Here is a 72,089-nt window from a genome sequence, read left to right as displayed (position 1 = left end):
TTACATAAATAAAAATCATCAATTCTTTACGTCCTAAAATCAACTAGAAATTCCTTCGTTGAAATCGCCTTCTGTAGCAGGTACTCCATAGAGAGCCTTTACAATTAATGATCCCAATTTCTTTATAAATGTCTTGTCTCAGACGCCATGGCTACTAGTGATTCCCCAAAGCAATAGGGGTGAACATAAAATAATTATCTTTTAAACAAATGTAATGATTTGTGCTTAAATCTTTCTGTGAAAAATTGTCAATCTGAAGGCTGACAAACAGCATCGAATGTGCAAAATTAGTTTAGGCGCACGTTAGGTAACAAGAATTTAATGTAGCAATAGTGGGATCCTCATTTTTACAAACGTCACTTTAAAGGCATCTGTATGGAAATAGTGAATCGGCATATTTGGCATGATTTTTCGTTGAGAATGTCAGAGGTTTTCCGAACTATGCGGTCACTTTTTCTTTTGGTACACAATTGTGTATGAATGCTGAAATACAAAACTAGGAGTTGCGATTCGCTTGAGTTTCTTCAAGCAAGCAGTCCATATCAAAGTATATATGCGACAGATTTCGCAAATGCACTTATTTCACTGGTGACCTTGCCGCAAAAATGTCGGCCAACTAACTGCATTCCAATACGAAAGTTGGCATCCTAAAACTTTGCAATGAAAATACAGCAGCAGCTCGTTTCACTACTATTATGTTAATTAGTTTGTCCTTAACTAAATACAAAATTAAATTTGCAAAAGTGAAACCGTCATAAACATCAGAATCAATGGTAGGAATCTATGAAGAGAGCAACTTAATTGTGAAAATTTATTGGGTGACACGGGAGAAAATTGAGCAGTTTTATTGAAAAGAGATGTTCTAAAGATTTTGTGTCATTTGTGTACGACCAGACGCACTGATAGAAGTGTCAAATTAATTGAAAAGACTAATTAAGAGAATACTGAGGCACAAAGGCGAGTCGTGTCGCTTTTAACATTAACTGTGACTTGTCTGATTGCGAGTTACTTTTGTGACTCACAATTTTGTATAGCAAAATTAAGTAGCGGTAACGTCTTTTTCACCAAGGGTTGAGGCTGTACAAACTATGCTTTTCAAAAAACAGGTTAGCGGAAACATGTTTTCAAAACACACGAGATCGTCTAGCATTACTGAGTTATGTACAGCATCCAATGTATTATGCCTACCACATGGGAAAGTTGAATTCCACCATAAAAATGTATGTAAAAAGCCGAAAAATGTTCCTTGTAATGGATCGGCAAAGTAAAAACTGCTGTTTACATGGTACTATCGTATGGGCGTAGGTGAATAAAATACATCTTTGATGATGTTTCGGACGCTAAATATATAATTTTGCGGTCAAGATTTTGAAGAAAGTCTCGCACATCTCTGATGTTTTTTTGACAAATGGTGAGGTCGCCGGTTAGAACCTTTGGAATAAATGTTTTACATTCTGGATTTGTATGATAAATGTAGATGTGGGTGGTATAGATCTAATGTAAATTCACATTTATTAGGAGCGTGTCGAATCATCATGTTAGAAGTCATCATATGTCAATCGTGTAAATCATATAACGTTTCAATTTTCATATTTTCGCAGGGCATTCATTCTTAAGATAATTGAGAAAACTTCATCCAGCTAATGAAATGGAAATTCAAGCCACATCCGATCCGAATGATCGATGGCTCTATAGAACGTTAGTCCTCCCCTGACAATTTTGTGAAGCAACTTTTTTCTTGTTGTCTTTTTATTTTTGGGCAGTTCTTTTCTACTTTTCTACTTCTTCTGATAATGAAGTTTTCTTGGGTTTTGATAGTGGAAAATTCTTTTTGTTTTTTTGTGTTTAAGCCACATTTACATACGATGGGATGGCCAGGAGCATGACCGGCACTGACAGCACCTGTATATATAATATATCAATATGGGCAAACTCGCCAAATATCTGCTTCTCAAAAAGGTCAGAAATCTAGCCAAAAAAAATTTTTTTTACTCCCTCTTTTAAGAAAAAATAAATCTTGTCCATACGCCTTGGTACAGCGACGGCCAACGGCGTCCGTTGTATCGTTGGACTCCTTAGTGGACTACTCTCTACTATCCATTGTCAAACTTTTTTGGACGCTGCTGTCGCAATAGATAACGACAACCGAAAACGCATATACTGTAATTTCGATGTCTAGGCGCTTCACACAAGGACTTTCGACGCCTTTTTGGGTATGTAATCGCAGCGTCTTTCTAAGCACTACAAACGATGCCACTTCCAACTGTTATATAATCGTTTGTTTTATTGCCAGAAAATAATTGTCAACTTTTTGTTCACAAATATTTTTTTTCAACATTTTTGTCAATAAAGAGCAACAAGAAAAATAGTTGTTCGACAATAATGTTGTCCAGGGAGACTAACGAATTCTATAGAGCCATCGATCTTCGTCGGATGTGGCTTGAATCTGAGTTGTTTCGATACCTTGCAAATTCCACTGCTTAAAATGACTAAAAAAAAATTTCCAGAATGTTTTTCAGCCTCTCTGAAAAGGAATATCGTTCGCGGACTCTGTCTCCATTTTTGCGAATATTTCTGTCAACTTTTAATTATAGACCAAAAGCCTTGGCGTAAGATAAATCAATATTTTGGTTGCATCCTTCACTATTCTTCAGAGGGATCTAGTGACCTCGTTTTTTTTTGTCGCGCAGAAAAAACACATGAACCAATATAAAATTGACTTCGGGGTCGAAATTTTCAGAAGGCGTGAAGCAAACTTAACTGCTCAGATGATAAAAAAATCCTGAAAAAAAAATGAAAATTTCATGTTAGTCGGGCGGTTAGAGGAATCGAGATTGAAAGGGCGTAGGGGGAACTTCAGCTAAGCATCTGTGCACTTTTTTCCACGGACGCCGCAACCTATTGTTATGTTACGTTAGCTCAGCTGTCTTGCAGCCAATGACCACAAGCTTTGTCTGCTACACAAAGAGATAAAGTTTAAATAACAAATCATCATCGCAACACAATCTACTCTGGCATCACAACATTTTAATTAAAAAATATATTCAATCTTTGATGTGCACACATTCAACGCAGCCAACACCGTGTTGTGAATTGAACTAAAAAAAACGAAAATTGAAAATTATACCGCCGTTTATCGTATAATGTATCTAAAGTATTCCTACTTACATTAGTTTTATAAATTTGTTCCGACCACTTTCGCCTTTACACTTCAAAGACATCATTACACCCTATATTCAAAAAGAAATCCTTTTATATCCTTTTGCGCAAACCACCATCTAGTCTATAATTTCGTATATGTATATAAAGTACTTATAATTCAACATATTAACATTAACCGTAAATTTTAGAGGAACTGTGAGCATCCATTACATATTATGCTGAATAGCGTCTTCCTGGAAGGCAATACAACCCATCTTTGCACACTCTCAAATACTAAAAGCGAGAGTATCATAATATTTTGTAAGAAAATTGAATAACACCAGAAATGAAAACTATAAAGTGGCCTACATTCGCTGCATCCAAGATAAAAAGCATACCATTTGATTAGTATTTATAATACTGTATGGAATTCACCGTTATAATTACGTTATTTTCATTTTTGCATCATACAAAATTTATTCATTTAAAATGAACAGTAAATAAAATAAAAAAAATTAATACATTAAAGAGACGTTGGACGTCGTAATATATTAAGCTGAATTTTTTATCACATGAATCGGAAGAGGTAATTTATTCTGATAGTTTGAATTTTACACTTTCCCTCATCTAAGTATAATTTTTATTACTGCTTGCTATGCACTTTCTTGGAAATGTTAGAACGAAGTGGAACAGAAAAAAGTTCCCAAAAAAAATAACAGTGAAAAGGACAATCTTCCGTACTGCAAATACGGTCTTTATGAAGTGAAGTTTTAGATTACTTCTTTTCATTTCTCACAGAGAATAATAAATTTTTTAATGGCGCTTCCTTCTTGTAATTAGTCGCGTATTCATAATTATAGTCAATATTTTGCTGTTTGTAAGAATCACAATTTAATGTAATAAATTTTTTTTCCGTCTTTTCACACCACAACAAATTATTAATTCAGCTGCATTCATAATGACTTTAAGAGTGTCATCGCATATAATTTCGTAGCTCGTTTGAAAGTTTTCATTCAAGCGACTGCAGGAAACGTTTAAAATTGAGATGTCCTTTCAAAAACTAATTTTTAGTTGTTTGCTCAGAGACGTTTATTGTTTAATATCTCAGCTGATGATGACCAAGTGTTCCATTTAAAAACTTCACCTTTAAAAAGTTTCCGCTTAAAAATCGGTTGACCAAGTGATATTCCGTGAAACTGATGTTACGGTTGGCACGGGTCCGAGCTGTACAAGTTTTTACGGTCGGTCTACACTAAAAATTTGATTTTTGTATCCTGCCACATGTCCGCGCAACTTGCGCGAGAAAGTCCGTGATTTGTGTTCATCAACAGTGTACAACCCAATGGAGAAGGGTCATTTGGCCAAATGAAGAAGGGCATTTTGTTTACATCATTTGCATAAACTCAGATTCTTTCACGATGTAAAATTTCGCAATTCGAGCTGAATATGCTAGAAGTAAATCAAGAGTCTCATTTTATTTAAGGTGGGTGGGTGGGGGGCGCAATCAAAAAATTAGATTAAAAAATTCTGCCCTTCGACGGCATAAAAGCGTAGTGCAAAGGAATGCAACGATTTTGTGAGAGATTTTCTTATGTTTCTCTCTCAAAATCTTGCATCTCTTTTGCACAAAGTTTTTTACATTGCATTCCAACTAAATAAAATGCAAATTTGCTAATTCGTCAATACTATGTAAGCTGACTATTGTTTTTTACCTAAGCATCTCGAGTGAATTTCAACCGACTTCTAAATTATTTGAATTGAAATTTAATGAAGACGCAAAGCTGCGCGTTGGTACTTTTTTTCAGTTTGCCAAACAAAATGGTCGACAGGTATGCACTACTGAATTTTTGTAACAATTAAATGATAAGCAAAATGATATTAACAGAGTTGGTGCCAACCATTTATTTAGTTTTAACTTCGTCCGGAGCTGTCAATATTGCTGTAAGAATTTTGATGCGAGGCATGGGTTTTTCCCTTCTTATGTTTTTAGCCATCAATGCCTCGCCATCATGAGCATTTTAAAGGTGTCCATGGTCCTTTTTGAAAACCACTTCATTTTCCTGAAGCTAATTTAAAGCAAAATGTCCCGCCTAACGTCCTCGATTCAATTAAGAAAGATCAGCGTTCTTGTTGTAATAGATTATAAAAAATGTGTCTTCGCAGGGGCCAGTTCACAGTTTTCGTAAAAAGGTTTTTTAATTTGGCAGCTTTTCCGAAAAAGGATTGTTCATTGGGGAGGGTCCTGACTGTGGCCAAATTAAAATATGTTTATTTTGAAGGCCAGGTCGAATGTGCCTTCGTACACAATGCAACATATACCTGGGCCTCAACAATACGGCGACTGGTGACTAATGATACGCTAATCGTATGCGTATATGCGTGCGGCCATCTAAAGACTTCGTATTTCGCTAATATGGCCTTTTCATAAGATTGTTAGCAAGTTTCATAAAATGTAAAGCAAACAAAAACAAGGACACTGCACACTGACACAACTTTTATTGTTAAAATCTGTTTGCTGTGATCTCATATAACAATTCGGAGATCTATAACACTGGTGTTTCTGTTGAATTCGTTTCGAACAGCATATTACGTAACAATGTACAATATGGCAGTCACAGTACATGCATACATTAAAATTTTAGGCACAATTTTTTTGGTATATAAGGATTTCTGGAATTCGCGTAAATTTTCCCAAGAATTATTTTAGCAACATCGATGTCATCCCTAAATGTGAGTCCGAGTAAATTTGCATTCATTGAGATGCTAGTAGTCAATTCATGTCACATATGCAGGCTGCTATAACAACAAGCTGAAAACAGCTGAAAAAAATTGGAGAAATAATTTGCTATATAAGTCTCGTCATATTTACGGACGATTGAAAAAGTTGTAATCATCTTGAAAAAATTGATTTACTTCCGTTGTTGTAGTTTGGATAGTCGACAATACGAAGCAGATAAAAAATATACAAAAAGATGGCAAATGGGGAAGGGGGAAAAATATCGGGAGGAAGGTGACTTTTCATATTTTTAATGCTAAAAGTCGAAAGAGTTTTTTTTCCACAACAAAATAGAATGCATACTTAATTTTCACCTCGGTAGCGAATAGATATTTAACAGAGTAGTGAGTGATGCATTTTACATATATTTACAGTAAAGTCTTCGGTTGGTTGCATTTAAAACGACCAACATGTTGCAAACAACACTCTGGCATTATCACAAATTATTCATGTTGCATATATAAATTGATTCACGCAGTGATAATATTATTGAATCATAAGTTCAAAATAAAAATTACAATTTTTACGATCGTGCAACGGTACTGAGCACTAAAAACCGAGCAAAAAAAAACATTGGAAAATGTATTTCGCTTCTTCTTAAATCGGATCGAATATAACAATGGAAAATCGAAAAGTTTTCAACTAAAGAAAAGCCAAGGATTTGAATGTCTTGTTGTATTCATCTCGGTCTTGTGTATATATATTATACCAACAGGATGAGGTGTAGGATTTTTTTATATTTACGAGAATTATGCTATAAAGGATGAGAGAATGAATCTATAAGTTTTCCATAAAGCAATGTATTATGTCGGATTTTTCTTGGAAAGGAATAGGAATGATGTGTAATTCGAAAGTTTTAAGTTTGGTATTGTTTGGTGTTCCCTCAAGGTATTAAATAAATTTATTTCCTTGACCATTTGTATGAATTGAAGCAGTGGTGCAATTCTTAGTATTTCAGTAAAAAAAACATTTGGATGAAACGGAAAAGTTCAGAAAAGCCGGTTACGAGTACAACAACTATAGGTTAACGCGCGAAAAGTGGTTATAGTTTTCGAAATTGAATGGATGCTTCAAGCAAGGCTTCAAGTAACATATAATACATTTGCTAATTAATTTTGATTCTAAAGTCTAGACAATCAAAAAATCATTTTGCATTTGCTTTTTAAATTGAAAAGAATTCATATCTACAGTCAAGATTTTTCGGTTAGGGATTATTTATAACAGCGACAATTTCAACCCAATTCTCTCTAAATAATTCAACATGCGTGAAAAACACATTAAGCTCTAGGTGGATTTTGCTCTCAATGACTAATTAAGATTAAAACGTTTATTATAGAATCGAGTTCAGCTAAATATGACTCTGTGTCTACATAATATATATAGTATGGATAAACAACATATCATTCCATATAAATATCCCGAAGTCTTCATTTTATTTCTCTATTACATTTTATAGTCTGCAAAAGTCAATAGGGAAGGAACTTATGAAATTTTTATCTTTGTCAGTTTATTTTCGAACAATTTTCATGTTTCAGCCATGCAATACATCATTTTATGTGTCTTCGCGCTATTATATAGTTGCGAAGCGATGCTGCAGCATTCTACTCTGTAGCAACAAAATTGTACTTTTATTGCTGCTAGAAACGACTCCTTACACAATTAAATTTAGTATAGGTACTGTTTTGCTAACAGTCGAATAGATTCGTTGTACTCTTAATATCGTTAAGTATCCATCTTCTGATTCAACAATATCACAAAAATGCATTGGAAGGCATCGTAATGTTATTCGATTTTACCGAGTCGGGAAGAAAATTTCTAACAAGAGCGATGTTTGCGGCCAGAGGCCAACTGGCTTGATAAATAACTATTTTTCAATTCAGTGGACGACAAGTGAACTTTCCATTTATATCTAATTGACGTTATCGGTCATCTTAGTTAATTAAGGATGGTTAGATTTTGTAGACAAAAATAAATCGGATAACCATTGTATGCTGAAGGAATGCGACTATTTGGGAGTTAGTACCAATGATGGTAAGAGGAAATGTAATTTACGCAATCGAGCGTTGCGAAGTTCATAATGAGGCTCTAGATGAATGGTAGATTCTGGCCCGAGGCTGCAAGTACTTTATTACTTTGCTCGACTTGCATCAAACGTTCTCTTATGCCACAGAGGATCTAAAGTTTTGCAGAGTTTGCATATTGAGATCCTGATGTGGCATAATAATAGTTATTTCGTGTAGCAAAAGTTGCTGGTAAATGATAACGATTTCACCCGCAAAACGGTAAAAGGCCTTTTAACGGCTTCTGATCGTAGATCCGATTTCACCTGGTAGCAATACGCTTAAACAAAAGGAAGTCATTTTTTTCTATGTGTGGAACATTCTGTTCATGGCAACATGGATGGAAAAGCGCTTGATAAGTGTATCTAAGGAATATATATTCCGACAACATGTTGTAATAGTAAATTGACTTCATTGAAACCGAAAAGAATCACGGAAATTGAGTAATTGCTGTTTCAATAAACGGGTGCGAATTAGCTAATTCTTCTTCACTATTTAACAAGTAGTCAATGAGCAGAACAATGCCTCTCTTAGCAAACAATAGGAAAATTTAGGCGTGACTAAAACTGAATATATTATTGTCATAAAAATGATAACATTTTCAAAATAATTAATGATAGATGAGCAGCGATGTCCTTTTTTGTTGTTCGAATTGCATAATTTGTGATGTGTGATGTCTTTTTTTGTGTCATTGTCGTTCATTTTGTTTGATGCAAAAATCAAGTCTTTTGCACTATAGGTGCTATTTTGACTGCGTTCAACAACGAAGTTTGGTTTGTAGAGAGGGTATTGGACAGAACTTTATTCTATGTTTCTTCTATGATTCATGTTTGCGGAAACGGAACTAAAAAATCGAATGAAATCTTTATTATCTCAGCAGTGAGAAAGAACACTGGGATAAGAAAACGCGTTGGATCGGGGTGTCGTAATAGTCATTTCAACGGAAATTATTAAGGCTCCCATTATGATAGTATTGTTTCGTATATTCAAGGAAAATCTGAAACATTAATACACTCAATTGTTTTGGTGTTTGAATGAGAGGCGAGTTCATTTGCCATATCTGCTGAGTTGATATTACGAAAATTTATTCCTCATGTCATTATTTTAAAATGCTCTATAAGAACAATTTAATAGAAGAAATTGTTTTTATTTAAGTTTTAATTAAAACTTTTTATCTCCTTTAGTGTTGTGTTCTCGCACGAAGATTCACTTTGTTACAGTGCCATAATGTGGTAAACCGTCATTCTCTTAGTTATCTGTGTGCCAAGATGGGAGTATGTGCCATTAGCTTCTCCTTTTGGTTTCCGTCTTTCTTTTATTTAATTGAAAAGATGATATGTTTTAATATCGAAATATTAGTGTTGTAATTTATTTTCATTTTCAATTAATCTTGCGCTAATGAAATTCACTAAGGTTAATGATTTTGAATGTTAAAAGTATATAATTGTGTAAGAGGTACTGGCGTGGCAATGTTTGAAATGGAGGCGATAAGTTAAAATTCATAAAATTGGGGAATTATGATAATTTTTGTGCATCGAAAATCTGTTCAGAAATTGCACCTAAATACAAGATTCGCGGCGAAACTTTGTTATGCAATGACAAACTAACACTTTGTTGTAGAATATCTGTTAGCCAATGCTTTTAAGAGAAGCAAGGTTTAAGGATGCGCTTGTTATCTCTGCGTTTTACTGGACCGTTAAACGCATCCTCGATCAATCTAGAGTTTGTCTGCAAAATTAAATGCAGGGATGCAAAAGTTGTAAAATAGTGAGTGAAAACTGAGCGTTTTAGTCGACACAGTCAACAAAATCTAGCAATCCATGTCCTGTCCCCTGACTAACGAAACTTTAAAAACAAATAAATCGAGATCCATTAGACTTTCCTCAGGACATCGTGGATTCCCTTGAATTCTGTCCACCAACAAGTAATGCTCCATAAAGAAGGCCTTTGATCGTTCAAGATCCCTAGACTTGGATTCAATTGTCAGCCCTAAACGAATGACATGATTTTTTTTCTTACACATTGAATAACTTTGGTCACTCTGGCTCCAAACTCGGGACCGGTTTCAATCATCAGCCCTAAATGAGTCCTAAACGATATACTATAATTTCAGTCAGAAGCTTTTTGAATATCGTTGAAACAGCTAATATGACATCTCTGGCGGGATAGCAGCCTTAAGCGCAGGATTGACGTCAATTGTCAGCCATAAACTAGCCCCAAACGTTAATATATACTTTCAACTATGAATAGCTCCAAAACTGCCAATATGACACATTTTTTTGAAAAAAAAAATTAAATAACTTTGGTATTTGAGCAGCCCTAAACTCGGGACCGCTTTCAATCGTCAGGCCTAAACTAGCCCCAAATCATAGATTAAGTGGAAAATCAAAAACCTGTTCAGTTTATGACAAAAACACTTAAGTGATATACTTGAAAACTTCAAACGGTATTATCACGTTAATCGACAGCCCTAAACTCGGGACCGCTTCCATTCGTCAGCCCTAAACGAGCCCTTTAATATGAGCCCTAACTCGACACAGCCCTAAATGGTGGGAAAGCCAGCAACATGTACCTAATAATTGCGATTATCTTTAAAAAATTTATGAAATATCAGTGGATTTCAAAAGATTTGTAACAAATTTAAATTAGCTTGAGAATCAATCAAAGACCATACATGACTAACAAAACTCTAAACCCAAATAAGTCAAGATAATTAGACTTTTTCAGTATAATCCTAGTTTCTGAAATTCGGTTCACTAGTTGATAAGATAATGCTATACTACATGAAAGTTCCTGTAAGGAAAGTCATGTAGTTTGCGTTCAATTCCGTAACGAAAAATGTCCGACACTGGACAAGGTCACGGAATTCGCATATGTGACTGACTATTCATGATCGAGGGGCGACGCTCTTCCATTTAATCCAAAAGTGCGTCACCCCTCGTTCATGATGTATATTCAAAACTTCCAAGCTTTGTACACAGGCAGTGGATTCCATTGAATGTATGAAAATGTGGAAAAGGTTCTGTTAGGAAAAACTAAATTTTGCCGTCTGTAACCAAGATTGCTATTGTCGATTAGAGGTCACGACATTGAAATATTTTAAAAGGCTAATTTAAAAGGAAATTACGATTGGAAAGACAAAAGTCAATCAGATTGAATCTAGAATCGAAAAAGGAAAATTCAGGGGCGGTTGTGGTCCCAGATGAATTTTCCTCATCAGAACAGTAGGTACTACTGAAAGTAGTAGAGTCGCAGGAAGATTTTTAATGTAGAAGTCAGACTTTCTATGTCGTTTGTATAGAAAAAGGCGAAAAAAGTGAGTAAAAAGTGAGAAAAGTTGAAAAATGGCTGAAAAAGTACCCAAATATCGTCGTCTTCAAAAATTAGTTGCTAAAAGTGACAATAGTGAGGCACATGCATCCCTGTAAATGGTTGAAAATCGGACAGTGCATCATGCCATTTCTTAAATTCCAACAGTTCCACTTCTCATAACAAATGGAAACTAACATATGGAGTGAGTGGAACTTGTGGAACTAAGAAAAACAGCGAGTTGCACAAATATTTCTATATAGATTGAGGTGGGTGTTCACTTCTAAGGTAATATAATGTGAGTAATGTTGAGTAATATTAGCGGAGCTTTCTCGATTTTATTGTTGTACAGGAATATTTTTTTTTGTGCAGAAATAAAAACACAAAACTAAATGTCTATTTTGTACACAAATGGCCCGTTTTAGTCCAGAAATAAAGTTTTATATGTGAAAGGGGTCCTGAGCAATAAACGGGAAAAAACAGTCTCGAATGTCAGCAACCCTCGTATAAGATGGCTAAAGGCGAATTTCCCCCTTTCGGGGTCTGAGTGGCCGCTAGTAAATTATGTAACACTAAAATATCTGCAAAATGTATGAGACTTTTCAAAAAATTATTCGGACTGATACTCAATACTCTTAATCCTACTCACACAAAGACCTGCAAAAATAATGGTTTCAATGGAAAATGACGAATATACATGAGTGCAACGACTAAAATTTTGTAAGCGATCACTTTATTTCTCAGCTTTACAATCCAATTTATAATCAAAAACTTTTCTCCCTGATCCCTGACTTGAAAACAATCGACCTCCTCGTATACAAAATGATTTATATAGAAGAGCCAAGAGATTGAATATGTGCATAAAATGTAAACAACTTCATCATTGATTTAGTTATGTATAAAAAAGCAAGTGGATGACGTAGCAGACGCTGCGACGGTAGCCCGTACGAACCCGTATACCTATTGCATACAAAAGTCATACAAATGAATGAATGAATGAACGAAACATTTAATGAAAATTAAGTGAGGTTACGTCTGAAAGTACTGTAACTTGAAGATGATCTATCTGAAATTTCTTTTAAATAATATACTTACTTATTTAGAAAAGCCAATTGGGGCGCTAGTCTAAGATGCCAAATTTACACTTTCTGCAACTAGTATTCTATTCTGTGTAAGTGTTCAAATGAACGTCTAGGGCCCGACATCAAGGTATGCTTTTCCGTTAACGATGTTTCGAATTCGATGTGATAGAAACGGTATTAATCCCTAAAAGCTCCAGAACTTTGGACAGGGCTAAGAAACCTTAAAGCTTCCTCTATTTATCGTTAATAAAAACATAAAGTGAATCAATTCTCGTCTAATTTTTTTTTCACAATATACACATTCTGCTTCAGAATTTACTACTCAGCTTATCATGTTATCTGTCACGTTCGATTGCATATTACATCCCATTCGTAAGACAGTAGTAATTCCTTTCTAATAGGAAAGGACAGAATGAATTAGATAAATTCTTGAACATTTTTTGGTTCGGTAATGGTGTGTCCGCCAATGAAATAATATTGTTTGTACGGCTTCCTGCAAAAGAAAATTCTGCAACGGAAATAAAGATTCTGAATTCTTCTTTTCGTGAAACCAATTTCACGAATTAATAGAAGTTTTAAGAAATTTGTTTTCGTGAAATTTCGTGCAATGACACCTGTGAGGTTATCATACCAGAGCCATGATATTTTAACAGGTTTAATTGGAATTAGTTCCCATACGTGTAGCCAACGTGCATTTTTGTGTTATATATACGTATGATACCAATTAAATTTGATAATAGACTATACGGAATCGCCTCCATTTCTTTTTGGGTAGAAAAACGACATTATCAAGACGTTCGTAACTTCTTGACACATCCGTTTTACTGAATTTAATGTACATTTTGGATTTAACTGTCAAATACAGCCATAATTGAAGTAGATTTCTGTACACTGAATTTTGCCACTTTAGTAGAATTTTCTACGAAGATTTCGGGGAAATTATTCTTGGAAGATTGAAGATTTTGCAAGATGTTTCGAAACCTATCTGTCAAAATCCGCTAGGCTTGATAATCAACAACTTACGCGAGCTTCGTTATCTGAAGCTCGATCAAACGTCAGACTTTTTCTATTTCTCAAACTTGGATTTCAAGTCGATATGACTGATAATAGAAACTTCGGATGATCGTATTGGGTCAAGGAAAATATGATGATCACGAGATGGGCATTCGAAAATTTTTGAATGTACTTTATTATGTAGTTGTATACCTGCTACAAATGACTATCTTAATATTCCACATTCATAATTATTTACTGATGGACGCTGCGAAAGTAATTCATTACATGCGTAACAATTTTGTGTTAAAAGCAAACTCACAAACGTTTAGCATCTGCGAATTTTAGTTGCTGCAGCGAATCTCGCTTGTGTTGATAATGGTTTCAATGGAAAATGACGAATATACATGAGTGCAACGACTAAAATTTTGTAAGCGATCACTTTATTTCTCAGCTTTACAATCCAATTATAATCAAAAACTTTTCTCCCTGATCCTGACTTGAAAACAATCGACCTCCTCGTATACAAAATGATTTATATAGAAGAGCCAAGAGATTGAATATGTGCATAAAATGTAAACAACTTCATCATTGATTTAGTTATGTATAAAAAAGCAAGTGGATGACGTAGCAGACGCTGCGACGGTAGCCCGTACGAACCCGTATACCTATTGCATACAAAAGTCATACAAATGAATGAATGAATGAACGAAACATTTAATGAAAATTAAGTGAGGTTACGTCTGAAAGTACTGTAACTTGAAGATGATCTATCTGAAATTTCTTTTAAATAATATACTTACTTATTTAGAAAAGCCAATTGGGGCGCTAGTCTAAGATGCCAAATTTACACTTTCTGCAACTAGTATTCTATTCTGTGTAAGTGTTCAAATGAACGTCTAGGGCCCGACATCAAGGTATGCTTTTCCGTTAACGACTGTTTCGAATTCGATGTGATAGAAACGGTATTAATCCTAAAAGCTCCCAGAACTTTGGACAGGGCTAAGAACAACCTAAAGCTTCCACTCTATTTATCGTTAATAAAAACAATAAAGTGAATCAGATTCTCGTCTACATTTTTTTTTTCACAATATACACATTCTGCTTCAGAATTTACTACTCAGCTTATCATGTTATCTGTCACGTTCGATTGCATATTACATCCCATTCGTAAGACAGTAGTAATTCCTTTCTAATAGGAAAGGACAGAATGAATTAGATAAATTCTTGAACATTTTTTGTTCGGTAATGTGTGTGCCCCAATGAAATAATATTGTTTGTACGGCTTCCTGCAAAAGAAAATTCTGCAACGGAAATAAAGATTCTGAACTTCTTTTCGTGAAACCAATTTCACGAAATTTAATAGAAGTTTTAAGAAATTTGTTTTCGTGAAATTTCGTGCAATGACACCTGTGAGGTTATCATACCAGAGCCATGATATTTTAACAGGTTTAATTGGAATTAGTTCCCATTACGTGTAGCCAACGTGCATTTTTGTGTTATATATACGTATGATACCAATTAAATTTGATAATAGACTATACGGAATCGCCTCCATTTCTTTTTGGGTAGAAAAACGACATTATCAAGACGTTCGTAACTTCTTGACACATCCGTTTTACTGAATTTAATGTACATTTTGGATTTAACTGTCAAATACAGCCATAATTGAAGTAGATTTCTGTACACTGAATTTTGCCACTTTAGTAGAATTTTCTACGAAGATTTCGGGGAAATTATTCTTGGAAGATTGAAGATTTTGCAAGATGTTTCGAAACCTATCTGTCAAAATCCGCTAGGCTTGATAATCAACAACTTACGCGAGCTTCGTTATCTGAAGCTCGATCAAACGTCAGACTTTTTCTATTTCTCAAACTTGGATTTCAAGTCGATATGACTGATAATAGAAACTTCGGATGATCGTATTGGGTCAAGGAAAATATGATGATCACGAGATGGGCATTCGAAAATTTTTGAATGTACTTCTTAGTATGTAGTTGTATACCTGCTACAAATGACTAGCTTTAATATTCCACATTCATAATTATTTACTGAGTTGGACGCTGCGAAAGTAATTCATTACATGCGGTAACAATTTTGTGTTAAAAGCAAACTCACAAACGGTTTAGCATTCTGCGAATTTAGTTGCTGCAGCGATCCGGCAACTTTCATCAAGTGCGCTTTTGAGCAACAAGCTTCAGTAATGCCCTTGGCACATTCGTCTTCACTCGTCTACACGTAGCAGCATAGTATTCTAGTTTATTGCCTGCCTGCTCCTTCCGAAATTTTATAATCTCAAAAGAATTCAGGCAAAATGAACGGAAAATATTTTTCATGTGTCGGCGCCGAAAATGAGGGAGTTTTGAGATTTTTCTCTGGTTTTCGACTCCTTACATGCACATTTTTTTGAGTATCTGTTTTGGACGATTGATTTTAGGCACTTTTGCATGTAGCCCTCACAACTCGCGAAATTGTCTAAAAACAATCGTCCAAAACAGATACACAAATAACTATTTCATTTCAGCAGCGGAAAAACTGCTATTTAATGGTCAACTTTCGTATGGGATTGATAATAAAATATGTTTCGATAATGATTTCAGGACAAAGTAGACGGAAATTGTGTTTAAGAAATTATGTAGAGCACACCCCAGGAGATTTCTTCAATTTAAATTTAAATATTATAATTCCGGTCAGATTTTGAAGAATACTTCAGACAACGGAGGTCTGGGTCACACATTTCGGAATTCATGTTTTTAATGCTATATATTTGCATTTATCAATGTGATTCACATGTATTGGTATGTAAAAAAAATCAAAAAAAAAAATAATTTTCATATTTTCCAGTACTTTCAGTTTTAATTTGACAAAGTAGAAGCTTCAAAGCAGATTGATTTTCCCTTTATTTTCATCACTTACGATCCAACTATCTAATTGACGCTTTAAGATGTGTGTGGTAGATGTTTGGTGTTTATATCTGATGAACATTATGTCCAGTCCCAGTCCACCTTTGATACGTCGACTGTACCAATTTATATAGCTTAACATTTCTGAACTATACTCAAAATCCATTTACTACGAATTATCATAGAATCGTTTCACCGAACGTTGGAGATATTGAATATTGGATAACCTTTCGTCCAACTATATCATCCCCAATCTCACCAGAACATTAGCATTTAACATGCAACTTTTCGATGTAATGACACAATTAAGTACATATAGAATGAATTGATATGTTTGTTTGGGATGTTTTCACATATATACACACATCGTATACGTATACCTTCTGGATAGATGATTAGAATAATAAATCCTTTGTCCTAGGGCTACAGAATGTTGTTTATATAAGTGTTTGTTGGATTCGGATTAAAACTTTATTTATCCATTGCTTCATACTTTGCATATCAGTGTTATTAGAACTGTGTTATGTTGTAAAGTTGGATACCTTTGCTACTATAAACACACTAACTACGATGTATCTCGCTATGTATGTTCGCATACACGTTATACGTTTACCTCTACTACACGTCTGTACACAAACACAACAGAAAACTTTGGCCCAAAATAACGCTGGTAATTAGACAAACTTTTAATGAGAACATTTTTGTGACTCCTGTGGTGGATTCGTAATTTATTTATTTCTGATAGAAATTGATGACATTAATGAATTGATTTCATTCACATAGTTACGTCAAATTCACATGAGAATAGTGTAGCAGGACTGGTAGGTAGAGGTGTGTTACAATAAATATATGTATAACATAAGAAGAGAAAAAAAGTCGTTCACGCGTGTACGATGTTGAACATGTTTAAAAGTATTCGGATGTTAGGCAATGGTGTATACATTGTACGTAAATTGTATGGCTCCAAATTCTATGAAACGCAAAATTATGACACTTTCTTTGATTTATTAATTTTGGGATAAGCACGACGTACATTTGAATATATTTTTGGGTAAACGCTACGGGACGTGTACGCAATAGTTCCTGTCCCTAATCATTTCAAACAATCTCATATTAGAGGATTGGACTGGGTTTGTAAAAAGAGAGTGATAGAGAGAGAGAGAGAGACAGGGAGGAAAAAAAAGATGGAAAAAAATTCAAAATAAAAAACCATAACCGGAAAATGTCGCTTTTATTACATTTTCTGTATGTCATGTATGAAAAACATAAAATTATTCTTACAACGCACGTACAGATAATATAAGATGAGGAGCATTTCATATCAGATCTATGTTTTGTAAATTGCGATTAAAAAGTGAAACGTACGTATGTATGTATGTTATATGAATGTATATATTGTGAATGTTGTGCCCAGGTATCAGGTTTTATTGCTTAAATTTTGAAATGATCCACTCACAACGTTCGTTTCTTTAAATGGATTTTTTTAATAGAATTCCCAATTCGCTGCAAAATGTAACAACGTGTAGACGCTTTACATCAATAAAATACCTCACCATCCGCCGGACAACATTATATAGCTTTTCGATATAGTTGTCAATACTGAAATTACAATGTTTTCGAAGTTCGAACGCACAAAATCCTATTAAAATTGAGACTGTAATGTAATATGTATGCGGGTAATCATAAAGGATGCGAATGTGAATGCATGTAGATTAACAATCACTTTAAAAACGAGTGACAACTGTAGAATGACTCAATCATTTGTGTCAATGATTATCATTGCAACAATGTATTTAAGCAATAAGCGCAATAACTTAAGGTATCCAATTTTTGATTACATTGGAATTTGCTTCAGCTGATTCTTAGCTGGTCCACTCATAAAAAAACAAAAATGTTTATAAACGTCTTTATGTCGTTTTACCACAACCACTCCACCCGTATAGTTTAACCAGTTGTGTTTCCATGAGTGGACCAGATAAAAAACAGCTGAAGCAAATTTGTCCACTGTAGTCACTGTAGTTCAGAAAACAACTGAATTTTATCGAGTCTGACCTCTAGAGACTAGCATAAACCAAGTTTTAACAAGGTTCACAATTTTTGTGAAAGAAATGAAAATGCTACATGCATCGAAGAACGATACTTTTCATGTTTAAAGAACTAATTTCGACGCCCTCAGCATGTAAAATCTATTACATAACTCGGGATAAAAATGAAATGTCTCGTTTTTGTATGTTCATTGACCTCGGTAATGCCTCGTATGAACAAAATTCACTCGAAAACTGTACATTAAGAGTAAGAGTCTATAGTCTATTCCTAACTAAGGGGCCATTCAAATAGTGCGCACGCACCTGAAGGGGGGAGAGGGGTATCCGAAAATCGTGCAAAAGTGTGCGGTCTAGAGGGGGTGTTTCCAAAAAGCGTGCGCACTCTTTTTAAGAAAAATAATTTTAGTTTCGTTTTGCAATTTTGAGTTATTCTTCAACAGAAACTCTCTATCTCGTAGCTCCGCTCTTCCGCTTCAGACTAGGTCTTCTTTTGGCTGTAGAAATTTTAATGAGATGAAGAGAGTTTACCATTGATATGACCAAACTGGTGAACCGCCAAGAGCATAATGACAAGTTTCATTAAACCGTTCAGCTATTCACTGTCAAAGTTCACTATCTATGTATCGCTCTCCTCTACCTATGTCGGCAATATTGTTAAAACTATCAAAAATGCACCAACATTCACTGGTCGAAGAATTACTGTACGTGCTCTTAAAACATTAGTGACAGTTCTCACAACTCTACCCATATCGTTGACATGGGTAGAAAAGTTCAAGGTTGGAAAACCTTGGAAAAGTTAACTCTCAGTGAAACTTGACAGCTCCCACCAGACGATTAACTAAACGAAAAATAATTACTGTATTTTCCAGACTAATTATTGACTCATTGTTCGATTCAGAAAGTTTTGTAAAAAAATTCGGACAATTTGAAAATCGATATCGGTAAACGGCGATTCTGACGAATTACAAGTTTTTCCATTTCGTTAATTTACTGTCACAGAAACGCTGGAATTGAAAAGTCTCGTTTTTTCTGCATTTCTGGTCAACTTTTAAACGATTTTTGAGCTTTCAGAAAAAACACAAAATTCGTGCGCACTTTTAATGGGGTTTTTTGAAAAACGTGCAAAGGCGTGCAAAGGGGAGGGGGACACGAATACCACAACTAAACAGCGTGCGCAATTTTTGAATGGCCCCTAATCTAATCCAACTCTCGTCATATCTATATTACATTCTAAAGTGTTCGAATATGGTTCAAGGAAGAGGTGTCTAACAACGATAAAAAAATATTGAACGTTATTTTTGAATGTACCCTTGCATCACTGAAAAATTTATTATTGAAGTTAGTATATATACTGCCGGGAACTATACAGAAGTTAGTTGATGCTTCTGATGCAATAACTGTCAATAAAACGACCAGCATTTATTTCGAAATTATAGGATTTTGCTGAAAATGGTCAATGTTAAAATTTGAATAATAAATCCTGACAATAAATGCAGACTCACCAAGCTTTTGATGACAAAATGGAAATATAATAACAGAAAATAGCCAACTTTGAATTAAATCTAAATTATTCAAAACTTTTTGGCTGTTGCGCTGCTGTGCTTTTCTCATTTACATCAATTCAAATGGTAACGTGTTTTCTTTTGTCAACACGAACATCGTAATATGGACCGTATGCATTCATTCATTCAATATTTATATAATGAATGATAGAGATAGAATTATATTGTCATTTAAAGTCATTATACTTAGATATAAAATGTTTAAATATGTAACTGGTACTCACATACGAGATTAGACTATAGTTAGTGCGTTGTTAGGTAATTTTATGTAAGATTTAAATAAATACATAAGACAGTGTTGCTTTAACGTATAAGAAAATCCATTAAGACATAGCACTATACCTCCAAGCATTAAGATTCGTGTGTAGAGTGCAAACTCACACGAAGAAAATATATCTACTTTTACGAAAGATTTTCAGGATTTACTAATCAATGTCATTAGTTGAAAAGTTGACATTTTGCCGATGCAAAACCGATTTTTTTTTTATTAAAAGCCAAAAAAGGCTGCAAGGCGCAACTGGTATAAAAACGATCTTTTCAAAAAACAAATATTTACAATAAATAAAAATCATCAATTCTATTACGTCCTAAAATGCAACTAGAATTTCTTCGTTGAATCGCCTTCTGTAGCAGGTACTCCATAGAGAAGCCTTTTACATTAATGATCCCAATTTCTTTATAAATGTCTTTGTCTCAGGACCCATGCTACCTAGTGATTCCAAAGCAATAGGGGTGAATAAATAATTATCTTTTAAACAAATGTAATGATTGTGCTTAAATCTTTCTGTGAAAATTGTCAATCTGAGGCTGACAACACATCGAATGTGCAAAATTTCAGTTTAGGCGCACGTTAGGAACAAGAATTTATGTACAATAGTGGGATCCTCATTTTTACAAACGTCACTTTTAAGCATTCTGTATGGAATAGTGAAATACGGCATATTTTGCCATGATTTTTCGTTGAGAAATGTCAGAGTTTTCCGAACTATGCGCGTCATTTTCTGTCTTGGTACAAATGTGTATGAATGCTGATAATAAACAAAACTTAGGAGTTGCGATTCCTTGAGTTTCTTCAACAGTCCATATCAAAGTATTATGCGACGAGATTTCGCAAATGCACTTATTTCACTGGACCCTTGCCGCAAAAAATGTCGCCAACTAACTGCATTCCAATACGAAGTTGCATCCTAAAACTTTGCATGAAAATTACAGCACAGCTCGTTTCACTACTAATTATGTTTAATAGTTTGTCTAAACTATACAAAATTAAATTTGCAAAAGTGAAACCGTCATAACATCAGAATCAATGGTAGGAATCTATGAAGAGAGCACTTATATTGTGAAAATTTATGGGTGACAAGAAAATTGAGCAGTTTATTGAAAAGAGATGTTCTAAAGATTTGTGTCATTTGTGTACGACCAGACCACTGATAGAAGTGTCAATTTAATTGAAAAGACAATTAAAGAATCACGAGCACAAAGGCGAGTCGTGGTCGCTTTAAATTAACTGTGACTTGTCTGATTGCCGAGTTACTTTTGACTCCATTTTGTATACAAAATTAGTAGCGGTAACGGTCTTTTCGACAAGGGTTGAGGCTGTACAACTATGCTTTTCAAAAAACAGTTACGGAAACATGTTTTTCAAAAACACACGAGATCGTCTAGAATTACTGAGTTATGTAACAGCATCCAATGTATTATGCCTACCACATGGGAAAGTTGAATTTCACATAAAAATTAATGAAAAAGCCGAAAATATTTTCCTTGTAATGGATCGGCAAAGTAAAAACTGCTGTTTAATGGTCAACTATCGTATGGGGTAGGTGATAAAATACATTTTGATGATGATTTCGGACTAAATATATAATTTCGGTCAGATTTTGAAGAAAGTCTCGCACATCTCTGATGTTTTTGACAAATGGTAGGTCGCCGGTTAGAACCTTTGGAATAAATGTTTTACATTCTGGATTTGTATGATAAATGTAGATGTGGGTTGGGTATAGATCAATGTAATTCACATTTATTAGGAGCGTGTCGATCATCATGTTAGTAGTCATCACTATGTAAATCGTGTAAATCATAAGCGTTTCAATTTTCATATTTTCCAGGGCATTCATTCTTAAGAATGAATTTGAGAAAACTTCATCCAGCTTATATGAAAATGAAATTCAAGCCACATCCGATCCGAATGATCGATGGCTCTATAGAATCGTTAGTCTCCCCTGACAATTTTGTGGAACAACTTTTTTCTTGTTGTCTTTTTATTTTTGGCAGTTCTTTCTCTTACTTTTCTCTTACTTCTGATAATGAAGTTTTCTTGGGTTTTTGATAGTGGAAAATTCTTTTTTTTGTGTTTAACAACATTTAAATACGCGATGGGATGCAGGAGCATGACCGGCACTGACAGCACCGCAGTGACTACTCATACTGGGCTAAACTCGCAAATATTCTTCTCAAAAAGGTCAGAAATCTAGCAATTTTACCACCTCTTTTAGAAAAAATCTTGTCATACCCTTGGACAGCGACGGCCAACGGCGTCCGTTGTATCGTTGGACTCCTAGTGGACTACTCTCTACTATCCATTGTCAAACTTTTTTGGACGCTGCTGTCCAATAGATACCGAAACCGAAAACCATATACTGTATTTCGATGTCTAGCGCTTCCACACAAGGACCTTTCGACCCTTTTTGGGTATGTATCGCAGCGTCTTTCTAAGCACTACAAACCTGCACACTTCCAAATAAATCGTTTGTTTATTGGCCAGATAAATAATTCAACTTTTTGTTCACAAATATTTTTTTTTCAACATTTTTTTCAAAAAGACAACAAGAAAAAAGTTGTTCGACAAAATTGTCAGGGGAGACTAACGATTCTATAGAGCCATCGATCATTCGGATCGGATGTGGCTTGAATCTGAGTTGTTCGATACCTTGGCAAATTCACTCTTAAAATACTAAAAAAAATCAGAAATTTTTCAAGCTCTCTGAAAAAGAATATCGTTCCGGACTCTGTCTCCATTTTTGCGAATATTTCTGTCAACTTTAATTATAGACCAAAAGCCTGGCGTAAGATAAATCAATATTTTGGTTTGCATCCTCACTATTCTTCAGAGGGATCTAGGAATCCTTCGTTTTTTTTTGTCGCAGAAAAAAACATGAACCAATATAAAATTGACTTCAGGGCGAAATTTTCAGAAGCGTGAACAACTTAACGCTCAAATGATAAAAAAAATCCTGAAAAAAAAATGAAAATTTCATGTTAGTCGGGCGGTTAGAGGAATCGGAGGATTGAAAGGGCGTAGGGGGACTTCACTAAGCATCTGGTGCACTTTTTCACCCGCAACCTATGTATGTTACGTTAGGCTCAGCTGTCTTCACCAATACCACAAGCTTTGTCTGCTACACAAAGAGATAAAGTTTAAATTAACAAATCTCATCGCAACACAAACTATACTCTGCAATCACAACATTTTAATTAAAAAATAATATTCAATCTTTTGATGTGCACACATTCACGCAGCCAACACCTGTGAATTGAACTAAAAAAAACGAAAATTGAAAATTTATACCGCCGTTATCGTATAATGTATCTAAAGTATTCCTACTTACATAGTTTATCAAATTTGTTCCGCCACTTTCGCCTTACACTCAAAGACATCATTACACCCTATATTCAAAAAGAAATCCTTTTATATCCTTTTGCGCAAACACCATCTAGTCTATAATTTTCGTATATGTATAAAAGTACTTATATTCAACATATTAACATTAACCCGTAAATAGAGGAACTTGTGACATCATTACATTATATGCTGAATAGTCGTCTTCCTGGAAGGCAATACACACACACTTTCACACTCATCACAATACTAAAACGAGGAGATAATAATATTTTGTAAGAAAATTGAATAAACAGAAAATGAAAACTATAAAGTGCCTACCTTCGCTGCATCCAAGATAAAACCATACATTTGATTAGTATTATACTGTATGGATTCAACCGTTATAATTACTTTATTCATTTTTGCATCATACAAAATTAATTCATTTAAAATGAACAGTAAATAAAATAAAAAAAAAATTAATAATTAAAAGAGACGTTGGACGTCGTAATATATTCAAGCTGAATTTTTATCACATGAACGGAAGAGGTAATTATTCTGAAGTTTAATTACACTTTCCTCATCTACGTATAATTTTTATTACTCTTTGCTTGCACTTTCTTGGATGTTAGAACGAAGTGGAACAGAAAAAAAAGTTCCCAAAAAAAAACAGTGAAAAAGGACAATCTTCGTACTGCAAATACGGTCTTTATGAAGTGAAGTTTAGATTACTTTCTTTTCATTCTCACAGAGAAAATAAATTTTTTAATGGCGCTCCCTTCTTGTAATTAGTCGCGTATTCATAATTATAGTCAATATTTTGGCTGGTTTGTAGAATCACAATTTAATGATAATAATTTTTTCCGTCTTTTCACCACAACAAATTATTAATTCAGCTTGCATTCATAATGACCTTTAAGAGTGTCATCGCCATACGTTTCGGTAGCTCGTTTGAAAGTTTCATTCAACGACTCAGGAACGTTTAAAATTGAGATGTCCTTTCAAAACTAATTTTTAGTTGTTTCTCAGAGACGTTTATTGTTTAATATCTCAGCTGATGATGACCAAGTGTTCCATACTTCACCTTTAAAAAGTTTCCGCTTAAAAAACGGTTGACCAGTGATATTCCGTGAAACTGATGTTACGGTTGGCACGGTCCGACTGTACAAGTTTTACGAGCGGTCATACCTAAAATTTGATTTTTTGTATCCTGCCCATGTCCGCAACTTCGCGAGAAGTCCGTGATTTTGTGTTCATAACGTGTACAACCCAATGGAGAAGGGTCATTTGCCAAATGAAGAAGGGCATTTTGTTTACATCTTTGCTAAACATCCCGATTCTTTCACATGTAAATTTTCGCAATTTCGACTGAATATGCTAGAAATAATCAGAGTCTCATTTTATTTAAGGTGCGCAAATCAAAAATTAGATTAAAAAATTCTGCCCTTCGACGCATAAAAGCGTAGTGCAAAGGAGATGCACGATTTTGTGAGAGATTTTCTTATGTTTTCTCTCTCAAAATCTTGCATCTCTTTTGCACAAAGTTTTTTATGCATTCCAACTAAAATAAAATGCAAATGGCTAATTCGTCAATACTACTGTAAGCTGACTATTGTTTTTACCTACATCTCGAGTGAATTTCAACCGACTTCTAATATTATTTGATTGAAATTTAATGAAGACCGCAAAGCTGCGCGTTGGTACTTTTTTCAGTTTCCAAACAAAATGGTCGACAGGTGATGCCATACTGAATTTTGGTAAAAATTAAATGATAAAAGCAAAATGATATTAACAGAGTTGGTGCCAACATTTATTTAGTTTAACTTCGTCCGGAGCTGTCAATATTGCTGTAAGAAATTTTGATGCGAGGCATGGGTTCCTTCTTATGTTTTTAGCCAATCATGCTCGCAATCATGACATTTTAAAGGTGTCCATGGTCCTTTTTGAAAAACCACTTCATTTTCCTGAAGCTAATTTAAACAAAATCGTTCCCGCCTAACGTCCTCATTCAAATTAAGAAAGATCAGCGTTCTTGTTGTATAGATATAAAAAAATGTGTCTTCGCAGCAGGTTCACAATTTTCGTAAAGGTTTTTATTTGGGCACTTGTTCCGAAAAAGGATGTCATTGGAGGGTCTGACGTGGACAAATTAAAATCATGTTTATTCTTAAGGCCAGGTGAATGTGCCTTTCGTACACAATGCAACATATAACCTGGCCTCAACAATACCGCGACTGTGACCTAATGATACCTATCGTATGCTATATGCGTGCGGCCACTCAAACTTCGTATTTCGCTAATATGCCTTTTACATAAGATTGTTAGCAAGTTTCAATAAAATGTAAGAGCAAAACAAAAACAAAGGACACTGACACTGACACATACTTTTATTGTTAAAATCTCTTGCTGTGACTTCATATAACAATCGGAGATCTATAACACTGGTGGTTTCTGTTGAATTCGTTTCGACAGCATATATTACGTACAATGTACAAATATGCAGTACAGTACATGCATACATTAAAATTTTAGGCACAATTTTTTGGTATATAAAAGGATTTTCTGGAATTCGGTAAAATTTTCCAAAATATTTTTAGCAAATCGATGTCATCCTAAATGTGAGTCCGAGTAAATTTCATTCATGTGAGATGCTAGTAGTCAATCATGTGCACATATGCAGGCTCGCTATACAACAGAGCTGAAAACAGCTGAAAAAAATTGGAATAATTTTCTATAAAAGTCTTCGTCATATTTACGGGACGATTGGAAAAAGTTGTAAATCATTTGAAAAAATTGATTTACTTCCGTTGTTGTAGTTTGGTAGTCGACAATACGAAGCAGATAAAAAAATACAAAAGATGCAAGGAATATCGGGAGGAACGGTGACTTTTCATATTTTTAATGCTAAAAGTCGAAAGAGTTTTTTTTCCACAACAAAATAGAAATGCCATAACTACAATGTACCACTCTACAAATCAATTTCGAAAAAAAAACCCATTCAAGAGACAGAAAAGAAATTACTGAAAATAACAATAATCATAAAAGCTTATACCCATCCGTTCACATAACTTGCTTTCACATATAATCATAAAATCATTTTTCCTCTTCCAAAAGTTTACCATTTTCCGCATTCATATTCAATTTTCATTTTTGTTTCGCCGTACATATATTGACACCCATTCCCGTAGCAAAGGCATGGCAGCACACATTTTTACATAAACACAGAAGACACTTCACCAACTAAACAATCGGCAATTTGCGATATTTTTTCGGGGGGCGGATGAATTGAAGAGGAGGTAAGTAAAATCAGCTACGATAGAAATGAGAAATAATACAAAAATTGAATGTGAATATTGCATGAGTTGCACTACCAGTCGTATTTAAATATTATATTTTGACAATACTATGTACGCTGCCTGTGCAGAGGACTCGAATGTTGTATAATAAAACAGTTTGAAAAAATCCGTTTTTTGCAAGGATCATTTTGAGCCAGTAAAATTGAAAGGAAAAAATTGAATTTACGAATACACAACCGTGCATAAAGCATCCAGATGACTTTGTAATGAATGTACTCGCCAACTCTCGTCCACTAATTATACGTAAAATGGAACACTCGTCGCTATTGAGAAATCGATACGCCTCCTCACTCTATGATGCAACGAAATTTAGATTATCCTTTCAAAGTTTCACTCCATTGGAGTACGGAAAAAAAGCAAATTTTAAGAAGGAAAAAGTGTAATTTGCATTCAAACTGACTTCGCATTCAACTCCTTTCTATGCTATTTAGACGAGACCGTGTCGTTTTATCGATACATTCCCTCGGGACATTGATATTAGCATCATTTTAACACAGAATATATATACTTTAGAAGCTGTTTCGCAATTTTTGGATAGAAAAGTTGTATGGAAGTGAAATGATTGTTGATTAGGGTGCATGATATGCAATTCGCAGCGACCGGCTTCTATATGTCTAAAAAAAAAAAAGAAATCTCACGTACCTTCGTGTTTCTTCTCATGTTGGTGATGCAGAACTTACACTCATGCATTTTTCGCTTACCTTCTGCAAAAATAATTTTCAACGTCTGGGAAATGCTTTCAAAATCATATCTGATACACCAGACGACTTTTTCGTAAAAATTTTCCCAATACACGATGTAATGCGACTGTAATTTTGCGTCGAACGAAAGACCTTATTCTCGAAAAATATGAATCGATAAAAGAGTTTACCTTACTAAGGAGGTAAGATGGCTCTTACGCCCTTTAGGGCCCTTTACCGCGATCGTAAGACAGAATCCAATACAATGCACGGAAAATAATTTGTTACTTCCAATCACGATGAGTACCTCGGGCAAATTACTTCCCTAGTATAGTAACTGACTAGGGGTTATCCATTATGGTTTTTAAAGGTCGTGAGGCGAATTCGTAGACGTTTGACATAAAATATATGGAAGAAATGTCAAAAGTTCACGAAATTGCCATACTTACGAATTTTACGAACCATAATGGTTTACCACAACTATTTCATGGGAGATGCCAAGTGTTGATGGGAAAACTTTTCGCGTTTTTTTTTCTCGAAAATTTCAGGAGAGGACTTTCAGGAGAGGGCACCCATACAAACAACATTCAGTTAATTTTGTAATCAAAAGTAAATAGCTGAATCGAAAGTATGCACTTATTTGAAAGTCGAAAGTGGTGATAAGTTTGCTGTCTGTCAATGCCATTGACTCAATGGTTTAACATTTTGTTTTTAACCGACTTCGAATTGTGAATGATTCTCCACAAGATGAACTAATCCGGGACATTAAAATGTCTTGCAATTTTTCTGTTTCAAAAGTACATTCAATATTGATCTTCAGTTACGTGTTGACGACACTGATGGATGCCAAACGAAAAGCAACGACCTCTCATACCGATACAGGACACCAAGGTTTTTACTGGAGATATGATTGCCCTATGTAATATTATTTTAGATTCTTTACGTGAATCTCGTTAATCATTTGACCCAGCCTTGTTTGAGTTTTAGTATTTGCTGATCAACTCTGCAATTTTATACAACCAACCACAAAATACTAGTTGATAATGTGAAAGTTAAGCGTTGTTTTGATTTCAGATTGGTACAAAATACTCCACTTGACATTGTGTTGAATAGCAATTTATACAACAAGTTGCAAAAAGTGGTTGATGTTGTCACTGAATTGTGTGGCAAAAAGACTCCAGCAACGTGTTGCATACAACGTTTTATGCAACTCCTCAAAATATTACTTTTTCAATGGATTTTGCTCGTTTGATAACCTCACACTTTCGTTGGCTTTATTGAGAGGCAATCTACACAGACTAATTTTCAAAAGCAAAATGAATAATAGTCTGAAACGCAAAGTTTTCGACACTTGTGTCCTTCCAGTGCTCACTTATGGAGCGGAAACGTTAACTTTAACGAAAGCATCCGAAGATAAATTGAGAGTGACACAAAGAGCCATGGAACGGAGTATGCTTGGAATAACACTCAGAGACAGAATGACGAATCAATGGATTCGACAACAAACCAGGGTCGTTGATATCATGGAAAGAATAGCATCTCTGAAATGGAGCTGGGCGGGACATATTGCAAGAAGGACAGACGAACGTTGGACCAAAAAGATCATGAACTGGCGACCATATAAAAGACGAGCTATAGGTAGACCACCAGAGAGATGGACAAACGGAATTAAGAATATTGCAGGAACAAACTGGCAGCAAATGGCAATGGATCGTACGAAATGGAAAGAAGTTGGAGAGGCCTACATCCAGCAGTGGATAGAAACAGGCTTAAAAAGAAGAATCTAGTGTCTGTTTTGTGTAAAAAATCGGAACGCTCTAGCTCATGGGCTACATAAGAAATGGATGAAGGCCTCGTCAATTATTTTGTTTTTCAATGGAGTTGCACTCACTAAACCAGAAGCTTGTGCCGAATCAGCAACAGTTGAACCTCACCAGCTGATCAACAAACACACTCTACTTGTATAATAAACAATCAAAACACATTCTATAGAACGTATGTAGCTTGTCTTTGCATTATTTTCAATACAAAGGTATTTTCTTTGTCGACTGGCTGAAGATGTACCATGTACAGACAGCTGTTGCATATTCGGCACAAGCTTCTGGTTTAGTGCGTTAGTTTCTAGATTCAATAATGTTACCACAGCGGCGAATGAACGCAACTCACCCTTCATAATTTCGTCGATAATTGCGTGTGTGGGACAAACAGCGTACTGTTTATAACGATAATCACGTTTTTCACAAAATTTTTATTCCTCTACCGATTTATAGATCATAAAATATTTGCGCATGCAATCCGATAAATCGAAATCAATCTATATTTACATAACAACCATATTGAATGCTATTCGTAATAGCTATACTTCCGTCTACACATTCGAATTATATTACTGACTAGAAAATTAACTCATCACTTATGACCTGCCGCGCTAAATACCACAAATACCGCCATCAGCATTATTGATAATTGTGAATGCCATTCAGATTGGTTCTCTCTCGAATATTTCTATGCGATTTCGTGGGCAATCACGTCGAATTAAAATTTTATGAACCGATAGCACCTAGATATGCGAAAACGTGGCTTTTCAGTTTTATTCCGACTTCAAAACAAAGAGTACTTTATGCACAGCAATGCAATAAAAGTAGTTCGCAAATCGATTTTCTTATTCCCTTGACTGAAAGTCAGGGTCTTATGAAAGAAAATACCCTTAAATGTCCGTAACGCTAAGTTCACTTTGATATTTTGAAAATGTTCTACATTGGCAAAAAACGTTAAATACAGAAAACGTCCGTACACTTGTGGACTCGATAACTCGAGTAATTCTTTACCGATTTGCAAAATTTTGGTTTTAATCGACGGAGAATGAAAATCATGAGGTTAAGTTCGTAGATGGGCAATATTGGGATAATGAGATGGGAGTAATTCTCAAGAGAATTTTATTCCTTGTTACCGCGATAACTTCCCTAATTCTTATCAGATTTTAAAATTTTTTGTGTTATTCGACGAAGATTGAAATTCTTGAGGTTGAGTTTGCAGATGGATAATGTTAGAACAACAAGATGGGAGAAATTCTACACAGACGCTTTTCCTTGTGGACTCGATAGCTCGAGTAATTCTTTACCGATTTGCAAAATTTTGGTTTTAATCGACGGAGAATGAAAATCATGAGGTTAAGTTCGTAGATGGGCAATATTGGAGTAATGTGATGGGAGTAATTCTCAAGAGATTTTTTTACTTGTTACCGCGATAACTTCCATAATTCTTATCCGATTTTCAAGGATTTTGTCTTAATCGACGAAGATTGAAAATCTTGAGGCTGAGTTTGCAGATGGATAATGTTCGAACAACGAGATGAGAGAAATTCTACACAGACGCTTTCTCTTGTTACCGCGCGATAACTTGAGTAATTTTTACCCGATTTTCAAATTTTTTGTTTTAATTGACAGAGAATGATATTGGAGTAGTGAGTTTGGAGTAATTGTAAACATAACTTGTTTACCACGACATTTTTGCAACGGATTTCCAGAAAAATTTCTTATTTGACGAGTAGTGAAATTCTGGATTTCTGGTCTAACAATTAAGAAGTACTTCCCAAAAGAGTTTTTGCTTGCTTGAGAAACCGATAGCTCGAGTAATTCTCAGAGGCTTCAAAAATCAATTTCGACCAGTAGCGTAATTCCTGTGGTTGAACTCGAACATTGGAATTTAATTGGACTAGTAATCTGGGATATACGACAATTTTTGCGTGAAATCCGTATTCTTAAAAGAATTTTTTTCGTTCCTAAAATGTTTGAACGAGTGTGAACTTTGTGGCCAGAGCGAAGCGAGGGCCGTAATTCACACGAGTTATATTTTTTCAAGGGGTAGGCAGGAAATACGCCAAATTATACTCAGACGCTTTTCCTTGTTATCGTGATAACTTAAGTAATTTTTACCCGATTTTAAGTTCGTAGATGGATAATATTGGAGTAGTGAGGTTGGAGTATAATTGTAAACACAACTTGTTACCGCGACATTTTTGCAACGGATTTCCAGAAAAAAAAAATATTCGACGAGTGAGTGAATCTGGATTTCTGGTCGAACAATCTAGAAGTCTAAAACAATCTTGCTTGCTTGATAACACGATAACTCGAGTAATTCTCAGAGGCTTCGAAAATCGCAGATTTGAAAATATTAAGTGTTTTCGACCAGTATCGTAATTCATGTGGTTAAATTCGAACATTGGACTTTATTGGACTGGTAATCTGCGATATACGACAATTTTTGCGTGAAATCGCGTTCTTAAAAGAAATTTTTCGTTCCTAAAGTGTTTGCACGAGTGTGAATTTTGCCAGAGCCGTAATTCACATGAGTTTTTTTTTCAAGAGGTAAGCAAGAAATGCGCCACCTGTTCAGCGCTTTTAGTAGACTATATAGGAGACTCAACTTAGGAGTAAGACATCGCTCGCTGGACCTTCAACTCATAGCTCTTTTTGTTTCTTCAGGAAATTAAATAAATATGAGTAAAATGAAGCATGTGATGACTGCTGTTTTCTGAATAAAAGAGACATCACCTTTTCATGTGACTTTAATTTTGTGATCTCAAAAACACCATTTAAAAATAGTTAGAAAACTAAGGCTGGAATTATAGAAAAAAAATAGCCAGTCAAGGGACCTGACCCACCCAAGAGGTGGGGCCTAGTTAATGCATTAGTGCCGAACGTTTTTGAAAATGATGATCCCACTGCCGTGTATGAAATCTCTTGCCTATTTTGTGTCTTAACTGTAATTTTACGTGATGGACGTATAATTTTCGAGGGGTTGCTCACTTTGATTGGTTGCTAGGAATATCGCACCGCGTCATTCACAATTATTCACATTTTGTATAAGGAAGATGTCACTTTGTGATTCTTAATGACGCGGCGCGAGATTCCTTAACACCTTTATTTAATATTATTAGAAACTGATTTCAGACGACTGACTTGGTTCTTAAGTGGTTAATCACTTGATTAACAAGTGGTTAATCATATTAATCAGTTAAGTGAGCAACCCCTCGATAATTTTGGTTTTTGGTATTTTATAAGAATATTTTTACTTTACCGGTTGCATTCCTAAATTTTTGATTCTCCAAAAACCGAGTAGAAAATACAGAAGTCACATTTCTAAGCGATTACAACCCAATTGATTTAGTCATTCCACAAGCGATCTACACTACTGCTACTTCTACTATAACACACATACATACGTAAAAGGCCTAATATTGGTAATGGATGTTGAATGAATAAAGAGAGTTGGATTGCAATTGGTGACTTAGTAATTGAAATTTGCTCGCATAACTATCGTAACTTTTCCTTTTATAGTAAAGTGTGACTGTTGCAGCCCGAGCCGATCCCGACGATAAGGGCTGCAATCACAAAAGGGTCGAAAGTGGCTTATTACACACCTATCGAAAAGAAGATAATCCATTTACGTTTCAAAAATATGTAAAATCCATTCCATAAATCGGGATAAAAATCGAAGACCTCGTTTTCGTGTGGTTATTGACATCGGCCTCGCCTCGGATAAATAACTATTTAACAAAACAGCTGGTAGAATAGTAATTTTATCATCTAAGGTGAAACTTCCAAAGTCTTTTAGTGAAAAGTGGGAAATTTCGGCTTCTCGTGTGACTTGAGGCCAGAGTGTGGAAATAAAATGAAATTTCCCCCTTTTTTAACCTAGAAAAGCCTCTAACTACTCAGGAAGCCCTCGGCAAATGAGTTTTGACGCTCATGTCAACGAGGTAATGGCTCGTTTTCCGGAGTAAAATAAGGACTTTAAAAAAAATAAAATAAAATAAAACGGCGATTGGCTCTATATCAAAATACGGCTTCGGCAATTCTTGTGTATCAAAATTTTATCTTACAGTACCTACTTTTCATAGCCCAATTGTAGCGTAAATTTATCTTTTTTAGGAGATAACTGCATTCAACTGCATTTACATTTTTACGTGAATTCGAAAGGATATAAGTTTTTATAAGATAATTATACATGTATCGCTCCAGACTAAAAAATATGCTATTAAGCCGAGTAATCCAGCAGCTAAGAATACTACACCGAAGTGAAATGAAATAAATGTGCTGCTTCTTCTATGTATGAAAGGAGAAAAGAAAGAATGTTATGTGTATTCCAAGAATATGTGTAGAAGAGGATGTACCTTTTGATACTTAAAATGAATGAACATTACATATTGTTCAGCAGAATCAATGAAACATCTTACTACCGGTAGTAGATGTGTGTGAGGGTTTTTTTTTTCTATTCTAAAAGAAAGACGAAACTGAATAAATATTCAATCCATAAGTTCATAGAAAACGATATTATGCAAATGGGATAATAAATTGAATATCCTCAACTTATTTCACTTATGTAGATACTATTTGTATACATACATGTGTACATGGAGAAAATAGCGTTTAAAAATTATCCGAAGCCGAGGAAAGAGATGTGTGAAAATTGTGTATATTGTGTATAAATAAACTTCCATTTCGCACTTTTACAATCATTCACACTATGCGCACGTATTCAAATCCTTTTGCAGCTGCTTCAATGGCTAAGATGTTTTTATTTCCGAAAAAAGTACGTGTCGACGTCAATAAAGAAAAGCTTTACGAGTATATCGTTTTCTTAAAATTTTCGGGGGTACACAGAGAAATAAATACACTCCATTCTGATGCGAACCTTTTATTCGAAAATGAATAGAATAATGAAATTGAATTTATTTACTGTTTTATGGGCAATTTTATGTGTAGTTTGTGTCGATTTTGTACATGAAATGTGCAAGGTGGAGAGGGATAGAATGTTGAATGCTATGGAAGAGAATACAGGACATTAGGGAAGAGGAATCAAAAGTGTGAGAGAAACGTTTACAGAATTTATTTACCGTTCGTAATACATATTCTATTTGTTTGTCTTGGGATGAGAGTTCTGTTAATTATCAGGTCAAATTTCATTATTAAGTGCCTACACCAGTGTGTCATTAACTTTACGCAAACGAGTGTTGTAGAGGTCGTTATTGTATATAGCTCTCATACACAAATTCCATACAAATTTAAAAGGTGCCACAACAAAAGCCACAAGAAAATATGATGATTGCAACGTTACAAAAATGAATTCACCTGAATGTCGGGATCCGTAATTTCTCTGATCGGCTGAGGGTTTGCATTACCTTCTGTGTTTATAAACTTACTTTTCGTATTACCTTCTCTAGTATCAAACATAACGGGATTTGTGAATGATTATCAGATTCTAATGGAGCGTTCATAGATGACGTCTGCGTTTGGGGAAGGCGGCCTGCGAAAGCAGACACTACATGCAAAAAAGTGTATTTGTTCACTTCTGTGCGAAAATAATACGGCCGTCATTTATGAACGCTCACTGTATTTCTATCGATGTGTTGAAGAATATGAAGAATCTCTCGCCGTGTCATTCACAATATGTCATTTTGTCAATTATTGTGAATGGCGTGGCGCGAAATTCCTAGCAGCCGTATCGATATCCTATTTTATCATACGAGCAAAAAGGAGACAACAGTTGCGCCTGTCAATAATTTCCATTTATCCATCTAGACAGCAAAAATCGAATTTTAAGCGCGAGCGCGAGTATACTCATATCATATATGATAAAAGTAAATAATTGAAAATTTTATCGTTTTAATTCTCGAAAGACGCATAAGCCCAAACGCTACACGGATCAAAAAATGAATGTTAAAGAAAAATTCGATCGAGATCATTGATTTGGAAGATAATATCGCAGGAAGTTAGCAAGAAGCCTAAAATAATTGGTATTTTTGACCTATCTTTGTACATTTATAAATAATTAATAGTATATTACTGATATAAGGCTGTATATAAGAGACGTGTACGTATACGAGCACTTGCGCGATTATTAATACGAGTCTCTTATATACAGCCTTATATCAGTGAGGTATTTTATCGCAGTAGACAAACACCTCTTTTTCTAGTGATATAATTTTGCTTGCAAAACCGTTAGCTCTATAGGGTAATAGTACATTACATGCTAGTTGGGGAATTTTTATTTTGACGAGTGGGAGGTTTGTAGCCCGAGCCGAAGGCGAGGGATATAGTCCCATAAGTCAAAATAAAAATTTCCCAACTAGCATGTGTAATGTTTTACTCGCGAAGGACGCGGGAAACGAGTTTTAACGTTAGTGTCCGTGAAGGAAAACGAGTTTCCCAGGGGTATAGCGAGTAAATTTCTTTACTCTTATGTACGTCGTGTATATAGCGCACAATACACACACACCGTATGCAATAAAAGTAAATAAGTGAAAATTTTAAAATTTTAATTTAAATAAACTTTTGGTGTGATAAAAAGTGTTTCACCGAATGTTCGTTTCTTAATTCATTTGCGGTATTCGATGTAGTAAGTGTTACATAGGAAGCGAATGAAGGAAAAGTCATCTTGCCTAGCCGCGAATTTGAACACGGCACCTCTCGATTATGAGTCGAGAGCTCTAGCGCCAAAGTCACGGATTCAGACAAAATGATATTTACTTCAAACGCTTTTATGTTGTATAGCATGCTAGATTGAATGTGTCTGTGTAGTGTATGTGTGAAGTGTGTGAATGTGTCATGTTAACCGATTATTTTTACTAAAGCTCAGGATCGTTTTTTCATGTGTTTTCGTTAAACACATTCGCCATCTCCCGCAACTCCCTGGGATATGGTTTTTGCTGTTGGGAGAGATAAACGTACTAAAACGTTAAACGCTGTCAGAGGAGGTGACAGGAGGATAATCTAAATATACTAAATCAAACATTTTATGAGGTTTACAGACTATATTAATTGAAATATCTAAATTTCTATCAGTTTTGACGAGCAACAAGTGGTAAAAATTACCGTTTTCCAATAATAGCTAGCAATATAATTATGGTCAAAAATCTAGTTGTTTTGCTCGTTTCCCGCACCTCGTGAGCTATAGATGTAAATATTCTTGAGTTTTGTTCTGCCTAACATTTTTTAACAAAAATATTATTCTTAGCTTCATGAATATTAAAGAATCTTAAAATTCCTGGAAATATTTTGGTTCGGAGATAACTCTTCATTTTTTAATGCAGAAAAAAATACAAATCACCATCTGATGTGATTCATTTTCTCAGAAAAATTTAAACAACTTTAAAAAGTTACGGCAAGATAAAAAAAAATTAATTGTCTCATTGTTCGAATCGATGCTTTTCCGGTTCAAGGATTGAGTTAGAAAAGTGATACTTACCCACAAGAATACTAAAATGTTATTTTACAATTTTCTGAATGGAGTATTACTACTAAGGCAATGTCGCTCGAGAACGGTGTCTCTCATTTCGGTTTCAATCAAATTGATGAAGTATTTTTTGGTTCTGCTATTTCCTGTTTTTCGTACAAAATCCGCTGCGCTGCACTCGTTGTACATATTGTTTTGTTTGTATTCCGCTCGTATATGTATAACATACGAGATAATGAGGCTGCTTACCAAATAATGTGGTAATGTACTATGAGCAGTGTCCAAGAACAACTCGACCGAGTCGAAGGGAAAAAGTGTAAAGGCTTCATTTGACTACTTTATAAGAACCACTATCCTAAACCTATACCTAAATATCGTTATGAATTCTCTATGTGAGTGGAACATCTCGAGTAGCCACCAGGGCTGTTACCTTGATAATCTACGTGCAAACTTGCGGAATCACGAAACTCAATTGGTATGGTGGTATGACCTGGATGGACCATACCATTAAAGTCTTAAGACTGTGATCCGCACTGGACCTGTGCCCTTGCCCAAGCTCGTTGTATCAAGTCCTGAGTCTGAGCCAGCGAAACTTTTCATTGCAAGTTGTAAATGAATTTTTAAGAATTTTTAAGAATCTGATTCGTCCGTTGAAAGGAATTCCTTCGACGTTGTGTTGTTGGTTGAGTGGAAAGGAATTGTCACTGGGAACAAGATGTAATAATCTCCAAACCGTGACTTGCTCACTGCACTCAACCAAAGATTTGAAAACCACTGTATGACTTTTGGTCACTACAGACTCTGTAGTACAGAGTCATATGCATGGCTAAAATGTTACAAATCGAGAGAGTCGATGGCGTTCAATCAACGCAACAAAACAAACAAAAAATTGTTTTCAAATCTTTGGTGGAGGGAAGTGAGCAAGACAAGTATTGGTGACCATTATATGTCTTGTTTCCAGTGATCTTGATAAGAATATTTTTTATGGATCCCTAGCTTCGTGATCTCTGAACCATAATTATATAATAAGAAATTCACCAAAATTGACTGGAAATACGTGAAATTGTAAGGAATTGAAAGTAAATGAGAGTAAGTATGTAGCTTGCCTTTAAATTGTTTTCGATACAAAGGTTTTGTTTTGTCGACCAGCTGGAGACGTTCAGCTGTTGCTGATTCTGCACAAGCTTTACGTGTAATAATTGTAGTACTTTTGTGATAAGACAATTATTATATATTTTATGCAATTCAGTGATGATATTTGTAACTTAAGCCGGCTGTGCGCAATGTCATATGCGATAAAGGAGTTATAAGGTGTTTTTTCGCACTAGTGCGATAAAAGCAACGCGTTACTGAAATCATACTAAGATTTTCTTCGGTATCTATTCGATTTTCTTCATTGCATAAAACGTTATATGCAACGCGAATCGTATGCTGGTACATTATCGCACACGATGTCTTGGCAACATCGGCTTCGCCTCGGAATGGCAATCTGACATCTAGTGCGATAATAAACCTCCATACGATTCTTGTTACATAAATAACTAATATTGTCATTTCACAAATAAATAGCTCAAACGAAGAAATTGATTATGCGTAAAGATTCTAATAAAATGATTCACAAATATAAGAAGCTGGAATTAATGAAAATAATGACGTTTACATTCCTCTGTACTTTTTTTCCGATCATCATACTTATCCGTATTTACTTTCAATTCATCATTCATGTACATATTTCCAGTCAATTCGGGTCAATTCCTTATAATTTCATCAGTTTCTCGTATTTTTATAAATTTCTGTTCCAGATTTTAGTTTGGTATAGTCTGACGATTCTTTTTTAAAAACGCCTGAAGCGTTTCAAAATGATCTGTTCATTTCAAAACGCACGTTTAACTATGATTTTAGTCTTTATTTGGCAACAATTTTCATGGTGAGTTCAACTATATCCCACAAAAAAAAACATGTCGCAATGGAATTGAATAATAACGGAAAATATTGTGGAATTTTTTCGAAAATTCGTAGAACTGTTAATTGGAATTATAGGAATTAAAGGGCGAATCCGGCAATTAGTAATTGATTTGCCACCATTTTAGGCAGTCGGTTACCCCTCGGATATATCCTTATTCAGATTGCTATTTGCGCTTATCCAACAGTAAACAAATATTCTATTCTCGGAAAAGTTTTTGATTAAAAAATATTTTTTTTTCAATTTCAATTTTCTTTATTTTTTTAATAAATTCATCAATTGATATCGACAATATTGATTTTAGTACGAGCAGCATATTCATAATTAATTTTGTATTTTTTTGTGTTTTATAATTTTATATTGTTTTTTTACAATATTAAAATTGTTTATTCTGTTGTCTTTTTTTGTTATTATTATTAATTTATACACATTTATGAAAAACGACAATTTGAATTTAATTGTGAGTGTTGTGTATACACACGTCCTTTTTTTTTACTTTTTATTTATTCATTCATTTTTGTTTCGTCAATTAATGGTAATATTTTTGTTACGAGTCAATTTAAGTTTCTATAAATATTTGTTAAATTTTTTTTAAATGTCCTTCGATTGGTTTTTTTTTCGGTTGTCGGTACCCCCATAGCTCTATGGAAATAACATTTAAAAAAAATAATTCTTGGTTGAATAATTGCTTATTTACATAAATAATTATCGGCTATTGACGAAATAAATAAATTAATAGGTGCAACTAATTTGTAATTAAACCTTCAGAGCTTCAGAGGCCGCTCAAACACATTGATGATATTTCGATATTTGAATAATTGATGGTATTGACTTTACGCTTGTTACTCTCATTATTTCAATGATGTCCCCGATGTAAGTGTAATAGAACTAGGGGATAGAACTAATCGTAAAATATTTATGGTTCAGCAGTGTGTTCGAAATTATGTGATGTTTTCTACGTATGCCTCGTGACGTTACATGATACCATTTACGAATAGTAAAAAATTAGCAGATTCCCTATCAAATGAAAATTATATTCATAGCTACTGTGGTATACTACATATGCACTTCACGCTCAATTACCATGTATTTTACGAAGGCTACAGATGAGTGGGCAGACATAATTTCTTTGTTCAATCTGTTAATGGAATGGGCAATACAGGTTGATTTTGACCTGACCTAAACCTGAAACAGTCAAAAGATTACCGTCATGTTCAGGTTTCTCATTACCTGAAGCTGTTTCTCATTACCTGAAGCTGTTTCTCATTACCTGAAGCTGACCTGATTTACCGTTGACCTGACACGACCTGATCTAACCTTACTTGCCTGGAGGCAAACCGTAATAATAAATTTAAATGGAAAATCAGGTATCATAAAAGCCTGCCAGGTCGGATGAGGATATTTTTTTTCAGGTCCAATCAGATTTCAGGTTAATTAAGGTCAGGTTAAAACTAAACCAATCAAGCTCAGGTCAGGATCATGTAACCTGGCTTCAGGTTGACAACAACCTGACCTGATTCCGAGCCTTAATTTTGGATCAGGCATTTTTTCTAATTTTAAGACTTTAGATATAAGAGCTGCCGCTTAAGATTTTTTCTATCGTTTGTTTTAACACAACGAAGACCACCATCATCTACAGTGAACGACATCTCAAATGTCTCACTGTCATTTTTTTCAGAGAATGTCATTGTGAATTTGCGTATAACACCAGTTCATTGTCGAGGTATGCACAGAAGGATGAGCTGCATCGATTATCAATATAAAAACGACGGTGAAAAATCGCAACTATTTTTCGTTGAATTGAAACTAGCGCTTCCATTAAGCGATAAGAATTTATTGAATTGTTTCAGTACAATGAAAGAACGGACTTAATAAAAAAAAAATTGAATCTTTCCAATGGCAATGTGTGATGGTTTCAATACTTTTTTCTTCCTTTGAATTGAAAGAAGGAACAAAGTTACAACAGTCGTCAGATGAAGCACGATTCATCGTCACACATTTACTTTAAAACGTGATGGAAGCTACACAGCCCAAAATATCATTATCTATTTGCCCTTTAAATGTCTTCGTCTTCCATGTAAGCAGAAAAACGTATCGAAATTAACTAATTTCCACAGATGGTTCCGATAATTTGTCATTGTGAAGTAATAGACGTGAATATTCGTAACTCAGCAAATTTTATAATCAAAGCGATTAAATGACGAAAATGGTCGAAATGAATGGCTTTAATTTCGGCTAAACTATTACCGCTTATTTCTCCCATAAAATATTTATGTAATTAACACAACAAAGGGTTTATTTGCTAATTGAGAAAAATATTGCGCCAAGATGAAAACAAATTTTCGCATAATTTAGTAATTAGCAAAAATATCATCAACATGAAACAAACTCTCGTATGGATATGTGTATTGTACGAATTCGGTCGGAGCATACTTTATGGTTTCATTCCGAAAATTATGTGTGATACACACAGATATATTTATATATTTACATATCATGTTACAGTTCAATCTCACTCACTATAAACATGATACAGTGATATAATACTCCTCCAATGGCACATCATAAATTCAGCAATGTTTTCGTTTTCATTATCATTTTTGTTGTATGTTTTTACAGAGAAAGCTTTTGTTGTTGCTGTTTTTTTTATATATATTTTTTTACTGGAAAAACCTCATATGTGGCTTTTCGCTACCTTACCAATTTATATATATTTCGCATATATAAGGCTTAGGCTATACAACATATTTAACACATTTTCGGTGGAAAATATGTGTTTTTGTGCAGAGAAAATAAAAATAACAAAATCCGCAAAACTTGGAATGTCATTCATTTAACTCATCCTCATCTCAGGATGTTACGTTTTTGGGTATATATAGTTATCGTGCTACTCATATTCGGGGGGGGGGGGTATACACACACAGAACATACGGTAAAATGCGGTTGATATGCTGAAGCCAAACGACGGTAATTTTATAATGTGTAAGGTATAATAATAGGTAAAGTATTTACGTACCAGAACAAAGTGAATAAGCCATTTTACATTAGATTTTCTATTTCTCGAATAAATTAAACATTTTGTTTTTGACACAGTTATATGCTTTTACGTTTTTAAAATTGTTGTACACGTACACAGGCTGACATTTGACAACAGAAAAAACAAAGAAAAATGTCAGACTGCACAATGTCGGAAAAATGTTAGCAGAAATAGATTCAGTCGCTGTTTCAGAACTATAATCGAAAAACATTTTATCTCCTAGTTCCAAATAAGCTATTTAAATAGTAGTCCGACAATAATAGTTTGAGAAGCTGTGTAGTCAGGAAAAAGTTAGTAAGTTGTCTCGAATAATGGCTGTGAAATCGAGGGGAAATAATGTAAAACCAATACATTCAACAAAAGTACGTTGAAAATAGTTATGCGTTTATCGATGGAAGAAAATAGAAAATTCCAACAAGATGGATGTCTACCAGCAGAGCGAAGCGAGCGCCGTAAAATGTTCGAGTTGGAATTCTCTATTTTCTCCCCGAAGTTTTTCAGTGCCTAGCTCTATATATCGAGCTATTTATGCTACTAGAACTTCCTAACGGCCTCTTGAATGGAGAACATAAGGTTAATCACACTCAGTCATGAAAAGTAGAACTGTCGTTGTTTTACTGAGAAAAACGTTCTATGCAACTCGGTGATGAATGTTTTTAGGCTTGCGGCAAGTCTAGTGCTTAAAAGAGCATTCATCACTCGGTGGCATAAATTAACTCTATTTAAAGACTGAAAAACATTATAGTTAGTGTGGTAGAAACTTGTGGAAATAATTAAACAGGAAAAACATTTCTAACGTAGCTGCACTAACAAAAGCAACAAAATCAACACATGTACACGATAAACATTTGCTGAAATATAAATGTATGGGGTGACTTTCAAATAAGGTGCATTTTTTCGGTTCACCGGCTGGTTCACGCATACATTTAGTTAATTTTAATCAAGAGTAAATAAAAATGGCAACAGTCAGTGGTTTGTTTACTATCTTTAACAATGAAAGTAAAGAAGCAAGGGTTGCATATATGCGAGGTCGAGGTAGTAGAATGTATTATAAATAGTGTTCGAGTCGAATGCGTTACTAACAATGTTTCATTGCGAACATTTGTTTCAATCAGAGAAGAATTGAAGTGTAGTGCTTTAACAAAAATCAACAAATGAATTCATCTAAATCATTGCCCATCTAAATCAACGAAAAATATATTTCAATCTGCAATACTAATACTGTCCGTCGAATGAATGTCGCTCCATATAAATATTTTACCAGATTTTTTGAACAAAAACGATCAACCAATGGAATAAATTAAAAAAAAAAAAAGAATTTTCTAAAATTGACAGATGAATTCAGCTGCATTGCTCGTAGCGCTTTTCACTGAGCTTTTTACATGTAAACAAGAGCTTTAAGTGACAATGTTCGCTTTGTCAATACCCAATGCATTGATCTTTCATATCTTCAAGAAAGCAACGGTTGCGAATGGAAGCCCGTTCCATTGTGTAAATATTTGCAAACATTATGATTAGCATTCAGTTTTTTACGCGAAAACGTTCAGTTTGTTCACGTTTTGTGCACTCTAACTGCACATAGCGACGCCAAGTTTGACTGGAATACAAAAGGAAAATTTGGATTAGGCATCTTTCGCGTCGCTATGTACGAGCAGTACGTTAAGAAAGTGGCACCGCTACAATTGAGAATTTATTTGAGAATTTTTTAGTTTATCTCTTTTTGGTGAAAAATGAACTGTCGACTCAGTTTTCTTTTGTTGATTTGTTAACTTCTGTTTTTCTGTAGACAAACACGCATTTTCCTTAACTTCGCTCTTGTTGAAATTTCTTATTTTGTTCACTTGGTAAACAAATAACTACCCTGTTCAGAGATTTGAGTTAAGTTCAACATTTTTTTGAGCAAGTTAACCGGCATTTCCTTTATGAATTTGGTGACTTTTTAGAGGGATTTTCCAATTTCAATTTTTTTTTCTCAACGCAGATGATAAAATATTTATTTTCTCACCTCAGGTGAAATTTTGGATACTTTCGTTGTAAAAAAGAGTTATGTTTTCTCAAATGACTCGCTTCGAAATGAAAATTCCAACTCTTTTCTTTAGGGTAACAAATAATTATTCCCCTAATTGAGTCATTTTTCCCTCCACTGAAACTTCGGAAGCCTTTGTTGTCAACAAAGTTGTCGTTAACTTGGGAAAAAAAGTAGGAAATTTCATATTTCGAAATGCATCTTTCCATTTCTTCTTTTGTTGAATGAATAACTATTTCTAACTTTATATCTAAGCCTACACTGTCCACTAGTACGAAATAGTTATTTGTTCAAGGAGTGTGTTGTCGCTACGCTCCAGTCACAAGTCACCCGAAAAAATGAAATTTCAAGAGGTGAACAGAACGTGAAGCGAGGCGAACTTTTCAATGTAAAGCCTAAAAGCTTCAGATTTCATACGTGTTATTCGTTACCCACATTCATATTGTTGTAATGTTGTTCAACGAAAACGTTTCTGTGTATATGCAGTTTTCTCTATCACATCGGTTAAAATCGATCGAAAATACCACACTGAATGCTATAATTAAAACGTGTTGCAAAATTTTTATTTAAATAACGTTGTTATACACTTTTCGAGGTAGTTTTTATTTGTTCAATTTTTTATTAAATACACACGCTTGCCCAAAAAAAATGATTAAATGGTTTTTTTTTCTCTGATGGCGTTCTCCCGTTCGCAGATTTAAATCCATTCAATAGGCAATAAATAAAACTAATTGGAAAACGCTGTAAAGTGAGATAAAACAACATAATAATATAGTTGATCACATCGATTGTTCGATAAACGTGGCGTAGGCGCTCCAGGGCTGAAGACTACACCTCTCCAACTAAAAATTGGTCCTCACAATGATTGATTGCGCATTTGGTGAACACCACACCAACAGAAAAAAAGACATCAAACAATTAATAACTTAAAATCAGAATAACATTTTGATTATGAAGGTAACACGATGAAGTTTGCTGTTGGAAATGATTATTCGATGTTAATAAAATTAGGCAAAACTGACTGCATATATGATAGATAAGAGTGATGACATGAGGCGTCTTAAAATCTCGTTTTACGAACTTTGTGAAATTGACGTTATGTATGGGAAATATCCTAAAATTCGGTTATCAAACCATACATAGCAGATATATTACATGGATAAACCCCGTGTAGTGTTCGGACCGTGGCACTAGATAAACGAAATTTTTCGTTCCGTTTCGAAACGTCCTCAATGGCACGTTTAGCGCTGAAACGAAACCGTAACGAAACGACTATTTCGAAACTGATAGAACAAACCGTTTCAATAAGTTGCGTTATGATTCAAATCTAGTAGGCATTTGAGAGAGAAAATTCGAAACAATTTAAAATTAGGACAAACTTCGGCACCGGGATAAGTATTTTTCGGCAAATAAAATTATTCGTTCAAAGCCATGGACTTGGCAATCGGTCAAATTATTTATATAAATGAAAATGAAAGCGGTACGATCGATCAACAGGTGGTAATTTCTTCGGAAAATGTTAAACAATTGAAAAAACCAAGTAAGACTCGGTCTCCCGTCTACAAATTCTTCGAATGGGATGAGGAAGTATCTCAGTGGAAGTGCATTGTGTGCAAGTAATTCATTGTGCATCTATTCTCCGCTTAAACACATAATCAAATACCATTCCTTCAATACTAGGGCTACTTATTCTCTACAAGAGTCTGGAAGCACCGGGTCGCTGGTAAACCACATGAAACGAAAGCATGCGTCCATGTTCAACGAAGAAATTTCGAAAATCGTGCCGTCGAAAGTCGAGAAGCGATTGGTGACGAAAGAGATTTTCCGACAAAAGATCTCCCAATTTATTGTCTGCTGTGACGAGCCGTTTAGTGTGGTTGAAAGTCCATATTTCATTGATCTCATTGACTACTGCTCCGAAGGAAACGAGGCCTGCAAACTATTCAGTGCTAAAACTGCCAAAGAACACATCGATAAGCTCTTCATTGAATTCAAAGCGGATCTGAAGACCACTCTACAAAGCAACGCGGGGAAAATAAGCTTCGTCATTGATTGCTGGACATCTTCGAATCAGCACCCTTTCCAGGGTTTCACTAAACAAATGCGCAACTTTCAAAAGAACCCGACCGATGACGATCTGAAACGATATCTGGCCGAGAGTGTTGTTGACCCAGACATGTTAGTGAAAGAGCGAACTGGCATCAATGGAGTTTTAGGTTGGTGGAAGGTAAGCCAACAATTTTGTGGAATAAATACGATCTCAGCTAAAAAACCTTACATTTATTGCACAGATTCATGCGAAGGAGTTTCCAATACTATCAATCATGGCGAAGGACTTTTTGGCGGCCTCCGGTTCTGGTATCCCGGTTGAACGGCTATTTTCATCTGGTCCCGACATATTGCAACCGAAGAGACAATGTCTCAGCGCCGAAACCATACAAAAATTGGTCTGCCTTAAATCCTGGTTGAAAGCAGGATTCGAAAAAGACATCCAGGACGCGCAAAATTATAAGATGGGCATCGTGCCAGAGCCTAAATAAATTTGTTGACGTTTTATTGTGATCTATCGTTGTGCCAATGTTTTGTGTAACATACTTGAACTGAAGTCAAAATATACCAGAGACCAAAACTGACTGTAGTCGTTTCGATGAAGACACTCCAATGCCTTAAAAATAAAAATTTTCTGCTGCAGTGCGATTTTTGCTCGCACCGAGCAGTACGAAGAAATATTTCGACTAAAATGTGATGTTACCATAACCTCAAATTCATGCGAATGTCAAAATAGAAAACAATCCTGAAACGAAACGGTTCGAATCAAATCCGTGTGAACCGATCCGACACGGTTCGTATGTCACATTTGAAAACGGACAGTGCAACGATTCGGAACGGTCAGTACACTAGATAAACGATAGCACAGCTCTGCTCTGCTACTAGCATGAACATAAGAAATATTTGGAGGCTAATGCGGCTAATGCTATCTTAATAGGCGTTGCAATTCTTTCGGAAAGAGAGAGGTCATGATTTGTTAGTGTGAATCACAACGCACAACACATGTAATCGTACACGCACACATTTTTGAAATTTGGAGTCTATTTTGACGTTGATAGAATGAGTGTTCGAGTAGCATTGCTATGACGATAGACATTACATGCTAAGCTTGTTAAAAGTTTTCTAAGTATTTCAACAGCATGTGTATTACGTCATACATTTTATCGTTGTTTTTCCACATAATAGGTTCTTCTATGTCATAGTTGTCAATGAAAAAGTTCACGATTTTGAAAGTCATATTTACGTAACCTGTTACAGAAGATGGAGTTCTTGGTCTTATAACGATATGTTATTGTTGTTTCGTCATACATAACTATGGAATGTTTAAAAATCCCTTTAAATCGTCTACATTAGGGGTAACAGAGATCACTATCGTTAATCTTGAGCATTCCATCTAAATAGTGACATTTCTAAATTCAGTGACGAAACGTGAAATATTCGTTGCCTTTATTGAGAAAACTTTACAGTCTATGTCGGTGGTTTGAGTCGTTTGAGTGGACTAGTTGAAAAACAGGTGAGGCATATTCATGTCGGAATTTCATTGGCGTTTACTGTGGGCTTTTGGCCAAATTTTCCATCTGGTGTTATCCTCAATTTTAGCGTTCATATACACGCCTCAAACCAATTTATACAATTGATAAAAGGGGCAAAATACTTGTTCTTAAAAAAGTGGAAACTAAAAATATTCTTCAATCCTAAAGCACCTTGCCTGTCTCAAAAGTTTACTACTTCAACGACAAAAAAAATTCCTCAGTAATTACTATTACACGAGTGTATACACTGTATATTATACAGACAGTGTGTTTGGATGAGTTGACCAGCTGAATGTATACGTTCATTAAGGATAAGTTGGTTCTGTTGCGTTCTGGGAATTCTGTTAATGAGTAGTCGTCCGGGTACTTCATTAGTTATTTTACTTTTTTTCGCGTCACCGATTGTGTTGGTTAATGAATAGGAATTTACCTTACGAGGGAGGTAAAGTGGAGTTTCCCTGCCTAGGGAAAACTCTTTACCTCGCTCGTAGGGTAAAGCACTATACTGCACTCGGGGAATCATTTGATATCTCGTATCACGATGAGTAAAAGTACCTCGGGATGAAGCCGTTGGATGTTTTTACTCATCCCTATTTATATTTTCCGCTAGATACATTTCCAAATAAAAATGGAAACCAACGCGGAAAAAGGCCACACGCTTTTATAATATTTATAATATTACGTCTAGGAACCACTGCAAAGTCAAATATTTCGGGTATCAAATTTTAACAAAATCTCGATATTTGTTTTAAATGAATAGATTCGCCGTCAATTATTCCAATTATTTGAGTGGACATCCTTTTAAGCTCACCGTTTATTCGCCACATTTACTTGTTGCGCTCATTAATGTATGACAAATTCGTCTCTGCTGTAAATAATAATCGTCAAAAAAAACGTAATACCATAATGTGGTATGCACACCGTAATTGTAAATCAAAAATCGGAACGTGGTAGAAAAGTAAATGCTGTTACGATTAATGTTTTTTTTTCTATTAATTATAGTTCAACATTTAAATGATATAATTATCTGTCCATTAAACTCCCCCGTGTAAATCGGACATTTATTTATGTGTCGTGTAATGATCAATCCCTCTGAAAACCAATTCATTTTCCAACGATTTTACTCGGAAAATTTTAATATTAAATTAACATTATTAAGTTAAAAACAGGTACAAATATACATGTGTTCATTATAATCGCCATTATTTGCATATAATCTCCACTATAAATACGATAACAAAATTCAAAAACTTTTTTTTAATTCTATAATTTAAAATTCACACTAAAATAATTGAAATCTAATTAAGCGATCTACAATTCTTGTTTCTCTTTTTTGTATTATTCTCTGCTTAGGTAATTACCATTAATTTTTTAAATATTTTTTTTTTCTTTTTTTTTTGGTTTTTGCTTTGCGTTAAATTTTATATATAATTTATATATAGACAAATATACATGAAATCTGAGTATATAATCCATAGTATCATTCTATTATGCTATATGCATGCTATGTTTTGCAATTGTAATGTAAACACAACAACAAAAGATAATTAATTTTTGGAACTCTCTTGTGGGTGGCGAAAAAAATATCAATTTTCGGTGAATTTATTTTTGAACATGAAACAACACAATTTTGAACAATTTTCAAAAATAAATTCATTGAAACGTTTTCATTAAACATTTCTTCCCGCACATACACATACACACAAGAAAACAGCAAAAATAAAGTTGTGTACAATTTGATGAATAAAATATATATCTAACACACAAGTGAATGTGTTTCCTGTAACATTGGCTGTTTGTAACTGGAAAAGTCTTGTTACAATTTCTTGTTGACTTTCTATTTAAAAAAGAAAGTTGAACAAAAGGTAATTGATGCGGCAAACATACCTTGCGGAATTTAAGCAAATGTTACACTTGGATCTGGACCTATTTTCGTTCGGTATTACACCTTTTTATTATAAATATCATATTTCTGATATTTCTCTCTATTTTTCTTATTTCCTTATTTCGCTATACTTTCGTCATAAAGAAATGAGAGAAGTAAGAAAAAACACAGAAATAAGAGATTGATAACACGACGACACTTTTCGGTGTCATAATACAAGACAACTTTCGACGTCAAGCTTACATGATATGATTAATTTTGATTCACACACTTTGGTTTTTCCTAGGTTCGAAAGTGAATTCAGAAGCATTTCATAGTTATTTTTCTAAAATCCTTTTAGCATAAGTTATGAAAATATTAATTAGGTTAAGTTTTAACGTAACAAGAAAAATTTATTAAATTTTTCTCGCAGGATTTTAGTCAAATAAAGTGTTAGCGTATAGCAAATGACCTCAGGACTCCGGATCAGTAATTAGTTTTTCAATCGGACCAATATTTGCTACGTGATAGGAGTTTGGAAAATCGATATGATCAAGCGAACAGGAGCGAACGATTTTCCAAACTCCTATCACGTAGCAAATATTGGTCCGATTGAAAAACTAATTACTGTTCCGAGTCCTGAGGTCATTTGCTATACGCTAACACTTTAATTGACTAAAATCCTGCGTGAAAAATTTAATAATTTTTCTCTTGATATTACTCACAATGGATCTGATATATTCGTGGCATAGCGACTCATTTTTGTATTGATACCGTAAAAGAATAGTTGACGATAAAAAATGACTGCCATAGTACCGTTCCAGATGCTGTTCCAGCTGTAGAGCCCCCGGAAAGAGAGAAAAAATCTGCATTTTGGCACCAACTTTTTTTCCAACACTTTTGTGGGCTTGCAGCACAAAAGTACTGGGTTCATTTATATGTGGAACGATAGTGGGTGAGGCCAGCTACAACACCCCATACTCAGTTTCGTGGAACATCGAAGCTGCAGAGAAGGCGGACTCTCCGAACATTCACTACATTTTTAGTCGTAACTCTCGTGGATCTACTCGCACCAAGCGGTGCGTATACTCTACCTGTAGGTCTTTCCAAGGCCGACATTCGTACAACATTACAACAATTTAAAATAATTTTTTCTTGAGTTATTGTCGAAAAACTGTTTGTGCCACCGAGAATTGAAATACGACTCTTTTCAGCACTCATTTTAGTGTTGTAAAGTGACTTCTTTCAGCACCCGTTTGATGTGATATTACAACACTCAAAGCAGTGTTGATATGGAATTTGTATGAGTTGTTACAGCATTCGTTTAAGAAAATGCAAAGCAATGTGATCGATCAATTTGAAGAGTAATTGTTTACAATGAAAATTATGATTTTTTGTGCTCTTGTCTATTTCAATTCTCGGTTGGCACAACCTCGCTCCGCTCGTAAGGAAAACTTGGGTCTAGTGCTGAAAAAATCAACATTACACTACTTGTAACACAACATACTATTACGGTACCCTCTAAATTGTCTTCACTTTTGAACGCTTTTCACAGAAAACAATTTTTTTTTAGAAAAAGTGAAAGATACGTCGTTCTTAAAATTGAAAGACGAATCCAACGAGCTACCACTCATTAAAATCGGAGACCGCTCGGAGACTTTATTCGATCGAGAAATGACTATCGGGAAATCTCCAATTTGCCGAAATGAGCAACTTCAATCCTCAAATCATATTGTTTTGTAGTAGTTACGAGTGATATTGTATATTTAGACAAATTGACAGGGATGATTGTTGGATAAAAGGTTTCCTATATTATAAGGAGTTTTCCAACACATAAAGAAAAACTATGAAAAAGTGGGAAAATTCAAGACGTTTTCCTAAGAAATAGTCACTGTCAACTTAAATTCTTACTCTAACATATGAATCTGTGAGGCGTGGAACCTTTCAAAGCTTTGTATCAAAAAGAATTATATGTTCCACTAAACGAACTATCGTATAACAGGGTGAGGATATGAAATTGTTGCACATATCCTACATCCCAACAAAAATCTCTTCGAGAAAAGTGTGACGCAGTCTTTGAAATACAATTTCTAAAATGAATGATATCGCTAGAGTTGACGCTTTCAGCTTCGTTACGCAAAAATTAAATTTTACACCCAATTAGTTCAAACAAGCTGGCTTAGGTTTTCTCATCATCTGCCAAATAATTTTTACAAAAAAAAATTTGACTGGAAACAACCAAAATTTTACCAAAAAAAATCTGCGTCGCATGTGGCAGATAAATTTTCTTGCTGGTCTGTTCCTGAACATCTGCCACTTTGCGACGCAGATTTTTTTGGTAAAATTTTGGTTGTTTCCAGTCAAATTTTTTTTGTAAAAATTATTTGGCAGATGATGAGAAAACCTAAGCCAGCTTGTTTGAACTAATTGGGTGTAAAATTTAATTTTTGCGTAACAAAGCTGAAAGCGTCAACTCTAGCGATATCATTCATTTTAGAAATTGTATTTCAAAGACAGCGTCATACTTTTCTCGAAGAGATTTTTGTTGGGATGTCAGTCGTTTTAGAAGTGCAGTCAACACTGCTTTTTAAAAAATTCAAAAATTTTACGAAAATCGAAAATTTGACGAAATTTGAAAATTTGACGAAATTCGAAAATTTGACGAAATTTGACGAAATTCGAAAATTTGACGAAAATCGAAAATTTGACGAAATTCCAAAATCTGACGAAATTCAGAAAATTTGACGAAAATCGAAAATTTGACGAAAGTAATTCTCTATCTGCCACCATTCAAAAAATATCTCCAAAACCCCAATTGACCCACCCATTTCCAACTTTCGACATTTTTCACATATGCCCCTCTGTTCTACTCGTAAAACTCTGAGACTTTGCCGAAGAAAGTAATTCTCTATCTCTCATAACCCAAAAAAATATTAGTCCTTTCATCCTAGGCTCGAGTAGCTCAAAATTTGGTCACTCTAATCACTCTAGCTCAAACGAATCTGCCCCGATTTTTTTAATTATTTTTTTGTTCGAATCGTGTTACGAATACCTTTCATTTGATGGGTCGCACGCCTCTGTAGGTTTCAATACAGCTAAGCTACAGCCGAAAACGCGTTCCCGACCCTCGAAAACCACACTCAGAAACCACTTCGAGGCCAATGAAACAAAATTCTAGTTTTTCCTGGGGTAATGGCGTATCACATTTTCATTTTTTAAAATTTCATGGAGATTGGCTGACTAGTTTCCGAGATCGACCGTCGATAGATAGATAGATAGATAGACAGATAGAAACATACCGAGTAAGTTGAAAGATTTTGATTGTTTGGAAAAGGTCAATTTGGTGTATTTTCTATGAAAAGTGCCAATTTCAAAACGATGTATCTCCGGTAATTTTAAAGCTACATAGTCGAGTGACAGCTCGTTTTGCTCGTATTTGAAGCGCGAATAAGATAGAATAGGATGTGGTGATACAGGCCAAAGGAAAGAAACTTAAATTCTCGCCTATATATAGTTGCCGCGTCTCAAAAAAATTTCTTCGTTCTTTTTTTGGAAGTTAGACTGCGTCAAGTCCTCCGCTATCGCTCCGGACATGATTATTCCTAGTATCTCGTTTCTCGTATACATAAACTATTCAAACGAGTAGTCAAGTACTCTCAATCTTTCTTAATATCCTGTACATTACATAAGCACACAGCGATTGCGAGGGAATACTTAAAATAATATTATTAAAATTTTCAGTAGCATTTGCCAAACAAAAAATTTAAAAAATCAGAAATATATGAAAAACGAAACGAGAGTCACTGCTGTGAATAAATACTATTCATCAAATGGAAAAGGAATTATTTAAAAAGGATATTATGGAGTTGAATCACTTGTGACCTATCAACTGTGTAATGATACTTTTTTTTAAACAGAACAAGTACAGTAACTTTTACGTGTGCGTGTGACTATGAAACCCATATAAAGATGAATAAACAGTTTGTTTGTATGAGTAGAACAGCTGAAGCAAACTGAGACACACAATTGGTTGGCACAACCTGCATAACCTGATGTATAGCTCGCATTTCCGCTGGAATTTTCTAAAGGGTTTAGTGTTTACGAACAGTGCCACAATAGTTATTCCTATAGAAGTTTCCGAAAGGGTTTACTGTTTTCGCACTAGATGTAAAATAATTTTAATATGTCACCACAACATTAGTGTCGAAAAGTACCCCATTTCAGCACTGATTTCAAAAAGTACTTAATTTCATACTAAGAATATTAAAAGTTCAACATTTGACTTGATAGAACCAATGACATAAAAAGTGTAGTAGACCGGCATTTCATACATTTAAAAGTGAAGCAAAAGTTAAGCGTAAAATTTATGGTACTCGACTGATATCTAGGAATAAACTAAGATGTTTTTCGAAGTGAATATTGATTGATGTATATTTGGGGTATATGAACCTAATTTAGGTGGTTCTATACAAACCATACATCTGATCTCGGCTTAATTACTGAAAGAAGTTAATGTTACTTTGGCTTCAATTTAATAAAAAAAATCTACGAAGGGCCAATCTATACTCTATTAAATCATTGGATAGGACATTTAGTAGTTTTTAAACGATTGTATATCGAATCCAGACGATTTAATGGTCATATACTTGAATACCGTTAGTTACGTTTTGTAGTCCAACAATTTGATGGAAACTGTTAAACATTGTGGTCACGGCTGGCCGTGAAGAAATTTTACTCTAACTGACTTCCATATTTTCCCTAATTTCACCAAAATTGTTTTTCCTTTCAAATTTAAGAAAATGTGCGGGAAAGAATGAGCAACTGTGTTCACAAAAATAGTCCCTGCCTATTGATAATAGTAGCCGAGCTCGCTGCATGGACCTATCTGGAATCGCAGGCTAAAATAACCTTATTTTTATGATCTTCAAATGGACCTATAAATCGTCATTTACGGCCAGCCACGGTCACTCTGGAATATTAACCGAAATATATATTTTCCGTAACACGGTGTTGTTGACTGTTCGTACACATACGTGAATTTTTCAGTTATTTTTGTTGGAAAACCACTTTTTTCAAATCCGGCGGAATGTGGAAAAAATCACGTCAAATATTCATTTCAAATGGAATAGTTGTCTGTGTGTTGCTAAATTCCGCGTGGAGAGATTGCAAATGCCTGCATCAATCATTATTATTAAATTCAACAAACGAAAAAAAAACACACACAGCCAAGTCTAAATATTAGACATAATTAAACTCAACTGAAGTTGTAAATTGTTTCGCGTTGTAATATTTTTTTGTTTTTTTTTTTTTTCATTTTATTTTATTTCCTACTGCTATAATACAATTTGTTCTATTACAAAATGGTCTTTTTACGGCCCATTTTTTTTTTGTTATTTGCAATGTGCTTTTTTGTGCCTTTTCAGGTCGATATATGTATAAAATTAGTCTTTTCCGATTTAAATTTATTTTATCTATTCAAATTTAACGCTACAGTTCTACAAATATATTTGTACAATTTATACACAATCAGAGGAGAGAAAGAGAGAAGAGAGAAAGAGAAACAACGAAAAAAGAAGGGAAAAAATAGCGAAAAATAAACAGAAAACTAAAAAACAAAAAAAAAGAAAATAAATAAATACGAACAATTTCCCGTACAAAACACACATTATTTTTCATGTGTTAAGCCCGCTCACCTGCATACAAAGCATTCAATTAAAAACGTTATTTGTGTGGCTAAAACAAAATGAATGTACTTGTTTATCAGAAAATGAAAAATCGAATTTATTCGAACGGAAACGCCGCATGATGCATCTAAATTTTCTCTGGTCACCTGTTCCTGACAACGACCGATGGCATATAAATCTAAATCACTCAAAGGTTTACCGTTAACTTCTAACGGCGATATGCAAAAGTTTCGCGACAGAAAGTCACCACGCTGATATGATCCATTCGATAATGGACTTTCTAATAGTGTGTGAACATGGCAACCACAAGGAAAATGATTATTTACAACCGTCAGATTTCGTACACCATCCATTATAATTGAGTTCGGTTCGGGTGTTTCCAGTAAATGATTACCTTGGAACACTAGATGCCGTATTTGATGCGACGTCGATATGTTTAATGCTTCAATCGAATCGATTTTGTTATTAAGAAATTTCAAAGTTCCAACATTAGCCAATCCATCAAATGCATTTGCACAAATAATTCCCAAGTCGGATTCTTGCAGCGCAAGTACCACCACATTCGTCAATCCTCGAAACGTGTACGGTGACAATTCGGATAGATCCATAAAAGCTAATTTTAACAAGCCAACAGCATCCATACCATAAAATGCGTCCTGTTCGATGCAACGTATTCCTGACGGCAAAATTAAATGTTCCACATGAGTTAAACCGGAGAACGCGTTCGTTTCAATTTTTAACATTGGATTGTTAGACAGTAAAATCAATTTAACGTTTGATGTGCCTGCAAATGCATTCGTTTCCACTCTCAATATCTTATTATGACTCAATAAAATCGTGGTGATATTTTGTAGGCCGGCAAATGCAAATTGTGCTACGGTGGCTAATGGAGTATGTTGGATGGATATTTCGCGCAATTTTGGTAGACCACGGAATGCGAATGGTTTGATGGTTGTGATGTTATTACCGTCTAACGAAAGCTTTTTGAGAGATCGCAGACCAGCAAATGCATCGCTTTTGATTATTGGAAAATTGTTTTTTGTGAGCGCTAAATTTTCGACGGTTTGTGGAAGACGTTTGGCTGGAATCTCTTGTAGTCCGCCGGTGTTGCATAATACCTTCAAGAAAAAGAACAGAAGAGAAATGAGCTTTTTGGTGGTACAATTTCAATTTCACAAACATGTCCAATTTAACTGAAAATGTCGGTTACTCACAGAATGGAGTTTTTTAAGAATTTTAACAAATAATCGTCTTTGCATATCTCCTGACCAATTTCTCATATTCATGGTAAAAGACAGAGTTTTCATATATCATTGAGTACCTGAGCAATCTCCGCTTCGCTGATGACATTGTACCGATAGCAGCGAATCTAGGTCAGGCTCAGCTTATGCTACAACAGTTAAGTGAAGAGGCAAACAAAGTTGGCCTCAAGATGAACTTATCGAAAACCAAAGTCATGACCAACATTGGGGACGATAGAGAAATCAAAATTGGTGACACTGTCATTGAACGAGTCGACAGCTACGTATATCTAGATTAGATTAGATTAGATTAGATGGGAGGGTGTAAGCCCAGCACCTAAGCCTCAGATGGGCCTGTTGTGCTATTGTACAAGTCTCTTGATCATATGGACTGTGATTTTACATCATATCTCTCCCGACTTAGATTGTTCACAAATCGACCGTGTGTTAACGTCCCATACGTTGTGAATTCTCCAAGCCGTGGGTGGTATGCGAATACCACAACCATCACTAATTGACCTGTACATTTTCCCAAAGATGGCGCTATCAACATTGTCATGTTGTAGCTCTTTCTACTATTGACATTATGTCGATATGGTTTCTTTTATGGAGAAAGCGAATGTTGGGTTTTTTGATATTTCCGACTTTGTTACGGTCACGGCTATTAGTTTTAGGTAATAGCAAGTGTCTAATCACCATAGGCCATGAGTTGCCTCTTCGTATAAATCGCCATGCCACCATGTGACTGAACTCGTTCTGGCGTTGCAGGTTGTAGCGTTTGAATGATTCGTATTTCGTCATATCCCTTGACATCCATACAACGTATCAATCAATAGATCTGTTAAACCTCGCGGTCATTTTGGAGTACAAGATAGTTTCTGTATCTTGGGATTGTACCACAGCAAATTTGTAAAAATTTGCTATGTGGTTTTGGGGTGTCAAATGAGAACCCGAGGCGTTTGTACCTTACCTGCACTAAAATTGACTGCCAGATGCCATACGGCAATGTGTCATTTTCGTACATTAATCGAGCACGTAATTTAGCATTAGCTTCTGGTAGAGTCGATTGTTAATCCGTACACCGACGCCACGAAGCACATGTTAAATAACAAAGGAAATAACACAATTGTTGATATCGCACAATGAGGCGAGAACAACTTTATTGATCAAAGAGAAAATGACCTACGAGAACAACACTTTGACTTCGTTAATAAAACCTTTAAAATAATTTCACCATTTAACCATTACAGCAAAATAAAAACACCAAAGCCGTAAAAGTTGGCACAGAAATTAGACAAAATCGAAAATGAATTCACACACAGCCACACAAAAGAAACACTTTTAGAGAGCAACGCATAAACACGTCCGTTCTCTGTGACTGTGACTGTGCTACTCTGTGCTACTGTGCTACGTATATCTAGGACATAAGCTGAAGTTAGGTCTGGACAACCAAACTGCAGAAATAAGACGTAGGATTGGTCTTGCATGGGCAGCGTTCGGAAAACTCAGACTAATTTTCAAAAGCAAAATGAATAATAGTCTGAAACGCAAAGTTTTCGACACTTGTGTCCTTCCAGTGCTCACTTATGGAGCGGAAACGTTAACTTTAACGAAAGCATCCGAAGAAAAATTGAGAGTGACACAAAGAGCCATGGAACGGAGTATGCTTGGAATAACACTCAGAGACAGAATGACGAATCAATGGATTCGACAACAAACCAGGGTCGTTGATGTCATGGAAAGAATAGCATCTCTGAAATGGAGCTGGGCGGGACATATTGCAAGAAGGACAGACGAACGTTGGACCAAAAAGATCATGAACTGGCGACCATATAAAAGACGAGCTATAGGTAGACCACCAGAGAGATGGACAAACGGAATTAAGAATATTGCAGGTACAAACTGGCAGCAAATGGCAATGGATCGTACGAAATGGAAAGAAGTTGGAGAGGCCTACATCCAGCAGTGGATAGAAACAGGCTGAAAAAGAAGAAGAAGAAGAAGAAGATTGAGTTATTTCTCCAACTTGTATGAGATGGACATATCGTTGTATTACAGTTATTATAAGCTCAATAATGTGGATATAAACACTCTATGTACTCAGGTCTTCATTTTGTCAGAAACTATGAAAGTTTTCAGGTTTGTTGGAATACGTATTAACCGAGGGCGAATATTTATAGCATTCGATGACATCAGATTTTCCAAAAAGAAAATCTTCTGAGGATTTTCTCTTATTGAAGAAGATTTTCCTGACCTTTCCTGAGGCGGATTCAGCTTTTGCTTTGACCCAGGCGGATAGAAGAGAAAAGGACTCAAACCCAGGCGGTTTTTGTTTAAAAAAAAATTCAATGTAAAAATCATCTTCTGACCGCCCCTTGACCTTTCTGAGCGATTTTCTAGTTTTCAACGGATTTTTTTTCGGTTGACAAACGATTTTCTACAATTATCTGCCCCTCTTACATAGCTTGAAAAGGACTCCAGACTTATCGGATTTCAATCAAGTTGGAATACAGCATTCCCATCAAAGTTTTCAGAATCCATGACGAAAATTACCGGTTATTCGATGTTTACTTTCCAACAAAAAAAAAGTTTTTTTGAACTTTATTTTAGTCATATTCATATAACTGTTATGCAGACTACTTCAATTCATAATATTTCTGATAACTTTGGTAGTTCCTTAAACAATTTTAGAGAATTTCTTGCTGATTTCTTCTTATTCCTTTATTAACTTCCAACTTTGGACTAAAACTTACTGTCAGTCAGGGACTATTTTTGGTGAGACATTTTCACATATTCTTTTGAATTTTCCCAACATTTTCCTAGATATTCTCACATTTTCCTAAGTTTTTCCTCATATTTCCCAAAAAATAGTTTTCTAAAAAATTTTTTTTTTGCAAAATTAGAGAAAGTGTAAAGGAAAGAAAAAATATTTTCCCAACAATAGTCCCTGCTGTCAATGGGGGTTGTGCCAAAATTACATAAAAAAAAAAATTACAGATGTTAGTTAGGTCGAAAAAATCTGCGGGTATACGAGTTTTCGAATTAACATTTGTGTAAGACTTTGTGTCACATGTTTCTCTAATTTTTCTTTTAAATATTCACTAAACAATTTTTTGGAGCAGTGTTTAGAAAACACAATTTTAGATTGATTAGAGTTTTTATAAAAGTCATCGATGTTCCCAGTACAGTGCTCTCCAGTCTATGATATTTTGGCGCAAAAGTTGAATTCAATAATGCATATGACTGAAAACATCGATGACTTTCGAAACTCTTAAACTGTCAAAACTGCTTGTTTTTAGAATGAACCAACTGTAATGAAAATATGGGAAAACCTTGGAAAATGTGGTAAAATTCAAGAGAATTGGTTGAAATTTTGGAAAACTCTTCCCCAAAAATAGTCCTTGCTATCAATTGAGAAGTACCTAAATTACGTAACACCAATGTTAATTCGAAAACTCGTATACCCAGATGTTCTAAATCGAAACTGTTGATCATCAGGGTATACGAGTTTTCTCGATTTTTCGAATTAGCCTTTGTAAGGTTTGGTGTTACGTAATTTAGGTACTGACATTGAACTCTAGATTTTTTCTTTTTCCTAAAATCGTACCTGTGTCTGAGATAAACAAATGCATTCAGGTGGACAGGCGACGACGAATCGGCAGTCATGAAACTCCCATAGGGCTCCAATATAAACTAGCGCCCACCAGATGTTGATCATCGCATACGTTAAAAGCCAATTGTGTGACCATTAGTGTTCCATTTCTATAAAAAAAGAAACAAAAATTTACATTGAACCAAACCATACAACAAAAATGCGCTGATTAATTATCCGTTTTGTTCGTTGTTGTTCTTGACTGTTATATCTAGTATACACAAAAACAAAGAACAAAATACATTTAATATGATAAAGTGTGAAATAAATTTATGAGCAGTTTTCATTCATCCAAAATTTCTAACTGTGGGGTGCTGAAAAGTAATTTTTAATAAATTTAATTAGAAATTCATAAGCCGCGTACACCACATTTTTGTATATACGAGAGCAACGAGTTACTTTTCTCTTCTGTTGGATAACTGGGAAAACTGGCTTAGATTCATCTGTTATTAACCTATTGTTGGCTGTGTATTACGTTTTCTGAGTTTAGTCTTTAACTGTATTATGCGGTTGGTGCAAAAATATGAAATTTGGCCGCACTCCAAAAGGGCATTCGTGCAAAATAGCTGTTTCCGGTGACAGACTGACCATACATACACATGTATATGCATGCACAATGAACTTTGTTGGGTGTGTATAATGTGGCAAACAGAGTAAGTTGAGAGTGGTGATATTAGGATGCTGATGCCATGTACGGAAAATCAGAATGTATAACTGTTGGAAAATTATTTGGGAAGGTTAACGGAAATCGTACAGCAAACTATACAGACCACCGTGGTTGGGTGTTGTTGTTGCAATTTTATTATTATGACGATTTATAGGCGATGTTTGTAAATAATGGATGTGAGCTGAGCATCGGACTCAATTGCTTTATCTTACAGTTTTTGAATGCACAAAGAATTCAATTAAAATCAGATAGAGTTTTGAGTATAGGTATACTGCATGTGCCGTAAACAATAAATCAAAATGGATTTAGTCCGAGGGTTTTTATCCAACACCAAGCAAAAAAGATCAAGTCAAAATAGAATTTCTCGCATAATCCGAACTTTTGTTCAACTTACTCACCATTTCCCATCGAACTCCTTGAGCAATATTTAGATGGCTATTTATTTTGTCCCATCCCATGACTGATATTCCTAGAATCTAGAATTTAATGTAAGGGACAGAAGAATCAGTCAGACGCAACAAGAGAAGAACGAAATTGCAAGTGCGGGACCCGTACACGATCAATGAGGAATGCAATTCGGCGTGTCGAGAATTTCTTCTTAAGTCCATCGGATTTCTGCATCACCGCATTTCTACTACTACTTTACTGTATGGACTAATACATTTGCCACTTGAAAATAAAAACCTTTATTAAGGGCATGTCGCCCGTTCAGCTGCTAAACTTATTCTCATTCTTTTCTATACAAACTGTTGTATTTATGAGTCAATTTGCCAAACCTACGAACAAGTTAAAAACAAGCCATCAGCGATTTTTGGAGGGTATTCAGTAATTGAATCAGGGGACTCTCCTGAGTCATTTGCAACAAAAAAAAAATCTCGAAGTAATTATGTTGTCACGCCAGAAATCATGAAAAAATGGACAATAGTTTTTGTTGCATATCACCGACAATACGTAACGCATTTATCTGAAATTGTGGTCATTGGTAGAGGTGTTGACGCCGCATTAGGGAAAGGAAACCGGAAGGTTTTCGGTAATACCGGACACTATATTACCGATATTACCGGTTTTTCATTGAATTTCGTTTTCTCCATAAATCTCAAATACAGTCGAATATAATATGTAGGATCATTTCAGCCTGGTTTTAATGTAGATCACTATTTTGAATACTTCGTTCAGTTAGAAAAATTACTTTCATTAGGACACCTTTAAATACAGTCATAAAGTAAAAGCGGACCTTCATTCTGTTATGTTTTCGTGTTGTTCAAATTCCTTGAACCTCTTCTCAAATTTAAGATCTGTGGATTTAATCTGCAGAAGCGTTTACAAAATTCATTAAAATTCAAATTGGGTCTGAGTTTTCATTTTTTTTTTCTTACAAAAAATATACGAGATAGTTTATCTCATTAATTTTCAATAAAAAGGGGCTTTATCTGACACAGTTCCGTTTTGTATCGCCACTCTAGAGACGCTTGGTTTAAATAAGATCAATGGTTTCGACTTTTCCAAAAGTCCATAATCGCTTACATTCCGCATCTATGTATTCGGAACGAAATTTTTAGTGTGCTTTTATACTTGTGAAATTTTTGAATAAAAAGAAACTGTGTACTGAAAATAGTGGATTATATCAACGCCTCTGACGAAAATCTAAACTAACGAAAAGTTTTAGTGAAAGCTAGATGCACATTTTGTAAATGACATCACCATAGAAGTATGTCTCTTCAGAAGAACAATTCGTCATGAAAATAAGAGATTAGAGATTACAACGCAAAGGACTATCACTCTTATACACTGAAATATTGTAATACAAAGCACTTCTACCAAATTGTAAAGGCAAAATTATTCGTTTTCATTCGTTTATTAATAGTTTTCAATAGTTTCAATAAAATTACGTTGTTTTCGACAACTTTTTCTATTCCTGTAAAAACCGGTATTCAACCTAGTAAAACGGGATCCCGGTATTCGAAATTTCGAAATTTTTCATGTATAGCTATCTTAGCTATCTTAGCGGAAAAAATCAAATTTATGGAGTGTTAAAAAAATACAATGGTAGACTTGGAAGATATGCGTGTCGTTGGGTAGGTAGTGACCTCTACTATCCATGACACCATGAACCTACCGCGGCACGACTCTCGTTGAGCTTCAATTTTGATTGAAGTGTACTAAGACGAAAATTCTGTAGAATTCCACTTTTCTTCGTGTCTATTTTAGTTTTTCTGACGTATAGCACAATTTATCATCGTGTCATCTTCATATGATTGTTCATATGGAATAAGAGATACAACAATGCCACTTTGATTTTCCATTTTCATGGAGTGACAACTATTAGGGAAAACTATATGTGCAAGTTCGCACCTGAAATCGAATTCGGGAACCATATAATTCTCTGCCGCTCAATGTTACAGAAATTCATACGTCATGAAGGCTTGAAATCTGATTAGTGTTCATAGCTAGTAGCCACAAAAAAATCGATACAAATTTGAACAACCCTACTACGATAACGGTAACTTACGATATATACTTCACTTCACATATTACAGTTTATGTGCGCTCTTCACATATTTTTTTAGATGCTTGAAACTTATACTCATTTACGGATCTTGCACACAGTAACGTACAAAAGATGCTTTGTACTCGTTGATGGAAGAAGGGAAAAAAATTCTATTCGTTTTTATCTAAAGATCACAAAAATTGACAAAATGGAAGTGGATGGACCGAAATACATTGTGCTGTGTCTTTGTGATAATTGTCACCCATGCTTCTAGTGTAGCTTCTCTATCTAAAACAAATTAAAAACGTTGTAAAGAGTGTAGAAAAAGTAAAAAACTTTTTCAAACTGAAAAACAAAGAAAATTCATTTATGTAGCATCAACACTAGAGTTTGTCTTATGTTTCAACCGAAAACTAGTAGTTGGTTAAAGACTATACGATATTTATTTAGTTATATAACATGACGTAGATAAACAACTGTATTCTATATTGTGTGCATGATATGATATATAAAAGATGTTTTAACTTCAAACCCTACATATGTAGACATGACCATTAAGGTGCATCAGATGTGTTATTCCTTTGTAAACATCAATTTCTGAGCCGAAGCCGATAAATGCTGTTGGAGAGAAAAGAGTTAAATATTAGTTGTATAAAGAATGCCGACCCAAAATTTCGATCTAATAGTAGTGTTTTACGTAAATCAGTACGAACCAAACAGTTCCGTAAATGATTTTCATACAGCTTTAGCGCACTAGTGAGATAAAGTAAATGATGAAATCGCTTCGTCACGTAATAGTCGTTTTCCAAACACATGTTGAGAGGCTTTTTTTTCAGCTAATGAGAGGTTACCAGCACGAGCCGGAGGCGGGTTTTGGAATCGAATTCGCTAAAAATTATTCCATACGTTCTTTTCCCCAAGGTTCAGATAACAGGTATAAGTGCCTGAGACGCCAGCTAGATTTATGAAGGTTTATTTGACAAAAACACAGAAACAGAAAATGTGTCGGTTTTCAAAATGCCTTGTGTGTGTAGCTGAAATTGTCATATAAACTTTCACAAACCTAATTGACGTCACAGAATTTGTCTTACCCTGTTCTTTCAGAACCTTGAGTGTCTTACCTTGTTCTTTCAGAACCTTGGATTCTTAACCTGTTCCTTTAGAACCTTGGGTGTCTTAACCTATACTTTCAGTATGTTCTGTTTGAAGCCTACATTAAATGAATATTTTCGCATGTTGTTCGACATAAATTTCGGTGTTAAAGTTTCTTCTGTTCAAAGGAAAAGTAATTTTCCGCGATGTTTCATACGTTTTTGAGTTAAAGAAAAATAATCCCTCGAAGACAATTTTTCTGAACTTTACTCAGCATGTCTGACGGTCAGACATACTGTATCAAGAATATTGCTGTCTCGTTTTATACCTTGTGAATATTGCAGACACTTATGTAGCTTGTATAAGAAAACTATTTCATTTACTGAAGTTAAATTTTGTCGCTTCCTCAGGGACGCCAACTTGTGTTTGGGAGTAGTGGTGCTCTTTCAAGTAAAACTGGAAAGATGTAGTGGTGCTCATCATTCGAGTAGTGGTGCTCGAGCCTCGCTTGTCCTTAGAAGTCGGCGCCCCTGCGCTTCCTTAACAGTGGCAAAGTTAACTTTGAGGCTACGTTCGCCATAACCGATTTTGACGGCATTAGCGTACAAGGAAACCCTATAACATTATTTATACCAGTGTAGGCTTGTTCTTCTTTTTTATGAGCTCTGTAGGCGCTGATTTCTAAGAACGTCTTAGCTAGTAAAATATTACGTGTGTGTCAATACTCCGACATAATCATTCACAAAGTGGTCACAAATTGAATTAAATTATGTAAAACAAAAACGGCGCCGATCCGTGACAACATGGGAATCAAGCGATTTGATTGATGAATCTAATTTTGCACCCTTTTTCACGACTTTAAATCGAGCAGCAAATAAACACTGCATCAAAACAGTAGAAGCTTCATGCATCTTTTCAAAAGAATACGGTCAAAGTGTAACACTGATAAATAATCGTGCAACGGTCGTTCGTATTTACATATTTCAGGTAGTGAAATATGCTGGAAGAATAGATAAATCACTTCATACAGAACTATACCAGTGTTCAGAAAGCGAAAAAATGGCGAGTAAAATGTAATTCTCTCACTATTATTACTAGAGAAATGATATAGTAAGAAAACAGGGCGTAATAGTAAACTGGCTATGTTAGACAGAAATTGAGCCATTACCGAGTTAGTGCCGGTTTCAAATGAGAGTTCCCAATTCCCATTCAATCCGTAACGAGGTAATGATCCATTTCCTCCACCACAGTAAACAGTACACGTACAGCAAACTGATGATTTATATGCTGTTCTTTAAACGGGTAGGAGCGAAACCTATTCGGATATAGAATTTTGTCATTCAAACTTTCTACTTTGTCACGTAAATTGTCGTTTCGCCACATATATGAGTAATAGATCTCCACTTTAAAACGGAAACGGAAACATTTTTATTATTTTCATAAACTATTCGACTGATATTGACGATGACGCTAGTCTTGATTCTACATCACTATAACATCTTTTAATTACACTACATTTCATATGGTCTGGTCATAATCTTTCCTCGTCCATATTTTTATGCAACTGAATTCATTGAATAATATGCTGCAATCGTTTTATCGAACCCTTTTCTTATTTAATTTGGAACATATAAGGTAAACCACATATTGTTTCCTTCCTTCCTTCCTTATTCGACATATAACTGCCGTTCATACGTGAGTGTGCTTCACCTTTTCATATGCTTTTGGAATATATATAGGCAAGATGTTGCGATAGAAAATATTTATTGGAATGTCTGAAATTATTTGTCACAAAAAAAAACATTCGGTTTAGGCATGATATGGTAGGGTTACCAATTTGTAAAACAGGCACAGCTTTTAAGAATTTATTTATTTTAGACAACTTTTAGTTTTAGATTTTTGATGAGGTTTGTTGGGTTGATGAAAAAGCTTCTCGTTGCAATGAAGGACTGAAGTTTTGACAAGTTATATTTAATCGACGTAAAACATTATTCCAAACAAAAAATTATTTTACGGTATGTCTCTAAAATACATGATGTTTTTATAAGTTCGTCTAAACTTCGAAATGTGCAGCCGCCCGTAAGAAAATAACAAAATGGCGGCCCTATATTTTTGATTTTACACTGTTTTTGGAAATTCTTTTGATCAGAATTGTCGATACCCATGTAGTTCTTGCTGCAGAACACTTTACACATACTTATTTTCATCGAGACGACCTCCGGCGCATTTTGGGTCGTACTTTGTAAACAAAATTAATTTTATAAAAAAATCTGTGCATTTTAGAGGCATACCGTAGAACAATTTTTTGCTTAGAATAACGTTCTGCGGGTCCTCAAATTATAACTCTGTGTCAGGGACACGAAGCGAAAAAATAACATTTTCGAAATAAGATTTTTCAATCCGGCGTTTTGTAGCTTACTTCTCGCCATATCCATTGACACCCAACTCGACCATACTCACCGTTCCAGATAGAAATGGAATTGATTTTTCACAATGTATCTCAACCCATTAAATTTTGGAAAATCTTCGAACTTTAAAGTTCCTTAAATAACGTTTTTTCGAGCGAATTTTATTATTTATAGTTTTACGAGATAATAGTCAGCAAAACTAACGTGATACAGCCAGAAGATGAGCCATAGATCTTTTTTGTAGAGGGCAGACTGACGAAACGAACAAAAATTCTAAAATCTTACCTCATCAATTATTTGAAAATAGTAAATTGCCCTCAAAATTGTTTTTCTGCTACTAACTTTCCCAACCGCCCAGAGCCTTTCAAAAATTTCGGTTTTTTCGAGCTTTTTCACTTGTTGTGACTGGGTGGGTCGAACATCGGAGTTTGTAGGTCAATAATATTCAGCTCATCGACCTTCATAAACATACACAATTTGACACTATTCACATTTTGCATGTTGGAGTATTTGATAAAAAACTATTATCGCGACCACTTCGGAGAAAATTTTTCTAAGGGCCATGACAGCCCTAAGGGAAAAAGTTGTTCCACGATATTCTCAGAATTGAACGAGGATTCATTTGAGCCATAGTTCATTTGGATCGCCGTCGGCTTGAATCCCGACTGTTCGAAGTTTTGCCGAAATGACTCTTAAGGTCATATCTTCCTGAGATTTTGGGGTTAAACTACGCAATATAGATTTTTTTTACTGAAATCGGTTTAGATTTAGTGGAAATTTTTGCAAATATCAGGTAACGCAACTAACCGTTAATTTATCGCCGAAATATAGGCTTTTCAGCAAAGCATCTGTAACGCGACAAATTTTGGACTTGCCCACTTTAAATGGATAAATTACTTATAATTTGCACGCGAGAGGAGACAGGGTCTGGCCTAAGCTTAAAAGTCCGTTCATTTCCTTAAAATACAGTTTTGTGTGGCATGGGAAGTACTGAAAACAAAGCCCCATTATTTATTGAATGATTGATTACTCAAGTCTTATTAAATCATATAAAAGCGGCTTTACTTTGTTGAATCTGGTACTTCATTTGATTAAAACATTTTTATAACAAACATTTCTTTCTTCACTTTTCTTAACATATATTTTCAATGACTCTATCCTATCATTATTATCGCTCATAACACGACAGAGTAAAGTTAACCAGGCAGGAGCGCTGATTTGACTAGGGACCTGAATAATCTAGTAGCCCAATATTTTTTGCGAACAAAATTTTTCAATTTATGTCAATGTTCATTTGAGTTCATTGTCATACATTGTATTACGTCCCTTATTTGACGTTTCGAAAATGAACCGCTCCTGCCTGGTTTATTTTACTCTGCCGTGCTCATAAACGTTTCGCTAGGCAGGATATAGATGTCTATAGAAAAAGAAATTGGTTCTCGTACTGTTTGTTTGTCAAATGTGAGGTCTTAATAAAAGGCTAGGCAGATTGTTAAGGGATTGTTAATATACGTAACCAGTGACAAATTTTTTACACTACAGTATTTGCAACATATAGAAACTGATCTTGTAAACCCCATTGACGATGCTCCCACCTACGTATTTTATTACACATACTTAACAACCCAACATCTATCTATTGAATTCTGATTTCCTGAACGATCACTTGACGGTTAACTCTCAAATACACAGCAAAATCTTACTTAATTTTAATGGCATCCCAAAAACCAATCTCTCACTCAAGTGTTTCGTTCGAATCGATTTGAAACCATTAATTTACAAATATCAGCTCCCGTGCAATAACAAAAATATTGCAAAAACATTCGTAATGACTGGGTATAGAGCGAGTCTCTTCATCGATTCGTTTTTCGGGAAATTTTAGCTGGAATAAATTTTATTTTATATTTTTGGCTGACAAAAGTTTATTTACCGTACAATTAGATATAGGTCATGAAACTGCAAAATAAAAGCTCTCTATACTATCATCCCAAAAAATGTATGTCTCCGAAATCAGTGTGTATATAAACAGAGTAGATGTGTAGGATTCAACATAACACCCGATAAACAGGGAGCAGCCGTGTATAAACCCGTAAATAATGAACAAACAAGTATATATAAATATATATAAACTCTGATTTGTAAAGCAAATATCTGTAGCATAATGACTTAATCAGAGACTGGTTGAACAAATGTTTATTTTATAAATGATTTTATTACCAACGTTTTCGTTCTAGTAACTCTATTTTGTTATCACTTCGTTTTTTATGTATACAATTCAGGTGAGACATAACATATTACGTTATGGTAATAGTATACACCACCACGATATTGTTCGCCTCTTTTTTTTGTGCAGAGTTGTTGCGGATACATGTAGTGATACAGATGGTGTGTATACCAAACAACCCGGAAGGCGTATTTTTGGTTGAAAATAAAAAAGAGCCCCAATATGCAATGCAATAAAATACAGATTTTATTATGTTTCATTACGTTATTAAGCCATTCCATTGCATTCATTGAGATTCATTTGATGTTGGTTGAAGCGATTTACAATGCCAACAAAAAAAGAGAAACTAATTGGAATGTGATGCAAATTGAATTTTTTATGGCTGTTTGAAATACGAATGGTCTATTTTAAGGAATTTTTTTCTCAAAATCTCTACATTTTTCCAAACCTTTTCGGTCATTTTCGCTTTTCTGACAACTTATAGAAGGGATTGCCTGTTATTTCAGTTGTTTTTGACATTAATTAAGTCAGCTAACCCATTTACAGCCAAGAAGGGTAACTGTTAAGCGGGATAGAATCAATTTCTATAGTGTATCCAGCGAATATCTGATACAACGTATACATAAGGAATGCCAAAGCACCTAGCATTGTAGTAGAATAGTTCCTAAGTCATAGAAGTAGTTTCTACCCCAATCGCATGGATTTACCTGTCAGGTCGGGCCATAGGTTGACTCGAACTTTTTGACAAATTTGTATGAAAATTTCTTAAAAGTTCAGGTCAATCTGAAATCTGACCTGAGACAAACCTGTCAGGGAAATTCAGATTCAGGTCAGGTTGATTCAAAGCAAAAACCTTACCTGACTTGAAATTTCAGATCGTACAATCTTTTGACCACGGTCCACCTTTTCCGAGCTTCACATATAAACAGTGGAAAAATGTGAAATTACTGTTGTGTCTATCACAGCTTTTAAAAAAAAATCCTTGTATCGACTGTAGTTTGTCATATATAAGATTCAAATTTTATTTATTTTTCTGAGTCGATCTGTATTTTATCACAGTAACAGTACATTACTGTCTTGCTGGGAGATTTTTTGTTGAGGGATGTGGGGAGGTTGTATTTCGAGCCAGAGACGAGGAATGCATTCCACACAACAACAAATTTTACTCGCGTCATGTTACAAAAACACACGGAAGCTCTAGCCGAAAGGTATTCGAATTACGAAGTTCAAAACTCAAAAACAGTCCTAGAAGCGAAAAAGACTTTTTGCTCTCAAGCGACTTGCTTTGAAATAATACATAAAAGGCAGAGTTAACTCTCTCTCTCTCTCTCTCCTTCTCACTGCTTTTTTGTTGTTTGTGCATCATAAGAGGAAGGACTACGTAATTACAGTGTAAGTGTAAGTGTAAGTTTTCAGTCTTTTTTCGGTTGAAAACACCAACTGTACATATCTCAGTGTGAATGAATTTTAAACCCAATAAGACTTATTTGCCCCGGAAGTACACGCAACTACCTTTCTAATGACACCCCACACGACCATGTTAGGCTCGTGTAACTGGAGAAATTTTTGTAAGAAAAGTGCAAGTTTTCGGTTTTTTATCGCCTCACACTAGCCACACAAGCTTCGAAGAATTTTTTTGAAAGTAGTGTTGGGTTCTGGGGTCGAATACCTTACTGGGCACGTATAAGAAATTCCAATAGAAAAATGCGTCCGATTTCAAGATTCTGTTTTTCAGAAGAATCCCTCAAGTATAAGATTGAATTTGCCGATACTTCGAATAATCGAAAATCTAGCTCAACAGTTACTCCATGACTTGACTATTTAAACAAATTACCTATGGCCATTTACAAACTGTTCTACTATAGAACCGATACTTCTGAGAGTGGTGAACTGTACCTCGTTGAACTCAAACTAAAGCAAGGATTCCAGAGATATGCTGCAATCCAAAGTAGCACAAGCGATGATTAGCTGATTATTCGAAAAATTCACTCTGCTTGAAATAGGCATCTTCAAAGAGCTGCGTTGAAGCTAATAACAACACAGCTACAACGGCATTGACATTCAAACAAATTAGCACATCCACTGAGAAACCTATGAATAATTAAAAGTTTCTCTGTGTGTATACATTCAACCCCACTAAACTGAATGTATGTACCATGAAATGATATTACCCAACTGTATCTAAATACAACAATCCACGTCCGAACAAACAAAGGCAGAAGGATGCAAAAATAATCATAACAATCATAATAAAGCCGCCCGAACATAGCCAATATTTAATAAGATGTGAGAAGGATAATTTCATTGAGATGATGCTCCGTTGGAATTATGTACATCGTACATTTGATGAACATATATATATATATATATATATATATATATATATATATATATATATATATATATATATATATATATATATATATATATATATATATATATATATATATACGATCCACCACACATCCGAGATCCGAAAAGCAGAATTAGTATTCATTGTGTGTAAGTCACAGTGATGTGCTTTCAGCATCAACACATAATACACACTATATGGCATATTATTAAGTTTATAGAATAAATATTTCATTTTATATGCCGAATGTGTAGGGTAAGTGTGTAAATGCGCTATATGTGAAAATCATACGTAAATAAATTTGGAAAAATATACATATAGGCAATCCATGGTATGTAGGGAGAGAAAAAAAAATGCCTAAAATTATTCGAAATTTATTTATATTTTCGAATAACATTTTATTGCTGCAAATGTTTCATTTTACCTTAAGCACCTGTAAAGTTAGAACCATTAAAACGCTGTGCATTTACTAATATTCCCCAAGGTTTTCTGACCATACTACTCCCATCAAAGATATTATCGAAATGAAGAAAAATATGAAATTTTAAACTGGATCTCAGACATTTCTGACTGCAAAAACAACGATGAAAATATCGAAACAAACATTGACATCTCTGAATGAGTCAGACAATATTTCAGTACTCAAGTTCAGAGGAGGTTGAGGTTTTCAGTGCCCCTGACCAATTTTTCTCGTGAGTTTTTTTTTCTTCATATTTCACATGTGATAGGACGCTTTCTTTAACACACCCCCCCTGAACAAAAATAAAGTTTTACCGAAATGCACCCAAAAATTTATTGCTGTTCTAAATAGAGGGACCCTAGAGGAGTTCAAAACGATGGTCCGTTAAGCTGGACCAGATGCTTCCCCACACCCATACAACTAAGGAAAAAATTGTATGGGCTGGGGAAGCATCTGGTCCAGCTTAACGGACCATCGTTTTGAACTCCCCTAGGGTCCCTCTATTCAGAACAGCGATCAATTTTTGGGTGCATTTCGGTAAAACTTTATTTTTGTTCAGGGCGGGTGTGTTAAATCTGTCGATCTTTAAATCTATTTTTTGCGA

At 34.8% G+C, this 72,089-nt stretch overlaps 1 protein-coding gene and 1 long non-coding RNA gene across 2 annotated transcripts; both read right to left on the bottom strand.

The window, feature by feature from the left end:
• Nucleotides 1-46,031: 46,031 nt before the first annotated feature.
• On the bottom strand, nt 46,032-46,505 carry LOC119070542. The gene is made up of 2 exons (XR_005086530.1): nt 46,367-46,505; nt 46,032-46,303 (listed from the first exon to the last, which is right to left on the bottom strand). It is a non-coding gene; the product is annotated as an uncharacterized LOC119070542 (long non-coding RNA).
• Nucleotides 46,506-54,217: 7,712 nt separating this feature from the next.
• Nucleotides 54,218-59,892, bottom strand: LOC119070501 (chondroadherin). The gene is made up of 2 exons (XM_037174849.1): nt 59,749-59,892; nt 54,218-56,018 (listed from the first exon to the last, which is right to left on the bottom strand). The coding sequence occupies exons 1-2, from the start codon at nt 59,857-59,859 to the stop codon at nt 54,906-54,908; spliced, it is 1,224 nt and encodes a 407-aa protein (XP_037030744.1). The 5' UTR covers nt 59,860-59,892; the 3' UTR covers nt 54,218-54,905.
• Nucleotides 59,893-72,089: the final 12,197 nt, after the last annotated feature.

This window comes from Bradysia coprophila (assembly GCF_014529535.1).
Source record: "Bradysia coprophila strain Holo2 chromosome X unlocalized genomic scaffold, BU_Bcop_v1 contig_98, whole genome shotgun sequence".
NCBI lineage: Eukaryota > Metazoa > Arthropoda > Insecta > Diptera > Sciaridae > Bradysia > Bradysia coprophila.
The sequence above is the reverse complement of the archived record's forward strand: the minus strand, read 5'-3'. Positions and strand labels throughout refer to the sequence as shown.

What these genes read in the sequence shown, in the direction of transcription:
- LOC119070501 (XM_037174849.1), bottom strand. Translation starts at nt 59,859, where the DNA reads ATGATCAACATCTGGTGGGCGCTAGTTTATATTGGAGCCCTATGGGAG. An exon ending in TTTGTTTATCTCAGACACAG is followed by an intron (nt 56,019 to 59,748) that starts GTACGATTTTAG and finishes TTTTTCTTGAAG; the next exon opens with GTATTATGCAACACCGGCGG.